This window comes from Neolamprologus multifasciatus, chromosome 5 (genome assembly GCF_963576455.1).
Source record: "Neolamprologus multifasciatus chromosome 5, fNeoMul1.2, whole genome shotgun sequence".
NCBI classification, from domain to species: domain Eukaryota; kingdom Metazoa; phylum Chordata; class Actinopteri; order Cichliformes; family Cichlidae; genus Neolamprologus; species Neolamprologus multifasciatus.
In genome coordinates, this window is record NC_140443.1 from 3140124 (window position 1) to 3211500 (window position 71377).

Here is a 71377-nt window from a genome sequence, read left to right on the forward strand (position 1 = left end):
AAACCGCCGCAAGATTGGTTCAGATCTCTAGATTCATATATGTCCAAATTCCTTTGGAAAAATAAGCCCCCACGTATAAGCTTAAAAACACTACAAAAGACCAAGGATAAAGGAGGATTAGAACTACCTAACTTTCAGCACTACTTCTTAGCCAACAGGCTTCAGTTTATCTCAGGATGGCTAAAACATACCCTCTTAGATGAACCTTGGCTAGATGTAGAACAAGCACTTTGCAATAATCTAGAGATTTCAGATCTACCATTTATCAGCTCAAACATCCAACGACATGAATGCTTCAAAAGCATCAACATCAGCTCTTCTCTGACAGCATGGTGGGAGTTTCTGAAGTTGACAGAGTCTTCATTAATCCCATGCAAACGTACACCTATCTGGAACAACCCTGACATATTACAAAACAATAATATGATAAACTTTTCAGATTGGAATGGTAAAGGAATCAAATATGTAGAACATATACTAGAAGGAACAGAATTTATTTCATTTGACAGACTAGTTACACAATATGGGATCAACAAGAAAAGATTTTTAGAATATCAACAAATTAAATCCATAATAAAAAAGAAATTTAAACTGGGTCAAGTTGAACTACAAACACCACCAAGTGTGGTTCAATTTTTTACTCTTAAAACCCCCAAATTACTATCCAAAATATACAGAATGCTTTCTAAAACAGATGAATCAATATCACTTCCTATTGCAAAATGGGAAGCGGATTTATCAGTTAACTTAGACCAAAACTTCTGGTCTCAGATTTGCTTAAAAACCTTTCATCTAATCAGAAATCCCAGTCTTCAATTAATTCAATACAAAATACTACATAGAGTGCACTATACAGGTCATCGGATGTTCAAGATGGGCTTTGCATCTACCAACAACTGCTCACACTGCCAAACCAATTCACCGGACAATTATATCCACGCTCTTTGGTTCTGTCCACCAGTTCAGAAGTTTTGGCGCGAGATATGTGAAGACTTATCAAAGTGTCTGAAATGTAACATTCCAACTTCCCCCTTAGTGTGTTTGTTGGGCAGCTTAGATAATGTCACTTCAGAAAAGAATATAGCCCATATGGTTTTCACTGCTCTATGCATAGCCAAGAAAACAGTCCTCATGAACTGGAAAAATAAAAACAATCTTAATTCTAACCAATATAGAAATTATCTATTAGATTACATTAGTCTTGATACAGCCTCTGCCACCACATCAGATCAATCGCTCTGGGCTCCTCTGATCAGCTCCATCACCTAGTGGGGGTGGGGGGTCATATTTTGGTCTCGCCTTCACTGTTGTGATTGGTGTGGGGGTAGGGTCAGGCTTGGGGCGTCGGGGGGTTCCCCGGGAGCATCTTCCTTGGGGGGCTCAACCCGGGGTAGCGGTCATGGCCAATTAGGGGCTCTGTTGGCTCTTAGGTGACGGCTTCCTCGTGGCTACGTGCAGCGGGGCTAGGGGAGGGTCTGTGCTGACGGACGGGGGTTACTGACCTGGTAGCCTGGCTGCCCCTGGGTGGGTCCGGGACGGGCGTGAGGTTCTGGGGGCGCTCCGGCTCTGGCCTGGGGCCCTGGCCGGGCCTCGGGGGCCTGGGTCCTGGTTGGTGTGTTGCCGGGGTTGTGGGCCGGTGGGTATATGGGGGCCCGCCACTGGCGCAGGGTGCCGCCGGTGCGCCGAGCCAGCTGGGGGGCTCTTCAACTGGTGGGGGGGGGGTTGTCACATCTTGCAGGGGCTTTCCTCTCTCAGGAACTCTCTCTGCAAGAGGGGGAGATACAGGAGAGGTGGAGGAAGATCTCAGCCTGGGCGTCTATTGTCTTATGTAGTCTGGAAGATGAGTGGATGATGGGGTGGGTGCAGTTTTCTCTGTTGTGGGGTTGAGTGGACTGCCCCGGGCTCTGTGGGGCCGGGCGGCGCCGCTGCGCTGGGCCCCGGTTCGGATGGGCCTGGGCCCCCCTTCCCTGGTGGGTCGCGGAGTATGGGGGTGCCTACTGGGGTCAGCGGGGGAGCTGGCCCCAGGGAGGGGTCACTTGCTCCTCCCTTCCTTCCCTCCCCATCTCCAGCTGCCTCCCTCTTCCCGCTCCACCACAACCACCCACACATGCAGGGCCTTGGAGTGGGGGTGTGTCACCAGGGTGCAGAGGAGGTAACCCCCCCCCCTCTGTCCCCTTCTGGCTGCCTCTGCCTCAATTTTATCCCGCAACTTAGACATTCACATTACTCACATTCTCATTACACATAAATATAGGATCTTGGGGGTGGGCACGCTACACGGAATCCCAATTACCATCAGGGTGTACACCTCACCCCCGGCGTCGTTGCCCACCTCTCAATTTTAAATACACGTAGACATTGAGGGCTAGCAGGAGGGACTATGCGCTTACCTGCTGCTCTCTGGCAGGTAGCTCCATGCCCTCCTGGGTTTTAAACGCACCTTAGAACACACATACATCAACACTACAATGAGCGGGTGGAGGGAGGTTAGGAGTCTTCTCTCACCCTCGTTCTCTGCTTTCTGCTGGAGCAGGGGGGCTAGGAGGAGGAGTTGGCCGTCCAACTGGGGTCCGGAGTGTGGGGCCTCCCTGCTGCTGCGGAGTCGGGGCGGTCTGCTTCTCCCCACTGCAGGGAAAAGGGTAACACAACCTGGGTCTGGGTGCAGTTCCCCCCTCCAGGGGCAAGGGTACCTAGACCCGGTTCGTAGAGTACGCTTGGGGAGTGTGATTGTGTGTACAGCGTCTCTTTATGTCTGTCTCCACGTTGGTTGAGTGTGGAGTAAGTGCATATGAGAGCATGAGGGTGGGAATGGATGTTTGTATCTGTGTGTGCCTGTATGTCTGTGTCTGTATGTCAGGTTGGGTATCAGATGCCACCTCTCTGAGGACAGCTCAGGCCCTCCAAGGTTTGGAGGCCTATCTCCCCCCACCACTTCCCCTGCCGGGGGCGGACTCCCTCAGACGTCGGTGCGTTGGTGGTTCTTTGTGTCCGGGGGTGGGCGTCCGGGTACACACCGGCTCACTCCTTGGCGGCTGCTTATCGGGGCCTGGAGCCTGGGGCTCGCTTGGGCCACTTCGGAGGTGGGGTGCCCCCGGCCTCTCGGCCTGGGGCTCGGTCACTCAGGCACAGCTGGCTGCCGGCGGAGCTCACGGGCACGTCACTGCAGCCCCCCCTGGCTTCTGCTCCGTGGCTGCTGGGTGACCCCTCATCTGGGACTCTCCTCAGCTCTTTCTGGGACAGTGGCGCGGCTGCCCCTCTGTTGGTCTTCCTTGGTCTCTTGTGTTCTGGGGGCCTCTGGATGTCTGGGGTTTTGATCTCCTCCATACCTGCTTCATGCCCTGGAGGACGGGGCAGTGGCCCCCCACACCCTCTAGCAGATCATTACATGAGGGAACCTTTTAAGAAAACAAGCGCGTCCATGCTCACAGGTGTACACACGGGTGATCACACACACAAACTACACCCTTTTTGGCTCCTACCTCAATGCACACTGTGCTGTCGATCTTACGTGCTGCACAATAATGTTTAATATTTAGTATTTACTGTCATATTCCCATATATCATTGTGATGTGGTTTATTGTATTACTCTCGTTTTCTTCTGCTTGTTTTCTTTTTTCTTTCTCAACAGGTGATCCAGGTGATCGATATATGTATTTTTTTTTTTTTTTTTCTTCTGCTTATTCTGTTGGTTTTTGTTTTTTGCCCTTCTCCCCCGTCCCTCTTCTCAACTGTTTTTCTTCCCCTCTTTCTTTCTCCCTTTTCTTTCCCCCAGTCAAGTCTGTCCCGTATTCAGCAAGTGAAAATAAAATAAAGAATAAAAGGTGAATCAAATGGACCATTACGGCAAAGCTGGGATGGTCAATTTGGTAAAGAAAATCCGTTGGGCATCTTTCTTCGCCTTTAGACAATAATTCTGATGGCAAAAGAACCAAACGGGACAGGCAAAAAAAAAAAAAAAAAAAAAAAAAAAAAAAAAAAAAAAAGAGATGGTCTTTCCCTTTTCACGTAAATGGCCTCCTTGACTCCGCCCTCAAACCAGCGTTCCTTCCTGTCCAGGATGTTACATCCTCATCATTGAAAGAGTGTCCACTGGCCTGTAGGTGTAAATAGTCTGCAGAGTCCTGGCCTGATGAAGCAGCTCTTCTGTGTTGTGCCATCCTCTTCACCAGAGGTTGTTTGGTTTCCCCGATGTATAAATCCTGGCAATCCTCCTGCACTTAACAGCGTACACTATGTTACTCTGTTTGTGTCGGGGGACCCGATCGTTGGGGTGGACCAGTTTTTGGCGCAGCGTGTTTTGGGGTTTGTTGTTCCTTCAGTGGGCTGGTTTCAGTCATTATGCAAATGTCCTGTTTATAAGATTGAAACCTGCAGTCAGCTGAGACTGAAGACGTCACCTGGATGATGACGAAACGTTTCTCCCAGAAAACGCTACGTCCAGATGAACAGAATCAACTTTTGGAGATTTATTTTCCTGGATGATTGAGAATGCATCAAGACGATAAATTGTATATTTTAAATTATATTTTATTATAAATATTTTTATTTATAGTCTGAGCAATGGACTACCAGAATCTTTTGTGTAACTCTACACATTTATCATGTATTTTCACTGGTCCAGCCCACTCCACATCAAAGTGGGCTGTGTGTGTCCCACCATGTTAATGACTTTAACATCCCTGCAATAAGTTTTTATGATTAGTAAAAGTGTAACTAAGATTTTTTCCTATGTGACGTCTTTGACTCCAATTCCAGTTGAAATAAATGAGAATATTATGTGATGAATTTTTAAAGTTTTGTGAGGTTTGGCATGAAAATCCTTCAAAAACAGTAAATTAATTTGTTTATTTGTTTTTAATTCCTGCCTGTAGTGCAGGCAGACATTTACAGTGAACTATAAGGGGAACATATAAGGTGATTTTTAGTATAAAAACAGATTTTTAATTGGAATATGATGTAGGAGCAGTCTGCGTTGTGACTGGCCGGTTGGTCGTGTATGAAGGTCTGGTGGTCTCTGAGTTTCTCGACCCTCCCTCTCTTCACATCTTGTTTTTGTGGAGCTCTCTCTCTCTCACACATTGTTGCTGAGTTCCTCTCAGGTCATCAGATTAATATCTGCCTGCTGTTCTTCAGAACAGGTGCAGTGAAGTCACATTTTCACTCAGATAAAAAGAAACTGCAGGCGGGGAGAAATCACTGCAGCGACGCAGCTTTAACAAATATGTATAAGCTCCAGCTTATCTCACTTACACGCATATTAAATCAGGTGACTTGTGTTTTTTGGATTGTTGCTTAATCTCAGTGAAGAATGAGCTTCCACAGATAGCGCCGTGTTAAGAATGAGAAGTATGCGAAGGCTGAAAAGAATGAACTTTGGGGTTTACAACAGAGCGATACGGCGATGCGGGAGGTCCTGCCATGCCTCTGTCATGATCACCTGCTTCACTTGGTGGGAACAAAAGAGCTTTTGGTTGTTCTTTTCAGCCCAAATTTAATTACTTGTAGTTTTACTTCCAAGAATCAAACATGCAGCAGGAACAAAGTGTAGAAACAAGTCAAGTGAAGTCAGATTTGCTGGTTTGGTGACTTCAGTCGTAACCTGACACTTTGATTAACTCGATTAACAAAATAAGAATGAAGATTAAAGTGTGAGGGAGGCTGTCATCACCGCGCTGCTTACATCTTCTCTAATGTGTGGCGCAACAGAAGATCACACACAGTTCAAACTACAAAAGGGAACACACAAACCCATTTACCCCTGACAAACAGTCAAATTCCAGTCTGCTTATCCACGTCCGGGTCGTGGGGGGGCTGGAACCTATACCCGGCTGAGACACTGCAGACAGGCTGTCGCTGGGCCAGACAACCATTCACACTTACGGTCAGCTTGGAGTCACCGGTTTACCCCATCTGTGTGATTGGAGGTGGAGTACCTGGAGAGTTTACAGAGAAAAGCCCCAGACTGGATCAGAATCAGTAAAACTAAATGATGAACGTGTGATGAATGTCCACTTAGTGTCTATTATTAACTTTCTTCTTCTTTTGCTGTGGGGATCACCACGGCAGATCATCTGCCTCCATCTGACCCGACCCTCAGCATGCTCCTCCTTTTCTACCTTCATGAATCTTCTCTCTCTTCTTCCTCTTTTCCTCCTGCAGGCAGCTCCATCTCCAGCGTGTTTAGTCCAGCGTATCCACCCTCCCTCCTCAGCACGTCCAAATCATCTCAGCCTCTAACTTTGCTCGACCTGAGGTGGCGGACTTATTTCTAATCCTGCTCGCTCCCAGTGAACATCTATTCAATTCAATTCAATTCAATTTTATTTATATAGCGCCAAATCACAACAAATGTCGCCTCAAGGCGCTTCATAGATACAGAGAAAAGCCCAACAATCATATGACCCCCTATGAACAGCACTTTGGCGACAGTGGGAAGGAAAAACTCGCTTTTAACAGGAAGAAACCTCCGGCAGAACCAGGCTCAGGGAGGGGCGGGGCCATCTGCTGCGACCGGTTGGGGTGAGAGAAGGAAGACAGGATAAAAGACATGCTGTGGAAGAGAGACAGAGATTAATAACAGATACGATTCAATACAGAGAGGTCTGTTAATACATAGTGAGTGAGAAAGGTGACTGGAAAGGAAAAACTCAATGCATCATGGGAATCCCCCGGCAGCCTACATCTATTGCAGCATAACTAAGGGAGGATTCAGGGTCACCTGGTCCAGCCCTAACTATATGCTTTAGCAAAAAGGAAGGTTTTAAGCCTAATCTTAAAAGTAGAGATAGTGTCTGTCTCCTGAATCCAAACTGGAAGCTGGTTCCACAGAAGAGGGGCCTGAAAACTGAAGGCTCTGCCTCCCATTCTACTTTTAAATACTCTAGGAACAACAAGTAGGCCTGCAGAGCGAGAGCGAAGTGCTCTAATAGGGTGATATGGTACTACAAGGTCATTAAGATAAGATGGGGCCTGATTATTTAAGACCTTGTATGTGAGGAGCAGGATTTTGAATTCAATTCTGGATTTAACAGGAAGCCAATGAAGGGAAGCCAAAACAGGAGAAATATGCTCTCTCTTTCTAGTCCCTGTCAGGACTCTTGCTGCAGCATTTTGGATTAGCTGAAGGCTTTTCAGTGAGTTTTTTGGACATCCTGATAATAATGAATTGCAGTAGTCCAGCCTGGAAGTAATAAATGCATGAACTAGTTTTTCAGCGTCACTCTGAGACAGGATATTTCTAATTTTAGAGATGTTGCGCAAATGGAAGAACGCAGTCTTACATATTTGTTTAATATGTGCGTTGAAGGACATATCCTGGTCAAAAATGACTCCAAGGTTCCTCACAGTGTTACTGGAGGCCAAGGTAATGCCATCCAGAGTAAGAATCTGGTTAGATACCATATTTCTAAGCTTTTCAGCTTGCTGCTGGAGATGTTCAACATCTGAACATCTCCAGCTGTTTCACATCACTGTTAACTCTGGATGTTTCTGATCCAATATGGAAACGTCATTTTTAATAATCCACATGTTTGTTTTCTCAATGATTTTGCACCTGTGCATCACGATATAAGACTTCATTATTGAAATGCATATTATTCTGTATAATTCTTTCCTTGAGTTATTTAAAATAATACATTTTAATGCTAAACAACTTGAAATAATACTGAAGTAAAAAAAGTACCAAATGATTTCTTGTCTAATATTCTGATTTCCTGTTGGTCTCCTCTCTCCAACCTTGGTCTTAGTCCCGTTTGTGCTGCTCTGTTGGGAATAAAATGCTGGAAATATCACTGGTGTGTGACATGTAACACAGAATAATATTTTCACAAGATTTTAGATTTATAAAACAAACAGGCCTTGTTCTATTTGATCATTTGACAACAGGTTTTATTGTTTTGACTGTTCGACACTCAGATATTTCTTGAGTCCATCACTCACCGGAGCAGCGCCTCTGCTGACACTTTGATAACTTGAACTGTAATTCTTCCCGTGGGTTTAATATATTAACATTAACATTCACACACAACCAGTGAGAGACTGACACCCACACTGTTCGTCACAGAATATTGGGTTCAAAAACATCGTTTTACTTTGCTCTCAACTCACATCCATCCATGAGAGAAACACATCCCCCCCTTCACTGTGATTCTTTCTAATGCATTTTTTCTTCTTCTTTTCATTTTTGAATCATATTGAAGGTTTTACTGCCGCAGAGACCCTGAACACATCATACAGGACACACAGTGTTTCTCTGGTGGTGATAACTCACAGTGTGTTTGCTCACACTCAGCACTCATTTGCACTTCAAAACCAGGAACACTGATAAAGTGATGTTTAATGTTCAGTGTCCTTCGTAGACTCTGCGGTGAAAGTCTCTTTATCGGCCTCCCGTCAGTGAGGTCAAAGGTTAGTCAAGCTTCACTAGCACCTGATTTTGGAACGCAGGTGCAGCTGCAGCTGATCTTCTTTAAATGATCACATGAAAATATTCAGATGTGATGAAAGCTCAGGTTTTATCTGTTCTTATTTTGGATGGTTGCCGTCATTACCTAAGAAATGTATAAAAAAACAAATTTTCCTTAAACTCACATATTATTATTAATGTCAAGACTTCTTCCTGCCAGCGTGTTTTCATCACACTGCTGATCCACTGAGATCCACACAGCTGTACATCCAAGTCTGCGCTTCGGTTTTGGTGTTGAAACGTCTCTTTTTTATTAGTCTGCCACTAATTAGCAGGTAAGCAGATTAACAGATGTGATCACATCTGGCTCCAAAATAATAGTGAGGCTGAGGTCGAACTGCGTACGTGGAAGCTTCAACAGAGAGACATCAGTGACATCAGGGGGCGTCGGCCATTCTTTTTTTCCCATTTCATCTCCTGTTTCCTGTTAACACTTGTCTAAAGTTATTAAAGGCTTTTAAAATATACAATTTTTGTCAAAGAACTTTGTGCTGAAGCCTCGATTAGAAATCACAGATATGAAAAGTGTCGCGTTAGTTTCAGTCACGTGACCGAGGAACCTGTTTTCATTCGTGTGCACTCGTACTCATGTAAACATAAGATTTTCTTACTGAGCTTGAAGAAAACGCTTTCATTTTAATGTGCAGAGCAGATGGAAGGACGGTAATTATGATGTCACACCTGTCTCCAGTTCAGCTATTTGTACACTTTCTGTGATTCCTGTGAACAAACGAACTAACTCTGCATGAAGAGGTGAAAATTGGCTCTGGTGAACTCCTGATGGATGGCCTCCAACAGGATGTCATCGTCTTGTCCTACACCCATCCCTCCTTCTCTCTTCCCTCCTCCGGCTGTGATTCGGGCCGACGGGGGCGGCTGGAGCTCAGGCGTGTAGGTGAAACTGTAGGAGGTGCGATATATCAGTCCATCCAGTCGGACGAGAGACAGAGGGACGGTGATGACGCGCCGCAGACAGCGCCAGCCGTCGCTGAAAACCGAAACATCGGGAACGACGCAGAGCAGAGATTTGGGAGACCTGAGAGGAAAAACAAGGATATGAAAGTCAGAGCTGTGGTCTGGAAAATAAATGAGAAGACAAACTTCGAAAGTTGCTGACTGCTGTAAAGGTGTAAGGAGCAGGAAGCCCCAAAAATGAACCAAACAAATGATCTGATCACATATAAAACAGATAAAGTGAAGTTTTTAAAGACATTAATCTTGAAATGAAACTCATCTGTATGAACTGTGTTGTAGAAAGATGCAAAAAGAAAAAAATACAGTAAAAGGTATAAAAATGTGACACATACAAATGCCTAATACTTCTTCAGTTTCTCCTTTCTGAGAATTTGAATGAAGCTGTTTAAGTTAACGAGTATAAACTAAACAGAAACGTGTGGCTGATACGAGGTCTGAGCAGACAGCAGACACTGTGAATGCCCTTTTAGAAAATATTTTATTTGAACCTATATTGCGCCTCTGGTTGGCCTGGCAGGGAGGGATCATGTTCCTAATTGGCTGCAGCTTCTTGCACAAACAGCACATTGTGGACGGCTGTTCTTCACACACGCTGCTGCAGAGCTGCGGGACGTTTGCAGAGCCTCGCGGTGAGCCTGACTTACGATGCCTCAGCACTTCAGGTGTGGGATCTGAGGTGGATCCTGACGTCAGAGGCCTGTTTTACTTCGGTTTGCGTCATGTGAGATTCTGTGAGAGCACGGCTGGATGTCAAGTTTCTGTGATGCCCGTCTGTAAATTACAGACGCCCACATGAGAGTTAGAGGGAGGATTGTTCCCTGTGAGCCAAGCGGAGTTCCTCCTACTGATGTTTGGTTATAACATAAACCTCTTTATACATCGCTCTGGTCCGGGCTTGGCTCGGACTGTCAGGGCGGATGAATACGGGTAAAGAGGAGACTTTTTTTATATTGATGTCATAACTTTCAAAAATGCTTCCAGTTAAAGATGCTGAAAAAAATGCCCATCATATTTTCCCAGAGTCCCGAATTTTATCCTTGAAAAAAATATGGTGCATTTTTCTATTTTCAACAAAAACAAATGTTTTAGAAAATCCTCAACAAACTGCAAAAAGCCCCTCTGGTGGTGAGAGGCTCCGCCCCCTGCAGAGGCCATATAAATTTAACAGGTTAAGTTTTTAGGTAAAAGGCGCCTGTGACACTATTTTCCAGCTTTATATTTCGATCCTGCTGAAGCAGCTTTCCATGATTCAAAGCTGAAAACGACTCGTGATCGCTCGCTCACTTGTACATGGTCTCTGCTTCGCCGTTGCCAAACCAGACTTTGAGATGAGGAGTGAAGTTTTCTCCGTGAATTTCCAGCATGGCGACGTGCCCTCCACCGTTCACCTGCAAGAAGAAAAAGAAACTCTGGATCTCCTTGTTTTGACTGAGTGGTTTGCTCCATTTCTAGCTAACAGCACATTTAGGTTTTTATAAAAATATATTTTTTAAAAGTAGAAAACACACGAGAACCACACAATGTGAAGGTTCGTCTTGGCACTTCACCTCTAACCCAGTGACAACAGGAAATGGGCTGACTGGTGTCGTGATACAAGCTAGACCCTGATTGAAGGTGAACTCGACGACTTCCACCCCGATGATGGTCCAACAGGACCCGTCATTCAGCACCACTTTGCTGGGATCTCTGCCGCTGAACGGGGCCTGAAGGGAAGAAAACGATGGAGGAGATGGTTAAAAGGAAGAAACACGTCAACGGGACAAACGTGACGGTGTCAGCTGGAAGAAATAAACAAAAGCAGGTGGAGGATGAATCGAAAACAAAGGCTGGGAAAGAGAAGAGAACCTGGTACTGTATGATGGCGTCGTTGGTTAGACACAGAAAGGCGTGAGGGTTGTCTCTGAACTGAAAGGCGCACTTGTGGAGCTGAGAAACGGGCTCGTCCACGTCTAAGATGGCGTGCTGCTTGTTGACCTTTCGGATCACCTGAAGATGAAGAACTTTAGCTTAGAATCCATTTATGAATAATTCAAATGTTTTCCCCAATAATAACAACTTAACTGCTGCTATCAGGCGTGATTTGGTTTTGTTTATCTGTTCTAGCAGCTCTTTGAGGCTAATGTGAAACGCAGTTCCCATTTGTTTTAGTTGGAGCCAGTTCGCCTGTTTATGTGTGTAAATAAAAATGCATTGAAATAATTTAATTATAAGTCACTGAATTTGCAAATAGGTTAAAAACTTTGGTTTATTACAAACGCTAAATACACTGAAACTCGGTGTACTGATAGAAGAAAAAACAGAGGAAAGGAGAGTTTTTAAATATAGAAAAAATTAAGAAGTTTAAATGATGCTTTTGTTCGGATTTTGCAGGTGGAGAGTTTGAATTTGCTGTCAGGACCCTGCAGCTGTGGGAGGATCACAGCTCGAGGCGGCGCTTCTGATTGTGCTTAAGGACAGATTCTAGAAATAAAAGGGCTGAATCATCACTTTACAAAGATTTCAACATATTCACACATCCTACTGTGGTCTTATATAACTGTATATTATTCCCAGGTATTATTGCTGAGGGTAATAAAAACATAAATTTGTCTAATACATCTACAATAACAGGTTTTTTAGATCTGTTGAAGAAGAAATACCAAATATATCATCTCACAGATGTACAGTCAGAGATCAGGAGCGTAAAATAAACAGTGAGCAGCTGTTTGAAATAACACAACAAGCAGAAACTGAGCGATTCAGGTTTTAAAAGATGTACAAACATCATCCAGGTGTATCTGTGGAGGTTGGACACTGAATTAACTTTGCTGTTTTCTGGCGCTGAGTCCAAACCTCAGTATTAAGACACTTAAACGTGCCCTAAACTGCACCACACACACAATCTGAAACACTTTGTTCTCGTGCTGCTGAACGTTTTGTCTTCACCTCTCCGGTCGCTGAACGCCGACCACGACCACCACAGTCCAACGCCAGCTTTCTGTCTTTAAACAAACGGCTGCAATAGGCCTCGACTACAAAAACATATAGCGGTGTAGTGTGCGGGTATACCCTCACCAATTACCAGCAGGCCAGCAGCTCAGGGTGTTATGACAGCAGTTTAGGACGTACAGAGAAAGGGTGTGCTCAGCGAAATGTGACGGACTGCAGTGCAGACGTTTGTCTAAGAACGGCTCAAACTGGGAGGATATCTGTGGGATTAGCAGCTTATGTAACACCTGCACAGACACACATCTGGAAGTCATTCAGTATTGAGCAGCAATTATACCTTAACTGATTTTATGGTCAAATAATTAGCTAAACTGCAGAGCGCACCCATTTCCCCACTAATTTCCAGCTATAGATGGTTATGAAGAGCTTCTTTTGTTGATAAGATATTGAAAAGTCAACACTGATTAATCCAACTTACTTCCAGCTATCTGGTGTCTCGCTAACACTTCAGCAGTGTGTCTGCTTTGGGATTTAAAGATTCTTAGTAAACTAGCAGGATTTTCCCAAATCTCGTGGTTATTGTTTTAATATCCTGAGATGAGCTCAGAGAATTTCAGTCAAGACTGTGGCGAGACGAGTGGCTGTGGGAGGGGCTATTCCTAGAAATTCCTAGAAATTTCCTGATCTTTTACAGACGCAGACCTGAGATCCAGTGACACAACTTTCTTTTCACAGAAAAAAATAAATAAAAATCATTTGATTCTTGATTTTGTAGAAATGTGGCTTGGTTAGGTATTTCTATCATGTTTATTACACGATTTTCATTATGAGGTTTGTTTCTATCATCTCACTGTGTCGTCCTCTGCAGCTGTTTAACGGCTCTGACTACAGCAGAGGTCTTTAAAGCTTTGGCTGAGTGCAGGTAAAATTCGCTAGAATACCAGTGAGAGCGCATATGGTGGACAATACAAGGTATGCACTATTCACATACGCTCTGTGTGTGTGTGTGTGTGCGTGTGTGTGTGTGTGTGTGTGTGTGTGTGTGTTACCATGGGTGGCAGAGCTGCTCCAGACTCGGTGCACACTAGCTGGACCACACAGCCGTAACAGATGAAGCCTTCGCTCAGCACAAAGCCTCCTTGCTCAGCACACTGGTCATCCACTACACACACACACAGACACACAACTATGCATGAATATTCATATCCCTTCCACTGCAGCACACACACACTGACGGTTAATTTCTGCACATTTTCAGCTTTTTTACATGTTTTCCTTACATGACTTTTCTGCTAACAGGACAAACAGACCGTCGGTGTGCGTGATCGAAGAGAGGACCGAGTGCTGATGGATGAATGACTGAGGTTTGGGTTTTGATGGTGGGAGGTCCGTGCACACAGGGCACCGTGTTAAATAAATAACCTCACAGATCTTTAAATGGACTCTTCTAGACTTTACTGAGGAAAACCGCTCGCACAGTGACTGTATTTATGCAGGATGGCTGCAGGGCGAGAAGACACGTCTGCTGACTGGAGGATACACGTTTGACAGCATCACAGACAAATCAGAGCCTGTTTCATAGGTGCCGTTTGATTTCTCACACTCAGGACACCACACGAGCTGTGTTCCTACTTGTCTGTTTGGTTTAGGTGAGGATGCTGGAAGAATAAAGCATCCAAAAGACACCACGAGGACCACGGGTGTAGGTTCTGTTTGGGGACACCAGCAGACACACTTCCTGCCTATTGAATTTGTATACAACAATTTCTACCTTACGTGCATCGATTTATAGAAGAGAAATGGGCAATATAACCCAGTTCTGTGTTGCTCAACATAATTATTCTCCACATTGTTCATTCAATGCACTCATTTTACTGAGTGTGACTAAAAACAAGAAGCTCAGGCAGTATAACTGTGCTAACATCCTTCATATTGGCAGTTTTATGGGATGTCTGTGTTCTACATGTTTTTCAGTTAAAGTCAAACTGTTAAATCATAAACTGAAAACATTATGACCTTCCCTGTATCCAAAGCATGCGTTTGTGTGTGAATATAAAGCTTTGAATCTACTGTACTGTTTGCACACAAGCGGTGACACACGCTGACACACACACACACACAGTTACCCAGGGTGATGGTGAAGGCCGTCCAGTGTCTGGCGCTCGCTATGAAAGCTCCTCTGTCCACTGAGAGGTAACGAGTGCTGACGGTCTGAGAGCGTAAACGGTTAAACAAAGCCACCCTGGAGCAGGATGAGATACACACTGCACACACACACACACACACACAAACACACACTGTTAGTGGGATTTAAAGGATGTTTGTGTGGGACAGTCTGAAATTTAACCATTTTGAAAATAAGAAATAAACACGAACAAGCTCTGGTGGCTTGGTGACAGTCATGTGAAGGAAACTGATTTTAATCAAACATTTTATTATATTTTTTTTTAAATATCCTGGTGAGTAAATATATTTAGCATAAATAAATCTCTGAGCATCGTGTTTCCTGTGAGCCTTTTATTAAATGAGAGCTGGTAAAATGATAGAAAATTGTCTCAGTGTGTGGGATGAAGGACAAGTGATGAGCATTTAGTGCAGGTCCACATAAAGTGAGCATAAAGTGAGGCACAAACATGCACACATGTGTGTTTCCATCACACATGTGCTCAGGCTTCACAGCAGCTCAGCGCTGTGGCATCACAGTGCTGAGCTGCGTCTCCCATCTCCCTGCGTCTCTGCATGTTCTGGTTTTCAGGTTAACTCCTGTGTATCAGCACAGCTGAACTAAGTCACACGAAACCAGAGACCACTGAGACCATCTGTGGTAAACGTAGTCATTCTGTTTGTCCTTCCCTGATCTCATCTCAGGATAATAAAACAACAGCGATAATAATTTACTGAGAATCTGTGTTTAAACTCAACTCAAGTCAATCCGTGCGCACCACACAGCGTCATCCCAGGATGAATGCAGGGAATCCTGAATCTATGTGAGGACCTTCCATGACTCCTACCCTAACATTAACCATCAAACTTAAAGGCTTCTTCATAGTTTCCATCTTAATATCCGCAACAATTCACATGATGCAAACGTCATCAAACACAGAGACAGTTAAATCAACACATTTTCCCCGCTTTTGTGTCTGAATGAAATCATGATTTTCCTTTGATTCATTTTCAGTTTATTTTGGCTCTTTGCTTTTTGTTGTTTTTGCTCATTTGTGTTTTTCTTTTTTTTTACTGTATTTGTCACCAGTGTTGGGAAGGTTACTTTTAAAATGTAATCCATTACAGATTACAGATTACATGCCCCAAAATGTATTCTGTAACGTATTCCGTTACGTTACTCAATGAGAGTAACGTATTCTGAATACTTTGGATTACTTAATATATTATCATGCTGTTTACAACTACATGAATGTACTATTGCTGTGATTTATCACTGTTATTGAAGGTCCGCGGCTCCGAACCGTAGTAAAGGGACCTCTGGCTAATACGGCGGGTTCTGTGTCGGGCTCGTAGCTGAAAACTAGCTTTACTTTGTTGTCTGGGTCAACTTTGCTAGCGAGAGACAGAGAGAGGCGTTGAAAGGCTGCTCCAACAGAACTTATTGTTTCAGAGGAAAACACGAACACGGTGTACAGTCGAGTCTTAATAGCTTACTTACAACTGGGCTCGTCAGGCTCTCTTCTTGGCTGCAGTGGTTATTATTATATTTACATGCTTCCAGCTCCCGTTTCTGCTCGATGACAGCTCGTACTTTTCCTTTTTCTCCCTCCCTCGCTCACAGACACATAACGTGTATGGCAGTCCATTCTCCCTGCAGCACGGACTACACTGCCCATGATGCTACATTCTTTAGAGCTATACCTGTAGCATTCTGCCTATTAGCTTAGCACAACAACAACAAAAAGGCCTTGTTGCTACCCGATCCGTACCGGAAACCCGATCGGTACCCCGCATGCACAAATCTTACGTCACTTCCTTTCTTTGCCAACATTGCAACATTCAATATATTTGAATGATACGGTTAGCCCCCAGTTAGCTCCTAGCATTTCTCAACAGCTCTGCCTCCTTTTCGACTGCCCGGGACATTTAAACAATGGATAATCCGTATACAAACAAATTCACGCTTTTCTCCTCAACAGAGAGCGTCCCCCGATTGAACAACAGCGCCGTAAAATAAGAAGAATGGCGCCTAATTACAGACTTAATAATATTGACTTAGCAATGTGTCACGTGAAGATTCATCAGCCAGATTAAGTGTTTACTGACAATTAACAGTGATAGCGGACATCATCATCACTATACTAATCAATCCTCTCAAAACAGACAAGCATAAACACACTCGACTATCACTAAATCAAATTTAACACACGTTTGTAATGACGCTAATTGACTATGTGCATGTTAGCATATGCTACTTCCGGTGCGGAAACTCCTGTGGGGAGCTTTGTTTCCGGTGTCCTATTCGCGCCCTGTTTACGGTCCAAAACAAGTTAAGCAAATAAATAAATAAAGCGGCGATTTACATTTCTATAGATGTCTCGGGCATTTACCCAATATATCTGTAAATGATGTTCATCGACTTGTCGATATTTTTCCCCCACGCCTCAGGGGAAAAGAGAAAATGGATTCAAATGTTATATTTCTCAGCTGTCCCTCGTTTATCGCGGGTGTTATGTTCTAAAAATAACCAGTGATAGGTGAAATCAAGTAGCCAATTTTATTTTTTGACGGTGCAAAACGTTTCGTGTACATCGTGGACATACAGTACTGCACTTCAGAGTCACACTGCTAGCGATAGATGCAGCGATTCTGTACTGTACAGGAGAGACGGAGGAGATCGTCTGCAGCGATCAGGACGCAGGACGTAAAAAAGCATGCAAACTTGCACTAAAAAATCTGCGAAACAGCGAGGTGAAAGGTGAACCGCGTTATAGCGAGGGACCACTGTAATTTTGAAGGTAAGTCACAACATACCCTTCGTAAATACTAATGTATAGAAACCGTTACCAGCAATCATTAATTTTTTGTGTGGCTTTTTTTCACGGTTTGTTAACATGCTGTGTAGGTGTGTACTTGACTAGCTGATATCGACATAAGGGGAAAACATCTGGTTTGACTATTGTTCACCTGTAGTTTGAATGCTGAACATTTGCCTGTTATTTAAACAGGCAAATGTTCAGCATTCAAACTACAGGTGAACAATAGTCAAGGGCGACATAAGACCAGTCACTATACAGAGATGTGCTTCTGAATGTGGACGATGTGTCTTCTGCTGCAGTGATGTAGTTCTGCTTGTGTTTAGTGATGTAAACAACTGATCGATCTAAACTCTTTAAACGTCAAAATTGATCATTAGATTTTTATGACACAACAGTGGTGAGTGTTCCCACCTTCTCCTCTTTGTAACTTAACGCGATGTTCCGTTTTCGAGTTTTGGACATCAATTTTGGAGTATATCTTCGCAGTAGCGATTGACCGCAAAGTAAAGCTACCGGAAATGTACAACCCCACATCCGGTCTCAAACCAGGAAGTTAGCATTTTCTCGTGCACAGGGTCAATTCAGTTTACAATAGGGTTCATTCGCTCGGTCAGCAGGTGGCAGTATCCTCGTACACTGGGGAGTAAACTGCCATTAAACGAACAGAAGAAGAAGAAAACATCTGCACATGCGCAGTACAGATCAGGGAGTCCCGATCCGTAACTGTCTTTTTATTTTTCGTTTTTGTCTACATTGTATTGAAATGCTTCATTATTGCAAACATTTTAAGATTTACTCATTATTCTTAACATTTTAACAGATACTCTGACCCATAACCATCGTAAAACGCTACGACCGGAAGTAGACACCTTTCGCGCATGCGGGGTACCAATCGGGTTTCCGGTACGGATCGGGTAGTGACAGGCCTCTCTCACCCAGGAAACAGGCAGAGTGAGAGCGTTACCCTGTAACCATGGCAACCGTAACTCTGCCGCCTGGAGCAACAGAACATAGCTGTCAAACAAAACCCAAACAGTCCTGACCCGCGACAATATGAAACAGGGAAGTACCGCCGTGTAATCCATGTATTTCAACAAAGTAACTGTATTCTAAATACCACCTTTTTAAACGGTAACTGTAACGGAATACAGTTACTCATATTTTGTATTTTAAATACGTAACGGCGGTACATGTATTCCGTTACTCCCCAACACTGTTTGTCACCAAGGAGACCAAAATAGTAAAAATCATACTAATGTCTAATTGCTAAAGAAATGACAACAGACCTCAAAAGCAAAACAAACACAAATATCCATCTCAGGTGATGTGAGACCTTTTCAAATGTTCATTTCTGCCACTTATCCTCAGTTTAAAAATAAATGGAAATCCCTGATTTGTTGGATTAAAAGTGGAATAAACCCACGATCAGCGTTCTTCATGGACTGTCTCTTCTGGGAGGGTTTGGAGATGACTTTGATCATCCGGCTCTGGAACGACCCCACTTCCTGTCTGTTGCCCAAGAAGAGGCGCAGCAGCAAGCAGAAATGCTTCCTCTTGTCCTGATCAGAGATGAACAGCGACTTGGCGCAAGCGAACATCTGCTGACGAGACACACAGACAGCATGAGTGTGAGACTTCTTACACTTCACATAATCAGACGCAGAAGAGGAAAACTCTTCAGGAATCTTGTTTTTCATAAATAACTTTAATTGAAATAAACTTTTTCTGGTTATTTTGTTTCTGCTTTTCTCAGCATTTGACGCTCGGCTGAAGGGTCGTACAGTAATAAAGACAAAGCACGTCTGTTTCTCCATCAGTCAGTAAATAAGCGAAGGGCCGGTGCACGGGTGACTGTTTGTTGAGTCAACAATGGCTTGAAATAAAAAGTTTAATGCTCGTGGCCGAGTAAACACACGCAGAGCTCAAACACAACAGTTCATACATCATCATTCACTTATCTGCTCACTTTCAGACAACCGGCCTGAATGAAACTTATTCTAAGGACTCTTTTTACTCTTGTCACAGTGTAATATACATGTCATGTATCATATGTCGTAAAAAAAAAATTGTAGACTTTGCCTTTAATATGAGGTAGTTACAAAAAACCCCACAAAGCAAAACAAAAGTGTACGACGTGTACAGCTCGCTGTGAAAACACTGGTCGGTTGTTTAACGAGTGTAACAAACGATGTTTATGACAGCGACGTTAATAACTGTGTGAAAAACCTCAGAACTCTCAACAAAGCCGAGGTTTCATCACTGCTGCTTCTCTTCAGCCAAACCAACGTGGTGACAAAGAAACTTCAGATGTGTTGTTATGGTTGTGAAAAGACCCATTTTAAATCAGTTCGTGACTATTTTCGCTGTTCAGAGTCGTTTTGGTGCCTAAAACTAACCAAACAGCTGCTGAAAGCACAAAAAAGATGAAATAAAAAGAAAGAATTTCTGAAACACATTAGACAACAACAACAGCTCCCTGTGTTGTGTGTTTGACCCTGACCTCCACTCTGTATCTTGTGGCAGATGAAAACTTAAAGTGTTGTGTTTCTGATTTCTGCTTGTGCTGGTCACTAATCATGTCTGGCAGTTTTTTATGCACTTAACCTGTTTGGTGAGGCACTCTGGATATTTGGGGCTAAACGTCACATATTCCTGTGTGTGGATTATAGAAATGAGAACCAGAAGTGCAGAATGCAGGAAGCAGATTTCATTTAAAAAGTAAATGGCCTGTATTTGTATAGCGCTTTACATATCCAGTCATCCACACATTCACACACTGGTGATGGCAGCTACAGTGTAGCCACAGCCACCCTGGGGCGCACTGACAGAGGCGAGGCTGCCGGACACTGGCGCCACCGGGCCCTCTGACCACCACCAGTAGGTAATGGGTGAAGTGTCTTGCCCAAGGACACAACGACCGAGACTGTCGGAGCCAGGGCTTGAACCGCCAACTCTTGAGCTACAATCAACCCGTTAAATGTGAGTTTTTAGTGCTGATATTCAGCTCGATCCAAACATAAAGAAACTCAGAATGTCGTTTGGCTTTCTGAGCGTTACAGATGATCACAGTGTTGCTCTGTGATCCTTTCACTCCAACACTCTTATTCCACTGAGGGGCAACCAAAGACACTCAGTGTACTTCTATTAAAAAAGGATTTTACATTAACTTGATGTGTGGAGTTGTCAGGTATATTCTGATGTTTTTACACTCATTATCACGTTTTAGAGCCGTCACGTTACCAAACTTTACTTCCCAAAATCAAAATTTTAGTTAGATTTCACAGTGATGATCATTTGAGACATGCACGACTGGAATGGTAACGGCAACAATTTTGGTCTAATTACTCTGTAACTTTGCATAATTAATTAAACTTTTGCGTGTGGGTATCACTGACTTTGTATTAATATTTCAGTTTAATCATCAGCATCATTATAGCATCTCTGGTCAGTTATGTCTGGTGGCTTGCTGGTGCCACCTCAGCCCCCATCAGTGAACACCTGGAGATGAATTGAGAGGATAACTAACGGGACAAAGGGGGAGCGTAAATCTCAGAAAATTAGTGTCTGTGTCACAAAAGGAATTTTCTGACCGGGAACGACTGTCGACATAAACAGAGGTTTGCTCACGGCCACCAGAGAGCTCTCACCCTGGAGTTTGGCTGTTCATCGAACACCAGTTTGAACGCGTCTGCCTGTGACTGGCTGGAGCTGTCCAGGCACATGTAACCACACACTCGATACACAGAGTCGCCATAACCGGCCGCTGGATGGAAAAGACAATGAGAAGGAAAAACAGCAGTGAGTGGAAGAATGTAAGACATTATAAAATTCATGTAAAGTTGACTATAATCATCTTTATTTACCTTTTAAATGGTCCTGCATGACTTTCCATCCATGGCCAGTGATGTAAACACAAGGAGGAGGGCAGAAGAACCTGGAGGTGATGCAGAAACAGTCACTGAAACTGCAGATTTTATCCAACTAAATCAGTTCACCTGCTTATGATTTCACTAATCTCTACATTAAGATTTTCTTCTTCTGTTCATTCATCTGTTAAAATCAGGTGAGTCTCGTGTGTATTACAGGTATTACAAAACGTTACTCTGCCTTAAACATCACGGGCAACAAACTCAGTCTCACTAATGGGAAATACTGTGAAATGTAAATCACATGATTGGTCAGACGAATAAAGCTTTCTTTGATTTATTCAAATGCATGTTGTGCTCGACATAAAGCAAGTTTAATTAGAAGAAACTTGTTTGTTCACAACTCTAACTGTTGTGTATAATAATGGTTAAAGAAGGTGAACGTGCAGCCAGTTCACATCAGCCTTTTTCAGCTGCATGAATACGACAGCTCAGGGCAGTTACAGGACACACAGGAGAACAAATTACATCATGAATAAGAATCTTCAAAAGCATATTGCAGGACAGAATATGACATCAGAAAATCAAATAACAAAGTTTTGATCATGCAAATTATCCATAACACACAGCCTGGCTCTCATGAAACTGGCTGCACATAAAAAACTGCAAATAAACTTTGTAGTTTCTCAAAAAGTATATTCACCTTCCTCTACTTCAAGTCTTTAATCTCATCTTTAATTTTAGTTTTGTGTGCCAGTTGCTGTAGCCAGAGGTGAAATTACTGGTTTGTTATTAAGTTTCCACCAAATGTCAAATATGTTGCAGATTTCTTATTAATTTCCTGCTTTCTGTGACTTCATGTGTAAGTAAACAGGATTTCTTTGGGGTTTGGATCCAAAAGAAATCATCTGTTGTTCTCGAGGAAATCATTTTATCACTGTTTTATGACACTTTGTGGATCTGTGTAGATATTAAAGTAACTGCCAAATAAACTTGGAAATCTGAGCCTGTCCCTCAGATCAGTCAGACGAATCTGTTTGTTTCTGTGTTGGGTTTAATAAAATGTGTTAATGCTGCAAGTTTATTTGTGTAATGTCTTGATGCATGCTCAATCACCATTGATCAATGAGCTTTGATCAGTGGTAGCTGATCAATGGTCATGACAATTTGCAGATTAATGATCATAAACTGACCTCACAGCCCATTGTTTCTTCAGTGGGCTGGTTTCAGTCATTGTGCAAATAAACTGTTTATAAAGTTGGGGAAACCTGCAGTCAGCTGAGACTGAAGAAGTCACCTGGATGAGTGACGAAACGTTTCTCCCACTGAAAACGTTACGTCCAGATGAACAGAATCAACTGTTTTTGGATTATTTGTGTAATCTATTTTATTTCTATAAAATCATCACCACACCTTTTCTCATTGCCGTAGGACTTCTGAGCGACCTTGGCGTGCAGGATGGTGACACTCTGGTCTGCGTGGGCTTCTCGTCCTAGATCTGCTGATGCTCCCAGTAACTGACAGCCTTGAAACCCGGAGTTCAGTCTCCTGATTGGACGACAAGGATGTTTGTCACAAAGAAACGCAAAAAACAACACATAGTGTGTTTGTGGGGAAAAGCTAAGATTCTGATGGTGCTCAACAGAAAAACTGTGTATAAAAGTGTTGATGGAAATGTTTGTGGCAAAGTTTATGACATAAAATAACTCAGCAGTTGTTAGTTTATCTACAAGTGTGAACATCGCTGTAGCACTTTAGGAAAAATCAGGGGTCACAAATATTCATAATACAGGAATGACCAGTGCTCCAAAACATCATCGTCTGACTTTAAATCAGGTCCGTTTCTAAACTCTGTGTGATGTCTGCAGCATCTCAGCCCAGTTTGGTGTTTTTCACAGAAACTAAATGTGTGCAAAGAGACTCGGTTTCAGGCAGACAGCTCACTGCCATCATAAACGAACACATGGACGTGGTTAAAGTGGTGAAAACCTGCTCGTTTCCTTAAAAAAACAATGCTGAGTGACACATGAATGAAGCAGACTAGAGTTTTACCACCATGTTATCAAGAAACGAATCTCACTGTAGTTTGAATTACACTTTTTTTCATGTTCCCACAAAGTAGCTCAGACTAAGCACACAATTATCATCAGCAGACACTCCATCCATCTTTAGAAGAGACTCAACAGCAGCAGATATAAATACAGGCAAGCCAAAGATGGGATAACAGTGTTGTTAGAGACTCATTAAAACATGGAGCAGTTCTTTTTATAGCTGGAAAACATTCTCAGCACAGAAAGAAAAGACAGGAGACGCAGTAATGTCACATTTTCACAAATGTAAGTTTCAGATACAGACTCGGGACCAAATGAAAGCAAAATAATCCTGTCTGATCAGAACTAGTTAACTTACAGGTTACTTGCGTTACATGCAGTTTATTATTCAATACATGCTACTTTATATGCATTTTACAGTTTAGATCTATGGTTGCTTTTCTTTGTTGATCACTTGACTTCTGTATTCAGGCTTATTTCCTTTCTTCTTCTGGTTTTTCTTGTTTCATTTTGTTCCACAGAGCATCTTTGCTCATGTCTGGATCCATATTTTTCATTTTTTTAGTAGATTTACACGTTCACAGTTCAAAACAGTCAAAAGGATAAAACGTTTAGAGCAGGGTGGACTCCTTGTACATACCCTGACCTCACTATTCAAAACTTGGGCCATGTTTAATATGAACATACAGCAAAGGAGATATATGGATGTGTATGCATGTTTGTTTTTTCTTGCAAATAAAGAGAAACATTATTCAAATTTAGGCAGAACTTAAAAGCTATTGTTTAATCACATTATTTGTTTCATGTATTGTTCATTTTCTCCTCTGATTGACATTTAATTTAAAGAAAAAACCCTCAAAGTCTTATTTCCGGTCATTAAATTTTAGATATTTCATGTTTTGACAGCAGGTGAGTGAACAGCAGGTAAGTGAACAGCAGGTAAGTGAACAGCAGGTAAGTGAACAGCAGGTGAGCTACTGCCAGAACAAAACTAGACTAAGTGGACAAAAGATTCCTGAAGCACAAATACAGACTTGGGTTTTCTGAATGGACATTTAGTATTTGATATTATGTTTCCACTTGCTGGATCTTTTTTAATTACAAGACAACAAAGCAGTGCTTTAATCAAATAAAGGCTTTACACTTAGATTTTAATGCTTTTATTAGTCCCACAATTTCCCCTTGTGGGACTAATAAAGGTATCTTATCTTATCGTATCGTATCGTATCTTATCTTATCTTATCTTATCTTATCTTATCTTATCTTATCTTATCTTATCTTATCGTATCGTATCGTATCGTATCGTATCTTATCTTATCTTATCTTTTTCTATTCATTTGATCCTGAGTTTGAGCAGGTTATTTACAACCTTTTTACTCTGTAAAGTGTTCATTACTTCTGTTAACGCGGCCTCCTCCTGTGTGATTCGATTTTAAATGCTGAGCTGAACAGCAGGCAAAAGGCTGAAAGAACAAGCTGACTGACCCCGTGTTGCTCTGCTAACAATAGCGCCTGTCACATTAGCTGTGTTTTCTCCCCGCTGTAGCGATGTAATGAGGGGCCAGACACAGAGTTACGACCCCGGGGCCTGGAGTCTGGAATGCTACTCCTAATGAAGACTGTCGACACGAGAGAAGGAGAGGAGGGGAGGAGAGGAGGAGAGGAGGAAGGCAAGGGAATAAGGAAGGACTCAAAAGACAGCTGAATTATGTAAGTGGTTAAAAATCAACCTGCTGCGGTTTCCTGTGGCAGCCACCAAGTTCTCACACAAATTTAAGGTAACGGCACATACTTTCCATTCACAACTATTATCTGGATGTTAAGATATTAAAAAAGTGGAGAAACTGAGAGTGACTAAAGTCCCAAACATAGACGGCACAGTGGATGTTTGAGCTTCACATGCAGACTTTTGACTCTTCAGTACAGAAACACGACTTCACTTTTCAAGCTTTAAGTAGAAAGAAATTCATGTTTGAACAACTCATAAGAAATATTTTCCAATCCTATTATGGCCGACAACAAACTTTAACTCAGTTCTATTACAATAACTCTAACATCACGAAAAATGAAAAAATCATGTATCACTTCTCTTTCTTATGGTTTATATTATTTTTAAACCCTTAAACTGTTACTGAGCACAGAAAGCATTTAGCAAATATATTATTTGTGCACTTAGAAAAGTCACCAAGGATACAAGTCCTTCTATAATCTCAACCCTGATGATGACACATGTATTCAGACCAGCTGGTCTCCATAAGGGCGAGTGCCTGCTTGGCCATCAGATCCTACTAACGCCTCTCTCCACGGGTCAGGGTTCAGACTTGAATGGCTGTGTGTGTCTTCACCAGTTTGTAGTTTAAATTAGACGGTCACATTTTCACAGGTCAAAGGGCGTCAGGAGCGCAGGGCTCCTGGTATTTCACACCAGGAACACAGAATGAACTGAAGAAGGACGGGGGGAGGGGCGGACAGAAAGACACTTGCATCTACATCTTCTGGTCCAGATGTTGTTCTAGCACACACGTATTTGAAAGTTTAAAATCACTACAATTACTGGGTTTGTTAGTATGATGAACTCAACAGGTGTCTGGGCCCTAAAATCCACAAGTGGAAGAAAAGTTTTTTAAATTAGAAGTTTTAGAACCTTCAGAGAATTTATACCCAAGCTGGTGAGGAGCAGGAGGTTGATTAAGAAAAAAGTGTATTTCTCGACTGGTTGTGAGTGGCTGCTGGAGTTTCGAGCTTGCAGCTATTGTTTGGTGAAACTGGTCACATAGAAAGGACTGCACCTAAACCCTCTATGTGATTGCTGGGTTCGAGCAGATTGCCCAGGTCAGTTGTAGTTTGCAGGGAAGTGTCGACTTGTCTGCAAAAACTCAATATTTACACTGTGGGCTGCAGTAAAACCTAAAAAAGTGGGATGCAAACTGAAAACAGAAAACTTTTACCTTTAAAATACAAGCTGAACCTTACCGACATGTTTACTTTGAAGGCAAACAGTGTTTGCAGACAAGTTGGAGTCTTCCATGCAAACCACGGGGAGGTTTTTGGTACATCATGTGAAACCTCTTTGTGACCAGTTTTATTCTAGAAACTTCCAGCAACCTCCTACAACCACATACCAACTGGTTGCAGAATGCATGGTTTCCTAGCAACTGGTGATTACCAGGTTGGTCTCTGATCGATCTCTAGGTCTGCATGGGGCTTGCCAGAAACCTTCAGTAACCACCTGCAACTGTTTGGGATAATACTCATTTTTCCCTTATGACCAGTTGTTGGTTGCTGTAGTTTGGTCACCAGTGTGTGATTTGTGGGCTGACTGGTCCAGGATACGATTATGGGATAAGATGTTGCTTCAACCAAAACAGAAGTGTAGCTCCAAGCCATAGACAGTATATAAAAGATGGCTGAAGCGTGACAGTGACGTGGAAATACCCTATAAAGCAGCTTTCTTTCTGATGACCAGCAGGGGGCGACCATTCTGTTTGCAAAATAAAGTCCAGCTGTTTAGGGGTTTATGTAGAAATGCTCCCTGCAACTCCCAAATAAAAGATGAGAATGAAGCAGAATATGCTTCAGGAAAGACCTCAGTACATCTGGGTTCACAAAACCAAGATAGCAACAGCTTAAATGCACAGCTTTAAAACTGGACCTCAGTAACCAAGCTGTGATGCCAAGTTGGATACATCCATCTTTTTTTTTTTTTTTTTTGCCTGTCCCGTTTGGTTCTTTTGCCATCAGAATTATTGTCTAAAGGTGAAGAAAGATGCCTAACGGATTTACTTTACCAAATTGACCATCCCAGCCTTGCCGTAATGGTCTATTTGATTCATCTTTTATTGTTTATTTTATTTATTTATTTATTTATTTTATTTTCACTTGAATGAGGAAAATAAAAGGGAGAAAAGAAGAGGGGGGATACATTCATCTTTTATATGCAGTCTATGCTCCAGTCTTTTTCAAACTACATTTAAGTTTTCATAGCTAAAGGCCAGAAAGACAGTAACACCCAATCGGATTATATTTTCAGGTCACATGACTTATTCATAAAAACAAATATCCTATCACGTGCAGGATTTTAACTCAAATATCATAATTCAAACTGTTTTGGTTCGTCTGACATGAACAGTTCCTGCCACATGGGACTCGTTTTCTTTGGCCTAAAACTGTTAATGTAATCACATTACTTTAGTAATGACGTTAGAGTGAGAAAGTTGAACATTAGAGAGTCACTGATCAGTCACAACTTATCTGTAAAACACTTGACAAACTTTATGAAGCAGAAACATTTGTGCGCTCGTGCGCCGTAGCAGGTCTCACCTCTCCAAACTTCTCCGCGCGCTCAACATTGTTCGGATTTCAAAGGCCGGGGGGCGGGGTCTCTACCTCCCCAAATACGTCTTGGCACTTTTATACCTCCTCACCATCACTGCACCACTTCATTCCAACAGTGAGTAAAACCGAGGGAAGGTCAGCGCGGCAGAAACACGAAGCTGACCTGAAACCTTTTCACGTCCACGCGCTCATTCCTCACCTCCTCTCAGAGACTTTGGGATAAACTCCAGCAAACCGTGACCTCACCTTTCCCGACCCGGGACGCCCTGCGTGCGTGTGTTTCGGGACTTTTGTCGCGGAGGTCTGAGCACCCGGCTGGTTCTCCGTCTTACCTGTCCCATCCACCCGTCCGTGCTGCATCGTGTCCGGACGGCAGCGTCCCCAGGTGAGTCAGCGGGCTGATGGGGTCCGGGGACAGGGGAGGGGGGTATAACAGAGCGGTGTCTGCCTCGGGGAAGCCGGGTCGGTGCAGCAGTGTTTCTGAGAGGAAACGAAGTGTTAGATTGATTTCACAGTGAAACCGTTCAAAGCAGAGATTAACATGATGAGTCAGATCACAGTGTCGCATCATTTAAACTTAATTTAACCGAGTGAAATAGGAGATGTGTGCAGCACAACGCGGTGCTTTGCAGCCTGCTTCAGGAGCAAAGGTATGGCCAAAGCAGAAATCATCGAGTTCATCGTGTGATGTGGTCACTTGTGATATGTGTGCATGAAAGTTTTAACTGAATTGTCTTAATTTAATATCTGATTAATAATTTCAACCAGTTTTCAAGTAATCCAGTCAAACAGTCTGGACTTTAAAATGCAACAATTCACTGTTTTTCTTGATTAAAGTAAAAATCTTTAAATTTGAAACTAAAAAAATGGGCTCAGCTTCTGGGAGGAAAAGAAAACTCAAAACTGAGTTATTCTGTGGCATTCAGAGAAAACAGTTAAGTTATTATTCACTGAAATGATCTGTGGATAAATTGTTAATGAAAATAATCGTTAGTCAGATGCCAACACAAGCAGTTTGTGACTGAGAGTTTCCAAAGAGCCCTTCAAAATTTAAGGAGCTTGGAAAAGCCTCTGAAAGTTGGATGTTGGATTAGGTCCAGTTTGGCTCAGATGAACTCAAAGACACCATTGATCTTTGGAAAAAGTATTGATCATGATAATAATGCACTAATAAAGACAAGTTCTCACTGATGTTATTATGATTTTTGTACGGTTTTAGCTGCAGTAAGTGTTTACATTGAAGTGAAACAAATGATGAGTCAGTGAAATGAAGTGGAAAGATAATTAAAGGTCACTAAAAGATGCTGACAGATGTTCATGTTTTGATTTTTTAAAAGCATCACATTTGAAAATAGATGTGAGTGTAAGACAGAAGGAAAGAGGCTTTGGGTTCACACTGGTTGCCTGGAGGTGATGCTTCAGGCAGTCAAAGCCACCATTCAGGGAGAGTCAGCTCGAGCACACAGACGGGTCAGGGCTCACGTGGTTAAGTCAGCACAGTCAGTCAGAGAGAAGCTTAATCATACAGCCATACAGGCAGGTGGACAGACTGGAGGTGACAGAGTCATGATGCAGGCGCATGATCAGCGACGCCGTGTCTCTGGGAAACTTTAAACGGGTCAGCAGTGCAGGCGTGACTAACAAGGGGCTCCTGGGCTATCAATGCAGCCATGGGTACAAATTACTGGGTACAAGAGGTCCACACCTCCTTTTTCTAGGAAAAAAAGTGTGTGTCATTATGAATAATAATGCAGTGCTCATTCTGGAACTCAATCAGCCAAGAATTGCATGAATAGCTGCAGTTTTTCTTTATTTTTTATTTTTCCTTTTGCATTTTTGAGAACTACTCAAAACAGAAATACAATGAACTACAAATATATCCAGATCTGTTTGTGAAAGAGTCGTAAAACGTTGTTAGTTGACTTTATTTGTTGTCTCACATGCTGACGAGATGAGAAAATGAATTTCTCTTTTGCACTAAATGCATAAAACCAAACACTGGTGAGTTTTTGTTTGACTCAACCTAGACCTACTCCTAAGTTTGTTTGTGTTTTAAATAAAAAGGAGAGCTGGGACTGAGAAGCTGTTCTGCACAGCCACATTCAGACTTTCAGTCCTTTTCTATAACGGTAATATTCCCTGCATGCGATAGCGAGGACACATACCCTGACAGGCTCTGTACTCCTAATAACCCTGCTGATGATAATCTACCCACCTGAGCCGCAGTCAGGTCTTTATATAACCGGGCTCAGGTCCATTTATGTTCGCGGGCAGATGATAATAAAAGGCGGTGGAGGAAGTCGGGGTGTAATTCAAAGACAGGCAGGTAGTGAAACTGCTCGCAGTAGCAGACTTAACATCTGGTTCTAATCTAAATCTAACAACAAGAAGTGCTGTGTTCATCTCAATATGGTCTCCAGCTGCCACTCAAACCCCCGAACCGCCTACAGAACAACCGCAGCCGCTCCGCCCGCCTCACTGTATACATCCAAACTGCTCTCTCTGATCTCCAGCTCTTCTACATCCTTTCTTTCCCCTCACGCTCACTCTGGCTCTCTTTATGTTACACAAACATATGACCTCCGTCTCTGTCCGGCTTTCTAATCTCTGAAGCTCAGAGCTGATGTGTTTTCCTCTCAGCGTGAGTCCAGCCTGTCAGTCAAACTGTGCGTCACAACTTCTGTCCTTTCTGTTTTTCCACATCTTGCTCTTTCACCTGCTGTTTTAATCTCAGTGCTTCCTCTTAACATTGCATATGTTCAGTCATATTCACACTGATAGAACATGAAGTCAGTAGAAAACACTGCCATCCATTGATCTGTCTAAAAAGCAGACCTTTAATGAAAGTCTGTGTAGCAGGAATGTTTTTTACACCCTTTATTTGTTAACAGATTCGCCTCCTCAGATTTATCAAGTTTGTTTTTGTTCCCGTTCTATAAAATATTGCAGTTTTTTCCAAGCTGCTGGTGTTATATACCAGATGTCTTTGGCAGCTTTACACAACACCAATAGAGAGACGAGGCTGTTTTTTGATGTGTAGCATTACTGTTGTGAAAGGAAGCAGTTTAGCCCACAGAAAAATGATAACCACAGTTTATTAACACACGTGGACATTTAAGTTTTATCATACTGAATGATGCATGCCTAATTCTACATCTGCACAGGCCACAGCCTCGAGGCTTCCCTCATCTCTTTATTTTTTGTTTCCAAAGGAGATTATCTTGTATTTTTCAAGTTATCTGCAGCAGAACAATGTTTTTGTTTGTTAAGCCACTTATCTCTAAACGTTTTTATCTATTTTTTATTTATAAAAGAAAACATAAAAATGTTTTTTTGTATTAACAAGGTGATTACCAAAGAGCTATTAGCCAGCAACTTGATATATCTCATCATGGTGTGCAGCGTATGCCTAAAACACAAACCTGTCTGCTTCAGATGAACGGTGTCTGAAGTCATGTCCTTAAGAAACAGGAAGAGAATCCAGCAAAGACCCAACAGAGAACCTGAGAAAAGCATCTGGGTCTTTATTTGATCCATCTGCTATTCAAGCTTCAGCAGAAATGTTATCAGTGGAAAGGCGGCTGAAGACAATCTGAGCGAGGTGTAGATTATATCAGAACATCTGTTCATAAATCGCTGCACCTACTTCCAATGTTAATGAAATCGAGGTGACTCGAGGTTGTTGCACAGTGCTTTATAATCTGAGGTGTGTATTTGTGACAAGTCGGGAAACAATCTTACAAGTGACCCAATCAGACGTGGAGCCAGTATTTCACCATCATGATGTTTGACCTCAAATCCAGCTGTTTAAATAAGAAATATTTGTGCCTCCAGAAGATTCATTGTTCTCAATTAACAGATAAGGTAAAAATGACATTTTAATAATGTCTGCTCATAAACTGAATGTAAAATTCAAATCAGTGCAAATTATTCTTCAGAGGAATAATAATCAGATACAGGATCTATCAGGGCAGCTATGTGTAAGGCTTTGGAGCGTTTTCCAGCATTAGACCATCAACTTTTTCTTCCAAATGAGACGTTCAATTTTCTTTCTTTGAAAGTGTTTTCTGGCAGTCGAGCTTGACGTGTCAGGTACTTGTGGCCTTTTTCAACAAGCAGGGTTACTGTTGAACTGCTACTCGTGGAGGTTTGATGGAGCTTGAATTTTAGAGTTAGTACAGTTTAGTAACAAGCAAAAAGAAACAGAGAATGAAAGGAGACACACAGCTTCCCTTAATAGTCACATTAACAAGAACCGATTCACTTTCACTGCGAGCGCTAACACTTCAAACCTGTAAATTAAGTCTTTCTTTGCTTGTTTCGTTAGACTTCTGATAAACTGAATCTCAGAAACTTTCTAAACGGATGTCTGAAAGGTAAGATTATCTGTCATCTGTCACCATTTTAACCTCAGGGTCATGACCCCAGGGGGGCGGGGCGGCATCATTATCAGAGGCCGATGTGGACGAGGGTAAATAAGATGTTTTCACATGTCAGGCATTCGTTTATAACAGGTCCACTCAGTTCATGTCACCATTGACTGGTCTTTCGAAACTTCACTTATCAAACTGAACCCTAGTTTCCAGATGTTTTTTTCCTCTTTTCACAACATATAATGATATTTTTTTCTTTTCTTTTTTTTCGCACTTAAAAAATTCAAATTGTGGTCTGATGACCATAATAATGTCAGAACAGTTTTATGTGAGAACTCAAGTTTCTGTCATGAGATGCTTTATGTCACAGAACTGACGAAAGGCCCTGTACTGTTCGTCACAGGCACTGCTGAGCATTGAAATCATAATTTGGCCAATTGATTTTTTTGGTTTTTGGTTTCTTTACTAATTTTAGTGGAGATGTATGTTGGTGATGTGATTAGTTCAGTTCGGTCTGTTTGGTTTCAGGACCACATCATATTTACAGATGAATTGACATAAAAATCTTCAGAGGTTTGGCCCAGTGTAGACATTCAGATCAGGAACCACGATTCTCTGTAAGGATTCTTTACCGTAAAGAGTACAAAAAGAGTTATTCTGTCCAAATATCTATCATAATAAAATAAGTAAAATTGGGAGACATCATCTTGATGTCCTCAAGAAATAATGTCAGCTAACTAGTCTGGATCATTTCTATATCCAGGGAAATAATTCTGAGTCACAGCCTCTGAGGCTAAAAATGATTTATCTCGTGTAACTGAAAATATCCAAGAAGTCTGTGCTTTAGTTTGGGTGAGTAAAATCCTAACCTAGTCTAGAATGCTGCTGAGCACAAAGTAAGAGCTGTTTTTCTGATTGTTGTGCATTTTATTCATGCAGCTTGCTAACTAGCCTTGCTGGCTTTAGCTAGTAGGTTAGTACTTGACCTTCTTGTTTAAATAACAGTGAGAATGTCGGGCTCCCAACATTAAACAGGACTACAACCAACATGCAAACTTTAAGGCTTCAAAGTGGAACTCAAAAAACAATGGGTGAAGTGACGGTGGCTTCATCTTTCATATACAGTCTATGCTCGAGTCACACTCGGTGTGGAGGACAGGTTCAGCTCAGGTCGAGGTACGTACCCTCTTTATTCTATCACTGTTCAGTTACAGTAGCCAATGTCACGATACGTAGAACACAACTGCACTTCGTTTGTTACATTTTCCTAATATTTCACACTCAACAGAACTACAGAAGTAAACACGCTGTGTTAAGGTTTGGCCAACAGAGGGAGCTGCAGCCACCGTAGCACCACCACAAAAGTGCTTTCCAATAAGTTTTATTTATTTATAGGATTACAAAATAATACTACTAACCTTTCCTGCCATCTTCCCCGACATCCAGTTCATCCATGATGGGCGTGGCCTCTGCTGAATTTAGGATGGGGTGTTCCTCGGGTCCATGGTCACTCTGCTTTTTTAGAAAAAGTTCAGGTTTAACAGAGAACTGTAAGTGACGTAGACCAACAAATGCACACCTAGCAGATAGTCTTGAGGGGGAATAGAACAATGACTTCACTGTCCAGCACTGAGTCCAAGAGCTGTGTAATTCTTTTCAGGCAGCTGTCGACTAAACATTAGGTTGGCTTTGTGTTGCAGTTTGATGGTCCACTGAAATCAGATGTTTTTCTGCTGCTGGGTTCACTATCTGTGTAAAAGCCTCAGAAATGCTGACGGGCGACAACATACGTGGCTTTGAAGAACTTACAGGGTGAAAAACAAACCATGAGAACTTCAGCATCGGCTAAAAAACAGCACGTAATAACATCTCGTTATGGTCTTACTGTTAGCTGACCTGAAGTCAGACTGTTGTCCTGCAGCTTTCTGGTTTAGATGCTCCTGTTGTTGTTTATATTCTGGCCTAAAGTCAGAAAAAAATCTGTTCTATACATTCAGTTTCTGCCCATCACGACTGCAGCGTAGTTAAAATGTCCAGCAATCAGTCCAATGATCAGTCAGCACAGAGCAGAGCTTCCACTACACCTTACAGTCACGCTACAGTAAGAAGGGCTCTGGTGTATCTGTGCATGTTTGCACTTCATCCCGGACCTGTTATCAGGCCATGCTGTGTGTGTGTGTGTGTGTGTGTGTGGATAAGGAGATAATCACCTGTTACCAAACTGCAGATTTCTCATACACACCTTCCTCTTCAGCAAACACTGCAGGTACATGCAGGCTGATTCTTTTTCTACATTTATCTAACATCAGGTTTTCATTAATTTATTCAGTTAGCCAAAAATGCAAATAGCTTCATTCTTTGCTCTTTTTTATACTTTAACATGTGGGGAAGAAGGTTTTTAGTCATAAAAAAAAACACGAAACATTAAAAACAGTCCCATAAAAAGGCTAAACCCCCTCAGGAAGCTCTTTTTAGAAACAAAGGCACAATAATGAGCAATTTTCAAGGTAACATTGCTTCAGTTTATATGAGGAACATGCAAGTTAGTCATTGAGAAGGGCTGTTATTTACAATCTGTAAATCAGTCCTGCTGGCAGTACAGGATACTGTATTAGCTTCATAACACGAGGAAAACACCCTCTGCTAATGAGTGAGCATTTGTAGCAGCAGATTTCTAATGAAACTGAGAACAGAAGAAATCCACAAAACTTTTCATTTTTCAAGCCTTTAGCTTTATGATTCTCCTCTCTCCAGCACATACCTCCACCTGCTCCCTATATATCTCCCTATACTCTCACTACAAATCACAGTGTCATCTGCAAACATCATCATCCACAGAGGGTCTTGCCTGACCTCATCTGTCAGGCCGTCCATCACCACTGCAAATCAAAAGGAGCTCAGAGAAGCTCCCTGACATAATCCACCTTAAACCCATCTGCCACTACTATCATACACCTCACATCCTCATACGAGTCCTCCCCAAGCCTCACATACGTCTCCTGACTTTCTACATCAAGATACAATATTTAAATCGTCAACCTTTAGAGAGCGAGTCTTTCATGCAAAGCTTACCATGTACTGACTTCATGTCCTCACACAGATTTTAGTGCTATTGATCTTTCAATAAAAATCCCAACTCATTTCCAATTTGTTGACCTACCTTGATTGTAACAGGATGAATTTTGGGTTTGTACCCTCAGAGTTGTAGAAATTCATGTTTACATGTAAATACCTTCATGAGCCTGACGTTTCGTGCAGTGTCTCTGTGTTTCACAATCAGCGATGACATCTGCAACGAACATTAAAGCCCGACAAAAACAAACAACAGGAGTCAACAAGATGCCTGTGCTTTCCATCTGTCAGCAGTCACCGGACCAAAAACACATGCTACAGCTCCTATGATTTACTGCCAGCTCGGACCAATGCTGAAACTGCCAGCTTTCTGTGAAAGGGCTTTGTGTTTGTTGGTGATGTGAGATGCCAGATGAACAGTTTGAAGTCACATTTGTCAACCTCTGTTGAGCAGCGAGGGACAGATGGGGAAGAATGGATCCAAAACAAGCTGAAAAATATTCAGTGTTTTGACTGAAATGTGCTGCGATCCTGCTCATTCTGCCAGCCTAGGTCCACTGTCCAAATCTATTATTCTTATGTTTTATAAAACTTGTTTTACCACATATTAAATTCTTCAAAAATGATGCAAAAATATTCTGAGAGGCAGAGAAAAGGAACCGTTTCCACAAGTCTGAAAATCTGAGTACAGCTCATGGATGAGATTTTTATTTCAGTTTACTCTTATTTAAAGTTAAAGTCACTTTATTTGGGTTAAAAAAAACTGGAGATGAGTTTTAATTAAGGCAGATAAACAACAGCCAAAAAGAAACTGCTTCTCAATTAAACGATTAGTCATTTAATCAAAAAATGCATTAATTCAGAAAATAATCAGTTTAGCCAATAATCAATTTGTTACAATTCTTTCCTTCAGTAACGTGATAATTCTGATCACCATCAGGCCTAATGCAGCTTAAACGTCCTGTAAATGCGTTCTGCAGGTGCTGAAGCAATGCCCATGCCAGGTGAGAGTTCCTCCTGTGCACTGCCTTCAGTGTGAGTTGACATCAGGGAAGAGTGCAGGGAAAGCAGGAAAATGCATCAACATATTCTCCCAGAGGGAGCAGTGCTAACAGGAAACCCAGGCCTGATAATGTGCCGTTGTCTAAGTGTGTCTGTGATCGTCTGTGCTCTGACTTTGTTCGGTAACAGCACAAACGCGTCCACGGCGTCAGACGAGCTGATGGGAAGCTAAGAAATCTGCAAAAATGTGGAAATGGAGCCTCTGACATAAAACTGATTCTTTAGACAGTAATAGTAAAAATTATGTAAGGACTTTTACTTTAGTGTTTACTGGTGTAGTGGAGGTTACATCACTACAATCACAGAAAATTAGAAGTTATATTCCACAGCATTCATCTAATGATGATATGACTCATTATGGATTTACTGATCAATTTACAAAACTCACTGAAAGCAACAATAATGTTACTTTTTCATAAACTAAACAGGAAATATGAAACTGAATGTGTTTGTATGTAACAGGATCGATGCAGCTGAGCTTTAATTTTAGCTGTTTGAGTCTTTTCACTGATGGATGTAGACCGTAGAAAGAAAATAGTTACATGAAAAATATGTAACAAGGGTTGTAATGGGATCATGCTTTTTTGAAAGTGTTTTTTAAATGTGTTGATGGAGTTTTAACCATGAATGCCATTTGGTTCCAGCAGATTCAAGACAACGCAAACATCCTCTCCGCTGAAATCTCCAAACCAGAGAAACCCAAACTTAAATAGTGCAGATGATTTGGAGATGGACTGTCCTTAAACACAGCTGACGGTTGTATTATGACATTTATGAGTTTGACTTTTTACCCTCTTAAGTATCAGCTTTAAAAATGACACGTGGATAAATCCAGAGGTTCATTTTTGCTGCATGAGCTCGAAAAGAACTTTAAAGAAACAGTTTGTGTTTCATCTCTCGTGGTAAAGTTACCTTCACGCCAACATCAACAATATCTCTGCTCTCTGACTGCCTTGTTACAAGTAGCTGAGTAAACTGCACGGTTGATTTACTCTCCAGTATGTGGCATCAAACTGCTCCTCACAAGCATCTAGCTGCCTTTCTAAATGTGATTTTGTATTTAAAGCCCATTCAAATACATTATACTGTCGTGCTGCAGTTGCACAAAATAATGTGCTGTTCATAAAACTGATATCACAGTGGACAGTTAAGATATTGTAGTGAATAAATTTCCAAGAGTGGTTGGCGAGCTGACCATTTCAGTTTGTTTACTGTGCTAATGGAAGGAAACAGGAGCTTGAAGTAAGACTCACACTGTTAGCAGCCTCGCAGTCACAGCGAGCGGCAGCCGTCACCACCGACCCGTCAATGAAATGTTTAACGAGAAAATATTGGCTCTGAGCTGAAAGATTCTCTTTGTGGATAATTATAGAACATATGCTGCTCTGTGACCCGGGCTGAGGCAGAGCTGTGATACGTGTGTGTGTCTGCGGCGCACACGCTGAGCGGCAGCAGCAACCAGTGGATTGTTGTTTAGTGGGGGAGACAGGAAAAGGGGAGGTGGGGGGCTGGTTGCTGCCCTGTGGGTACAGAAAGCTGTACTACACACGTCGGGTATTCATATCTTGTGGGGACATCCCATTGACATAATGCTTTCCCTAGCAAGGTTATTATTGGTAATGAAAACTAACGAAATAATGAAAACTTGAAGTGAAAAAAACATTTTCGTTAACGGAAATAAAAATAAAAACGAGACTTTGCGAAAAAAGGAAAACTAACTAAAACTGTAATGAGTGTTCACAAAACGAACTAAAATTAACTGAATTTATAGCAAAAATGTGTTTGGTTTTCACTGATGTGTGTGTGTCATACAATAGTCAAGGGTGAAAATGAGGTGTAGTTTCCAGTTTTTTCTTGCTGTGTCTCATTATGCCAGCAGGTGGCAGTACGCTAGTCGAGTCGTCTGTGTTGCTGCTTCGTCCACGCGCAAAATCGTGTCAGCAAAAGTCGGGAGAAAGCGCCAGAGTCTAATTTGGGATTGCTTTGATTGGTAATCTAGCTTACCTTGAGAAGGTAAAGGAGCACGCCCAACCCTCATCCCCAGAAACAGAAGCTAACCCCAGGCAAGGCAGCGTGATGCATCCCGAGACAACTCCACAAAAAACATTAATGCAGTGCTTCAATCGGCGACCCGATGGCTGCTGGTTGGTCAGTTCGCAGGAACATCACAAGCGAGAGGAAGCGTTGGCGAATATGTTTATTGAGACTGGGATATACATGCAGCGTGTGGGGATAGGTGAATCCAAATTGCCACTAGGTGTGAATGTGCGAGTGAATGTGAGTGCGAATGGTTGTCTGTCCCTGTGTGTTGGCCCTGCGACAGACTGGCGACCTGTCCAGGGTGTACCCCGCCTCTCGTCCTATGACAGCTGGGATAGGCTCCAGCGCCTGAAAAGGATAAGCGGAAGCGAATGGATGGATGGATGGAGACTGGGATATCTACACAACTGTGTGAGTCAATTGCCTTCAAAAAGTCTTGCAGCACCAGGTGTTCCTAACTTGAACCAAAATTAGGAACACCTGGTGCTGCAAGAGTTCATAGTCTCATTGGGGCCAAGATATATCTTTTTATAGGTACCTGGTACCAAAGGTTGTTCATCTGCCCTAATTTCTTTTTCTTTTTAAAGAACCCAAAGGTTCCCCATAGGTGGGAATGTGAGTTGTCTGTCTTTGCGTGTTAGCCCTACGACAGACTGGCGACCTGTCCAGGGTGCAGGGTATGGTCGCTGGAATAGCAACATACCCAAGGATAAACAGAAGAGAATGATATGATGAAACTGGGATTTTGTTACACTTAATTATTGCAAACACAACTAAAACTATAACTGAAACTAATCAAAACTAAACTGAAACTAAGGATTTTCAAAAAAAAGAAAACTAAACTAGCAAACAAATGGTAAAAACTAATTAAAATTGATATAAAATTGAAAATCTGAAGTCAAAACTAAATAACAATAAAAACTAATGAAAATTCCAAAACTATTGAACCTTGTTCCCAAGCCCCTAACCCTAACCATGAAAAATTAATGCCTAATCCTAACCATAACCATAACCTAATTGTAACTCTGTCACTAAAACCACATTTTGAGTCTAGAAAATGCCTACAAACTGTTAGTCCTCACAAGTATAGTAATCTTCCAATTTGTGGAAGTTATCTCTAATATCTCTAATTATCTCTAATATAGTCACATGATGTGGTGTCACTTCTTTTTCAGGAGAAAACTGCAGCAGTTACCTGTGAGGTCGGGGTGAGCACAAAAACAAGTGGCTGTGCGGTGACATTACTGGTGGGAGGTGAAGCGACCAATGCAGCGGGTGTACTGGGGCCTTTAAAGGGAGAGAAACTGGGGCCACCCAGGCCTAGTATAAGCTAATAAAGTATGAAATGTGGAGGTGGAAATTAACACAATAGGTCCCCTTACATAAAAACCATAAAAAACACATTTTCTTGAAACATTTTCCTATATGAACTCAGTCACGTCACAGCAGAGGCTGCACTATGTGACATGAGTAATGCACATTTGTCACGCTCACTAAAATTGCTACCAGGGCCCTGATTAGGATTTCACTGTGTCAGGATCTGGATCTAATATTGTGTACGTGGGAACAATCTGACTGTAGTCTGATACACCCTGAACTTCAATAACAAGCACATTCATTTTATTCACACACTTGTAACAATGGACTGAATACTATTTTTCAGTAATTAGAAAAATAACATTGCTTTTGATAATCTTTGTTTGAAGGTAGAAGGAATCGAGATCTGTGTAATACGAGGGGCTGAAGCTGTGATGATTGATGCGCTCTGCACAGGTCAGTGTCAAAATGATAAAGACATAACCACCAGCTAACCTTGAAAACATAAAAGCAAGAAAAATGTGCTCCAAATGTTTGGCTGAACTTTCGCTGCAGAGACGCTCGTGAAAATATGTGGACGAGAGTGAAAGAGATGAGAGAAAGTGGGCGAGGAGACGGAGGGAACGGCAACGAGACAAACAGAGACACAAACTGAAAAAAGAGCCTTTGTGCTCGGCTACGTCTGTTGACTCATTACTCTGATCTGAGCCAGTGATGACCGCAGTCTCTGGCAGCCAGTCAGACAGCGATAAACCCCCGAAGGACCCCTCTCTGTGGGCCTAAATGAAAGAGAGGTGGCTTTCATGCTGCCTGTTTGAATTGACCCAGTGCCTCAAACATAAACACGTCCCAGACTTTATCATTATCCCCCTGCTGCTGCTGGAGCTGCTCGCCTGCAGACACATTAGGGTCTCTGTGTCTGCCTGCAGCCTTCTATTAGCAAGTACTGCTGTGCACCTCATCCAGGTGTGTTACGCTGAGTGTTTTATGAAGGGGCAGGACTGGAATGTTTCACTGTCATTGTCATCATTAACACTTTACAGATCACTCTGGTGAGCTTCAAGAGATTAAACATTTTTCAGTTGTGTGAGTGGAGAATATGTTCCAAAATATAAGGTATAAGACAGCTAGGGTTGCCACGATTACGTCGACTATCAAAATCGTCGACGACTAATTTAATAGTCGACGCGTTGTTTGAAGCTTTGTAAGATCCCAAAAGACGCAGGAATAAGTAGTAGGATTTAAGAGTGTAATAACGGACTGAAACAGAAGATGGCAGCACTGCATGTACAAGGATGCCAGCTGCCGTTAAACCCCGAAGAAGAAGAAGCTGTGTCCCAGAATCCATAGCGCCCTGTTCATTTGTCAACAATGGCAGCAGCTAGTTAGTTTTAATATTACTCTTATTATTCTTTCTGTGTTACAAAATAAACGTTTAACATATTTTCAGGCGAGAATGTAGCTGTGTAAACCTCAAATATCTGCTCAGTTTATCAAGACACCACATATTTTCAAAAGCGCTCCGACGTTTTCAGAAACGTCTGTTACCCACTAGCTCGATAGCTAGCCGGGGGCTAGGCTCACTAGAGCCGCTGAGAGCACCGGACTCCCCGAAAATCGTTTTCAAACCCACCGCTGTCTTTCGCTACTCAGGTTAAGTATATATAAGTCACTTAGATAACTTAAAAATGTTATTGTTTGGCTTTTTTTAGTATTTTATTTGTTCCTGAGTAAATCGGTTTTCCATTTAAAGCTCCATCCAAGTACGCATCATGGCAGTGGTTCAGAAATAATCTCTGTCATCATTAGAACCCCTGAAAGCACATTCCTGTTGTGTATGTATTCAGTAAGAGTGTAATGAAATCCAGAAGGTATCTACATGACCAACAGCTGCTAATACAAGTAACATGGCGAGCCACACAGGTGGAGGTGGTTTTTAATTTAGACATCCATTCACAATTAAATTCACATTATATTCAAAAATCTGTCACAGTCGTCGTCATACAGATGGGTCAGGCCTGAATCGTAGCACAGAAGTTATGCGTTTGGTATTAATGAGGACAAAGCTCAAAGGACAAAGCACTTCAGTTGCTCTCAAGAACGATTAAGTGTGTCTGATGTGATCTAGGAATGTCTTCCAGAGGTAATTTCTAATTTGTGTGTGTTTAGGCACACATATTAGACACAAATAGCTTTGAAGGATTAGATAAGAATCAAGGTATGTGCTGATGAGGCTCGTGCCTGTTCGAGCATCGTCAGCATGGGAAAGAAGGAAAGAGGGATCTCCTGTGTCCAAGTTTGATGTCTTGCAGACTAATCTGTCCATCCTAACCTCTTCCATCTGCAGACATGAAAGCTGTATGTGACTGAGTCTCAAAGCGGGCACTATCTTGCTTGTCTTTTCTTCACAGTTGGATCCTGTTCCAATTTATCTGAGCCCAGCTGCGAGCGACCCGTCTGCTAGATCGATATCATTTGGATGAAGATGAGACAACTGAGCGCATTCATCCTGTTGACCCTGGCTGTCCTCGCAACAGCCAGACCAAAAACAGGTCAGTGTGCAGATACTGTGAGAATTACTGGAAAATTATTTTAAAAAATAAATAAAGACGTTTCTCTTCCTAAACAGGATATATAAATGAGGGCATAATTTAAATTTAAGAAAATAAATGAAAGATAAGGAAGTCTGGAAAAATGAGAGATAAATGTTTAATGATGGGCATTTAGATGATCAAAAGAACAGGGAGCTAAAGTGGGTTTGGATCACAATAGAAACACAGAGTCACACCAAAGCCTAAATAAGAAAGCTATGATTTTAAATCAGATGCTTTCAGTGGATTGCAGTCAGTCGATAACTATAAACAATGATTTAAACAACCATTTGATAGCACAATTACACCTTTACCAGAGCCATATGTTTTTCACTTTAACCCTCTCAGGCTCAAATTAAACTTTTTGTTGCTAATGCACAACCAAGTCCTGCAGTGGTACTTATGAGTAAAAAAACCCCTCATAAAATATGTATGTGGGGTAATCAGGTTGTTAGTTTTTAACTGTTGCAAATCGGCAACGCCTGCCTTGAGAGGGTTAAGGGTAGCTTTGCATGAATAGTTCAAAATAATCCTTGGTGGTGTCCTTGTTGAATTTTTGGCTCATGAGGACGTACCCATTTACAGTCTTTGTTGTTTAAGCTTTCAACATGTTTGATATTAACATGTAAATGTGTCCTCGAAAAGGAGGAAAACATTATAATTTAAATTTAAAATGTCTAATATAAGGTGTTTGTGATGACTGAGATCATGTTAGCTGACCATGAACACACAGCGACATGCGTGTGGCTCTATTGAGTTCAAAACTGTTTTTATCTTTAACTTTTGGAGTCACGGTTTAATTTAATTGACCAAATTAGGACTAAGAAACGGCAAAGACCCAAATTTAGATAAAAATGTAAAAAGAAGGGTTGAGGACTTTTTTAGAAAAGTTATAACCTGTAAATGTTGCCACCGCAGGTCACTGAATAGGACTCTTTATACAAGCGTGTGAATTATGACTTCTGTGAAAGGCACGAATGTTTCAGGACATATCACTGACACCTATACATTACATCTGCCGCTGACTTGATTTATGTGACCAGACAATGCAGTGGACGTGTTTATAAGGCGTTAAAAATTGGCCACTGTTGACGTCTACTTGAACCTAAAGATGGATTCCATCGGTCCCGCACGTCTGCTTATTCTGACGCTGAGTCTCGTCTGTTGTGACTTTCACTTTGTCTGAAGAAAGTCTGGATGGGCATTAATCAAACAGTTTCTTTCCAACTCGTAAAGCCACACCACAAACACAAGCCCACCTCATACCTCATTCATGACGGCAGCGTTTTTGAACCTAGATGATGTTACAACCTGGGAGCGCGTCTGAAAAATATAAAGACAAAAACAGGTGTCCTGTGGCAGCTGACGCCGCCGAGAAGCAGCGCTCAGGTGGTAAATAATGTGAACGCTGTACCGATGTTTGAGGACGGCTGCTGCTGTCGTGCTTCAGAGAGAGAGAGTAAAATCCACACAGTTTAAAAAGAAAGTCGAATAAGAAAGAAGCAGCCTTTTATCCTACTGATCAGTCACAACAGTAAAATTGTTTAGGTTTTCTTCAGAGCACCAAAACAGCTCTGCTCCTTTCACACGAGACACGACACCATCTCACCTGTGAGTCTCCTCCGTGCATTAACATCATTCAGAGGCCACGTCTGTGTTTCATGTGTCGAAATCACACTATATCACACAATATTTTTTAAAAAAGGCTCAGCAGCTTCCTGAGCTGGACACTGCGGTGAACATCACTCAAACAGGAACGAAGCATTTGCTGGGGAATAATTTGTGTAACAACACAATAAAAATCCCCATGTTTCATGTTTTCTGGGATCTCACCAAATTTAAATTTGGAGCTTTTGAGGTCAGAGGATCGCTGACTTCTTCTTGAATTTTTTCCCCCATTGTTGAAACATCTAGTTTGAACAGATTCTGCTTTTCTTCTTTCTTCCAGAACCTGCGCAGAAATGTAAGACTGGTCCGGTGGATCTAGTCTTCCTCATCGACAGCTCCCGCAGCGTTAGGCCACACGAGTTTGAGACCATGAGGAAGTTTATGATTGACATCATTAACACCCTGGATATTGGACTAAATGCCACCAGAGTGGGAGTTGTTCAGTATTCCAGTCAGGTAGAGTAACCAGACAGGATGCAGACCTCCTTTCATGTTGTACTCCTTCATCTCTGTCAGTGGCTACAATGTAGCTGCCATCACCAGTGTGTGAATGACTGAACGTGTAAAGCGCTTTGGGGACTAAATAAAGTGCTATACAAATACAGGCCATTTACCATCTTGACAGGTAACCCTTCTCATCACTAACTGGTCTTAAGATGATGTTTTAATCTTTGAATTCTTCACTGCTTTCAGGTCCGCACTGAGTTCACTCTGAAGACTCACGCCAGGCTGAGCAACATAGTGAAAGCCATCAATCAGATCATCCCCCTCGCTCAGGGTACCATGACCGGACTCGCCATCAGATACATGATGAATGAAGCTTTTACTCCAGAGGCTGGAGACAGGCCAAAGGTACTTATTGGATGTCTTATACCCAACAAACCATTTTGTAACCGTTTCCTTTAGTTGTGCTGGTGGTTTCAGGCATTTTCATTTTAAATCTTTACTTTTCTCGCCCTCTGGGCGATCGTGGCTCAAGAGTTGGGAGTTCGCCTTGTAATCAGAAGGTTGCCAGTTCGAGCCCCGGCTTGGACAGTCTCGATCGTTGTGTCCTTGGTGAGACACTTCACCCGTTGCCTACTGGTGGTGGTCAGAGGGCCCGGTGGCGCCAGTGTCCGGCAGCCTCGCCTCTGTCAGTGCGCCCCAGGGTGGCTGTGGCTACAATGTAGCTGCCATCACGAATACAGGCCATTTACCATTTAATTATCTGTATTTAAATCATCACAGAAATAAATATCATCACCTGTTTTGTAGAAGTTTGTTATAGCAGAACTTTGAGCAGAACTATGCATACATACAGACATTTCTGTTGGGGTCATGGGGGCAGCAGTCTAAGCCCAGGGTTACCTCTTCCAGGTCCTCTGGGGGGGGACACCAAAGCATTCCCAAGTCAGCCAAGAGATATAATCTCTCCATTGTGTCCTAGGCCTCCTAGGAGGACGTGCCAAGGACACAAGAGGCATAAAGGAATTTAAAAAAGTGTAGATGAAATGCTGGAGGCTTTGTGAGGGTCTAGTGCAGTGAGGATTGGACAGCAGTCAAGAGTTGAGGCCTTGGCTGGCCAAACTTTACCTGATGAAGCTGGGATAATAAAAAAATTCCATCCATCCATCTTCATCCGCTTTATCCGAGGCCGGGTCGCGGGGGCAGCAGCCTAAGCAGAGAGGCCCAGACCTCCCTCTCCCCAGCCACCTCCTCCAGCTTATCCGGGGGAACACCAAGGCGTTCCCAGGCCAGCCGAGAGATATAATCTCTCCAGCGTGTCCTGGGTCTGCCCCGGGGCCTCCTCCCGGTGGGACATGCCCGGAACACCTCACCCAGGAGGCGCCCAGGAGGCATCCTTGTCAGATGCCCGAACCACCTCAGCTGGCTCCTTTCGATGTGGAGCAGCGGCTCTACTCTGAGCCCCTCCCAGACGGCCAAACTTCTCACCCTATCTCTAAGGGAGAGGCCAGCCACCCTTCAGAGGAAGCTCATTTCCGCCGCTTGTATCCGCGATCTCGTTCTTTCGGTCACTACCCACAGCTCGTGGCCATAGGTGAGGGTAGGGACGTAGATCGACCGGTAGATTGAGAGCTTCGCTTTTACACTCAGCTCCCTCTTCACCACGACGGACCGGTGCAGCGTCCGTATTACTGCAGCTGCAGCCCCAATCCGTCTGTCGATTTAATAAAAAAATTAAAACAATAAAATGTTTCTGAATTTATGGGCTAAAACAAAGATGGAGGGGACGTCAATAACAGCTGTCTCTGGTTGGTTCTGCCGACGGCTTCAGGTTCCAAACGTGGCCGTGATCGTGACAGACGGACGTCCTCAGGACCGCGTGGCTGAGGTGGCCGCTGAGGCGAGAGAAAAAGGCATTGAGATCTATGCTGTGGGCGTGGCCAGGGCAGATATGACATCACTGAGGGCCATGGCGTCACCGCCCTTTGAGGACCACGTCTTCCTGGTTGAGTCCTTTGATCTCATTCACCAGTTTGGCATCCAGTTCCAGGATAAGCTCTGCGGTAAGACTGCAGGACGGGAAATACAAAGTAACTGCTGTTACTATATGTGGTGCTTTTTATTTGTCTTATTATTTCTAACACTTGTGTTATATTCTGTAGTATATTTAGATGTTACCACTTATATAGCATACTGTGTTTTTATTTTCAAACAAAATGTTAATGTACCTGAGAAGAATGACAATTATGAGTTTATTTAAAAACAAAAATCAGCTTTTAATCAGCAAAAAAAAAACATTTACCCTGAGCTGGAGTCAATTAAGATGAGTTGTGTAACTAGTAAGTTTTAAGATTCGTGTGAGTGAAAAAATCTTACTGGAATGTAAAAACTTTCCACTCTTCAAGGATTTGGAAGTTGTGTTTCTATAAGATCTCCATCTAAATGATTTTGTATCACTGGATCACTTTTATTTAAAGTCATCTTGATGTAAGAGCAGCAAAAGACTTCAAATAAATCTGTGGGATTAAAATTTCATGACATTGGCTTCATCTGGGCCAACGTAGATTTTTTATGTAATTAAAAACACAACGTCTAGCTCGAGTTTAAAAAAACATATTACAAAATCCTTCTGACATAGAAGGATAACCTAATACTTTTTCATAACAACCTCTGCAAATCCCTTAAGTGCTCGATATTTCCTCATGCTGCTATTATTCAACACTGGACTTCAGCTAAAAAAAACAGTCTGGTATCCTGCAGTGGGAGATGCAAAATGCAGACGGATAAAATAAATACAAAAAGTAAATCAGTGAAATAAAATAAGCTCTCAGTGAAAATGAAGAGTCCTGCAGCTAAGAGGTGACAGCAGGGCTAAAACCACTAATCCCATCATGCTTTGCAGATGAAGCTTTTCCTTCAGGGGCACCGATAATTTCTACAGAAAAAACACAAAGTTGTCGGGAATATGATTTTGATTTTGTGATAATAAGCTGTAAGTTAAATATACTGAAGCTGGTTTTCTGAATGCTGATCTGACGCAGGCGTGGATCTGTGTCTGGAGTCAGACCACGGCTGTGAGCACATCTGTGAGAGCACTCCTGGATCCTACCACTGCCTCTGTCTGCCCGGATACACTGTGAACGATGACGGGAAGACATGCGCAGGTAATTTGCAGTTTGCTCCCACTATACTAAACTATATACAGCTACCAGCAAAATCAAAAGGACGACTGTCTTTCCCTTTTGAACTTTGTATTTTTACTTTTGTCTTCTAGTGGAGGAGATTAGCACGATCTACAGCTGTCTGAAACGATCTGTTTTAGCTCTTTATTCTTAAAGGCCGACAATACAATAAAAAATAACTCTTTTATTGGGTGAATGTCAAAATCTGAGAACAAAGTTCACAAAAGTTTCAGGGAAACACAAAGAGACTTTAACAAAGGACAGAGAGCATTCAGGCCCACAGAGTGAGGAATGATGGGAAACAGGAGGGAGAGGAGCACAGGTTAATAATCAAAAACTAAAATCAACAGAATGACACCAAAACAAACAAACACTCACAAGAAAAATAGCAAGAAACAAAAACGCAGCACCAGATCTGGGACCATGTCAGCTTTTTTCTGATTGGTTAAGCAGCAGAAGGCGGGTCCTCTGTGCTCGCAACAAGGCTGTCCTCTCAGCACCCAGACGTTAAAGTTATATTGTTACTTTGTTAGAGTTATTTGATATTATGTTTTGCACTATCCTACTGTATATTACTGTATACTAGTATTCTTATTGTATATCTTATTCCTCTGTCTCTCTTGCAGCACTGAGCATGTGCATGACAAAAGATTTTCCCTCGGGATAAATAAAGTTCTTCTTAAATTATTTTATCTTATCTTAAAAAGTAGAAAACAAAACTGCCTGAAACAGAGAATTTTCCGGACGTTTTTTTGGCTTACAGGGGAAACGTGAAAATATGAAGCTTTGTCCTTTAGCACATGTGTGACAAAAAAAACAGAATAAAAGAAAAGAAAAAGTCAGTTTTAGAACCAGAAATCAAACAAACACTGGAGAGTGTTTATAAAAAGTAATAAATGGACTGGTTCTTCGCACAAGCACATCTTTCTAAGTGCTTCATAGCTAACATTCACACTCCGATGGATGCATCGGAGAGCAATTTGGGGTTAGTATCTTGCCCAAGGATATTTGACATGTAGATTAGGGGAAGCCAGGAATCGAACCACCAACCTTCCGATCAGTGGATGACCTGCTCTACCACCTGAGCTACAGCCACCCCATATAATATCATTCGTGTGTGTGTGTGTGTGTGTGTGTGTGTGTGTGTGTGTGTGTGTGTGTGTGTGTGTGTGTGTGTGTGTGTGTGTGTGTGTGTGTGTGTGTGTGTGTGTGTGTGTGTGTGTGTGTGTGTGTGTGTGTGTGTGTGTGTGTGTGTGTGTGTGTGTGTGTGTGTGTGTGTGTGTGTGTGTGTGTGTGTGTGTGTGTGTGTGTGTGTGTGTGTTTAGCCATAGATCTGTGCGCTGAGAGAAAACATAACTGTGAACAAATCTGCGTCAGCTCGCCGGGCTCCTTCACCTGCGACTGCAACAAAGGATACAAACTGAACAATGACAAGAGGACCTGCTCAAGTTAGTCTCACACACACACACACACACAACGTACATGCAAATTCACACATCTCATATCGATCACCTTTATGCGATTGATTGAAGTGTGTTCTGCTGTCATTGATTCTGCTGCTCGGTGGTTGTGTGTTTGCATTTTGTTCCTCCGTCTCCAGTTTGTACAATTAAATCTTTTTGTAGATCTGCTTTGAAACTTTCCTCACACTGCAGGAAGTAACATACGCACATGTACGCACACAGTCAGCACACACGAGGCAGATTTATGAGAAGCATTTAAATGAAATTCTCTAAAGCACGAGTTAGAAAGCATAAATTCTGAAACAGCACAGTATGTTTACACTAGATCCTTGATTTCAATGCATTCTAGTCGTGCTGCGTTTCATAAGCCAGCACATCGAGTTAGCATGAGGCTGATGTTTAAGCTAGTTTATGGAGCATCTGGTACGATGTGTTTCTTCTGAAAACCTTTGACAGTCGTTGCTGTTTATCTAAGATACACAGACTCAATCTGCTGATTTTCTCGCCTCAAATGTTTCAGAAGACATTTCACTGGACTGTTCATCAAAGTATGAGAACGTTTGCGAGTGAGCCAGCACGTCAGTTGTGGTTTGAAATTCTGGGACAGAAAGCGAGCACGAGCTTTTCAGCTAATCAGTTACAGCTCAGTGTTTGCATGCTAACTAAGATGCTAACTGCACTAAGAGATGGAGAGCACCTGTTAGCATCACTGCCTCACAGCTCACCTGTCAACAGTATGAAGCCTTGCAGTACCAAACCCATGTGCAGATATACAGTTAGAAATGATCATTTCATTGTATTTGTAAATCAGCTTATTGCAGTAAGACTCATTCAGGTTCATATTTGGGACAGAGCAAAGCAGGTAAAAGCCGAGACTTACTGAGAGACAAGGGGAACATAAATGCGACCCACACATTTGGCTGCTGTCCTCTCTGCTGCTCATGGCCTCGCTGCTTTCCTCCCCTCAGTGATCGACTACTGTTCGTTTGGGAACCACAGTTGCGATCACGAGTGTGTGAGCGTGCTCAATGGCTATCGCTGTCGCTGTAACGAGGGATACAGGCTGCTGGAGGACAGCAAGACCTGCCAGGGTAAGCAGAGCGAACATGGAAGAAAAATCATAAGCGGTTAATAACACGGCCACGATGTCCACTGCTGCTGTGACGGAGGTGAGGCTCTGATTTCTTTACACGGAAACCGGCCTGACCCAGCCGCTAATGCAGGATTCAGAACATTAACGTTTCCCAAATGTGTCTCTGGATTTGGTTACTAGATAATCATGACATTATGTAGAGCGCTGGAAGAAATCCACAATACTAAATGATCATTTTTGAGATCACCACAAGATGATGAAAAACACTTTAATGATCCTTTTTTTTAGAAAATCGAGTCGAGACCTGAGAGATGGTGCCAGAATAAAGCAGCATGACTAATATGCAGTAGCTTTTTTTCAGTCCCCACTCAAACTTTATAGAATTACTCAAGATATAATTCAAGTGTGGAAAAATAAGCACAGGTACAGCAGAGAGCATGCAGAGGCCAAGAATGCCAATTTTTGGTGTTCTTGGGACATTTCTGCAGCAGCATGTGATTGTTAAAGAAACCCTATTCTGCTTATTTCCACCTCCATAACTTTATCTTTGAGGCTTTGCATGGTTCAAAATAATTCTTCTTATTCTGAACCTCCGTGCAGGTCTTCATATTCTGTCTGAAACAAGCTGTGTTCGCTCCAGAGCTTTGCATTAGGTATATCCCCTCTGTGACATCATAGATCCAAAAGTAGAAAAAAAGCTGTCTGAAGTGTGACGTGTTCAGAGCTGTCTGACGCCTGAAACGAGAGCTTGCGTCACAGCGACATGTTCATCAGGAAGCATGTCGTATGTCTTTAAGGTTACTGATGCGTCACCTTTGTGAACAAAGTTACAAACAACATAAAAATTAATAAACAGCTTTCAAGTTATTCTGACTTAAAGGATGAAACGGCAAAGAGAAAATGTCATTTAAAGTTTTAAAGAAGAAAAAGAGCTGGCTTGAAGGATATTCTCAGGAAGTTGTTACAAAACATTGACAAAGTCCCGATCGTCCTGCAGAATGAATCCATCATTGAGGTGCTGTCAGCTCCTACTATTGATGCATTTCCATGCTCTTTAACATAAAAATAAATCTGGTGGACCTTGGGCCCAACTTTGGAAGGACTGACATCAGAGGTTATGAGAGGAGCTGCAACAAGAAAATTACCGATGACTGGCTGATGGAGTCCTCATTTTCTTCCCATTTAAATAACGCCAACTTCTACATCTGTGGCCTGCTTCTTTGAATTTCCTGACATTAGTCGTTCTGACTTTCAGCCCTAAAGTGTTGAGTGCTGGTGTCAGCCTTTTGGCAGCAATAACATCAACAGCTGCAGCAGAGCACCTCTTCATCAGGAACCTTTAAAATTAAGACCATTTGCAACCTTTGTGGGTGCAAAGACTTCCTGTTCTCCTGAAGCCGTGCACATCTCCACAGCATGAATAAGACACAGTGTGACTGTAGTTCACAGCAGAAAGGAGACATTTTTAAGTAATTCACAGTCGGCTTTGAATACACAGTTTAGAAGATAAGTTTGACTCACAGTCAATTAAAAATTTGCTTCAAAGATTCAAACGTCATTTAAAGGAGTCCAGATGAATAACAGGGGATTGCGTGCTTATATTTGAATAAATCCTGTAATCTCAGAGTTTGGGGTTGTTGCATGATGTCTACTGTTTCCAGAAATTAATATCTGGCATTTAGTCCGTCTATCTGAGCTCTTACTGGAAACCTCTGAGAACAAAATCCAAAGCAGATGTAAGAAGAATATTTGTTTGGCTCAGACGCTGATAAATGTTAAGAAAAAATCTTAATCACAATTACACACTTTCGCTCAATGTGTTGTTCAGCCATTGACCTGTGCGCTGAGGGGAAGCACCACTGTGAACACAGCTGCATCAGCGCGCCGGGCGTCTACACCTGCGACTGCAACAAAGGATACACGCTCAATGAGGACGAGAAGACCTGCACACGTTAGTCAAGCCCTCGTGCAAATACACACAGGTGTACACGCACCTGCAGAAACACACCTACAGTCAGAGAAAAGGCTGCTCTTTCTCCTGTTCGTTCTATGAGTTGTTCATATGAAAGGCTCGTTGTTTCCAGCTCCTTTAAAGTAAGGACTGAAAACTGAGTCCATCTGGGTCTCTGCACAGTTTGGAAACACTTTTATTTAACACATGCAGAGTAAAACTAGACACTTAGAGTCACATTCACTCACTATAATGTTATAAATTGGGAATAACGTGTGTGTGTGTGTGTGTTACTCAGCCATTGACCTGTGTGCTGAGGGAAAGCACGACTGTGAGCAGATCTGTGTCAGCGCTCCGGGCGTTTTCACCTGTGACTGTAACAAAGGATTCAAACTCAACAAGGACAAGAAGACCTGCACAAGTCAGTGAATCTCACATGAAAACCCTGCTTGTGTTTATTACATAGTGCACCCGATAAATATGTACTTTGAATTTGTTTTAAAGGGGGGGGGGGGGGGGGGGGGGGGGGGGGCACTAAAAGATGTCACTGAGATGCTGATTCGCTCTGTTAGACCAACCAAAGGTGCTGCGTTCATACATTTCTTATGGAACTACTTATTATCCAAGAAAAGTTATGAGCACACTTTAATGAGGACTGGCATGTTCATGTAGTTTGTAGAGAGATTTGTTTGTAATATCATCCTCTACATTAAATAAACAGGCAGGAACGGGCTGATGGAGCTCTGCTGCTTAATGGCTGTGGTGTCGATTCCCAGGTTGACACCATGTGTGAAGGCTGCTCGATTAATCACATTTTAATTCAGTTTTCAGTGATTATGAAAACAAAACAGCTGTGAAAGAACTTTTTTTTTTCTTATAGGTCAGCTTTAGTTTGTTTTATAAATCTTGTGCATTTGAGCCTTTCGATGAACAGCATCTATTCTTCAAAAGGTTTGTGTAGGTGAACTTATGGAAGGATTAATGAGGAGGTGGTTTTCACCATAATCTAGCAGCAAAAATAAGTGTTGACCTCCCCGAGGTCAAGTCTTCCACAGCTGTTCACTAAACCTTTAGTTGTTGTGCATTACTGAACAGTTTTTTGCATGTGTCTCTCTCTGCTATGGTGTAATATGTGCTTTCTGTGTGTTGTCAGACATGAACATGTGTAACACAGTGGAGCACGGCTGTGAGTACCAGTGTGTGAGCACTCCAGGCTCTTATCACTGCATCTGCCCCGAGGGACAGCTGCTACAGGACGACGGCAAGAGCTGCGGCAGTAAGTCATCATCTGTGCAAATGCAAAAGCCTCTGACCTGTTTCAGCAGCTCTGAGTTAGTTTAAGAAACTCAGCACTCTGTGCAGAGAGAGCTGCTTCAGGATTAAGATGCTAGCTCCTGTGTGAACCAGCAGAAAGGCTGCAGGTGTGGAAAAAAGACTCAAAAAACTTAGAAAAAATGCTGGATTTTTATTAAATCAGTCTACAACAACAAAGCTCAAAGATAAATTATTAACCTGCACTGCTGAGCTTCACTATATTTGAAGCCAAAGCATAAGAAATGTATTAAAGAGGAGGATGAAGATTCAGGGCATTTCAGTGGCAGCTGGACGTTGATCAGGTGACTCTCAGTGAAAGGAAAAAACATTTAGGAGCAGAGGTAACGTCTCAGGAAAGGAAATAAAGATGTACAATGATCTCAAACTGATGTTAAAAACAGCTCAGTTATGTCTGGATGAAACGAGCTGGACAAAGATGTTGGGATTGTTTTATTCCTCCTGGGAGGGCGAGCGAATACCAGCGTACCGGCCAGTAAGCTTCACATCACATTCTGAGGCAGAGAGACAGTCTCATTTACAGTGGCTTGCAAAAGTATTCGGCCCCCTTGAACTTTTCCACATTTTGTCACATTACAGCCACAAACATGAATCAATTTTATTGAAATTCCACGTGAAAGACCAACACAAAGTGGTGCACACGTGAAAAGTGGAACGAAAATCAGACATGATTCCAAACATTTTTTACAAATAAATAACTTCAAAGTGGGGTGTGCGTAATTATTCAGCCCCCCTGAGTCAATACTTTGTAGAACCACCTTTTGCTGCAATTCTGTTGTTAGTTTTCCACACATAGCGTTTTGCATTTTGGCCAAAAAGTTCCATTTTGGTCTCATCTGACCAGAGCAGCTTCTTCCACATGTTTGCTGTGTCCCCCACATGGCTTGTGGCAAACTGCAAACAGGACTTCTTATGGTTTTCTGTTAACAATGGCTTTCTTCTTGCCACTCTTCCATAAAGGCCAACTTTGTGCAGTGCACGACTAATAGTTGTCCTATGGACAGATTCCCCACCTGAGCTGTAGATCTCTGCAGCTCGTCCAGAGTCACCATGGGCCTCTTGGCTGCATTTCTGATCAGCGCTCTCCTTGTTCGGCCTGTGAGTTTAGGTGGACGGCCTTGTCTTGGTAGGTTTACAGTTGTGCCATACTCCTTCCATTTCTGAATGATGGCTTGAACAGCGCTCCGTGGGATGTTCAAGGCTTGGGAAATCTTTTTGTAGCCTAAGCCTGCTTTAAATTTCTCAATAACTTCATCCCTGACCTGTCTGGTGTGTTCTTTGGACTTCATGGTGTTGTTGCTCCCAATATTCTCTTAGACAACCTCTGAGGCGTCACAGAGCAGCTGTGGAGCTGTTTTGCAAAGAAGAATTTGCAAGGATTTCAGTCTGTAGATGTGCAAAGCTGGTAGAGACAGACCCTAAAAGACTGGCAGCTGTAACTGCAGCAAAAGGTGGTTCTACAAAGTATTGACTCAGGGGGCTGAATAATTATGCACACCCCACTTTGCAGTTATTTATTTGTAAAAAATGTTTGGAATCATGAATGATTTTCATTCCACTTCTCACGTGTTCATCACTTTGTGTTGGTCTTTCACCTGGAATTCCAATAAAATTGATTCATGTTTGTGGCTGTAATGTGACAAAACGTGGGAAAGTTCAAGGGGGCCGAATACTTTTGCAAGCAACTGTATCATCGCTTCAAGAGCTACGCTCCAAACCTGCTTTCCAACTGCTGCGGACATCTGAGAGCAACCGTTTGTCACTATGACGACAACAACAATAATATTAATAATAACTCAGTGAAACTGAGCTTTATTACCCCATTTTGTTTTGTTCATTTTATTTCAATGACGTAAACAGTACAAAAGTTCACCTTGGAAAAAGAAAAGAAAAAATAAAATAATACCCAAAATAAAGCAAAAATACTCTTCAGCATCGCTCCAGCTTTTCTGGAAGAAGTTCACTCTTATTGAATCCCACCATCAGTTTGTATTTATGCAACTTCCTTACTGACATAAACTGTGATGACAACAACATACGTCTCTCTAATAGCAGAATATATAAACTATGTAAAATCCAATGATTATACATTCAGCTCCATAACTTTACCTCCACACAAACTGAGTAACTCCACTTTTGGAAAGTTACTAGTAAACTCTGCAGTGACTCATGTGGGCCGTTAGGTTACATGTTTTTACTGTGGTATTTGTGTTGCAGTGTTTGTTTAGTATTTCATGTCTTGATTTCTTTAATCATATTTTTCACAGTGAAATAAATTAAATAATTAAACCTCCCGTCCTTCGTTTGTCTCGTTCTTCTTCAGCCTGCAAGTCTGCAAACATCGACCTGGTGCTTCTGATCGACGGCTCAAAGAGTGTCCGCCCTCAAAACTTTGAGCTTGTCAAAAAGTTTGTTAACCAGGTTGGAAGTATTTTCTAACACACTGAGTGTTTTACTGCCAAATTGCAGGATTATTTCATATGTCCATACCTGCACATGCAGGACGGTCACAGAATAAAACAATGCCATCAAATATGAATTACTGCAGGAGGAAGCAATCTTGTTTTGGCTCCAGAAATAATAATCAACTAAAACAACATGTCCTGGACATTCAGCAAAAAGATATTTTACATATTAATACACATCTTTGTCCGGTATCTTAAAAACTATCAAATAATCTTAAAATAATAAAATGCTGAATATTCATCACCTCACCTGGGTCCCTGCAGGTCGTCGACTCTCTGGACGTGTCTGCTCACGGTACCAGAGTCGGTCTGGTTCAGTACTCGAGTCGGGTCAGGACTGAGTTTCCCCTCAACATGTACCACACAGCTGATGAGATCAAAGCTGCAGTCATGAAGGTAGTGCTTTTGTTTGTTGGTTTGTTTGTTTGTTTGGTTGGTTGTTTTGTTTTTTTCTTTCCTTTTTTTGTTTGTTTGTTTGGTTTGTTTTGTTTTTTCTTTCCTTTTTTTTTGTTTGTTTGTTTGGTTTGTTTTGTTTTTTCTTTCCTTTTTTTTGTTTGTTTGTTTGTTTTTTGTTTTTTCTTTCCTTTTGTTTGTTTGTTTGTTTTGTTTTGTCTTTCCTTTTTTTGTTTGTTTGTTTTGTTTTGTCTTTCCTTTTTTTGTTTGTTTGTTTTGTTTTGTCTTTCCTTTTTTTGTTTGTTTGTTTGTTTGTTTGTTTGTTTGTTTGTTGTAGCCGTGACAGACAGTTTGAAACATCAAGCTGTGGGAGTAACTTAAACCTGCATTCTTGCTAATGGCCAGCAGGGGGCAGTTCTTAATTCTTCCTAAAGAAGCCCAGCTGTAAAGTGAATGAGAGAAGTTATCCCGCTGATCTGTGACACACAGGTGGCGCCAGTATTGTGAGATTGTAATACTTGTGTGATGCTTAAAGTCAGCATAAAGATTCATGTACAGGCATATTTTACATATACATACAGACCCTCAGCAGTGAACTGCAGTTAATGAAATCCTGAATAAAAGATTAAACCTGCACCACGTTTGGGCCCTGCTCAGCTACACGACTCTAAATGTTGTTACTGTCCATGTTCAGGTTGATTACATGGAGAAAGGTACGATGACCGGCCTGGCCCTGAAGCACATGCTGGAAAACAGCTTCTCTGAGGCAGAAGGCGCTCGTCCTCTGAGCCGCAACATTCCACGAATCGGGCTGGTTTTCACAGACGGACGCTCCCAGGATGACATCACCGAGTACGCCAAGAAGGCCAAAGAAGCCGGTAAGACCCAGGATGATAATAACAGCATCTGTAGCTCAGTGTCTGAATCAAGCAGTGCAGTAGTTATCATGTGACCCTGCACCTGTGCATGTATGCAGGCATCAACATGTACGCGGTGGGTGTTGGAAAAGCGGTGGAAGATGAGCTCCGTGAGATCGCGTCTGAGCCTGTGGAGAAGCATTTCTATTACACCACTGACTTCACCGCCATCAGCACCATCGCTGAAAACCTCAAACTCAATGTCTGCCCAGGTAACCTGCTCTACTAGACCTGACCGCAGCGTATAAAACAGCAAGTAAACAGACAAGTTAATCTGACAGCATATTATTGGTTCATATTCTGAGGCTTGCTTTCTGCCACAGGAAGTGAAAAAGCTCTAGCACCTTTTTTCTTTCCTGCAATGAATAAACTAAGGTGGAAGTATAAAAACTACCAATGTGAACTTCATGAGACTTATTAAAGAGACGAAGAATGTGCAAACAATGCATTAAATCCTGGCCTTGGGAGAGCGCTGTGTTTTTAATCCTCTTTAAGTTTTTAATATTTTTTTAATACTTAAATTGGTTTTAAACAGGAAAAACATCCTGAAAGTAAGAGAGGATCCTCCCCAAGAGGATAATTATATAAAAATCGATGCTCTTTTTTTACTACTATGGTTTAAAAATCTTCTCTACTGAATCCCTCGGTTCATGCAGCTTATATAATGGTGAAGGTCATTGGTTGATTGCACAAATAAAGCACATTACAACCTTTTATACACTTAGAAAAGAGTTTTGTACCATAAACAGCTGAAATTGACAACATTCATCATTTTAATAACAAAAGATTTTGGTCAGCCTTAAGAGCAAAGCTTCAGCAGAACTTTCATGTGATGGTTTGTGTGGTTTTTACTGGTAATTCATTGTAACAATGTCTTGTCTTTGTCGCCCTCTACTGACAGAATTACAACATGACAGTTGCAGAAAAAGAGCACTAAAAACAAAGCAGTTACAAAACATTTTTCCTGAGTGTACCGAACATTAAATCCTCAGGTTAAAAAAATAATAATAGTAGTTTATTGGTTTGGAGCTCGAAGTAGACATTAAAGCTAAACAGGGACAATTTAAAAAATTAAACTACAGCACTTCATCGCATCTTATGAGCAATGTCTGCACCTTCAAGATAACTGAAATTAACACAATGTATATACAGATAAAGAATATTATATTCATATATTTTTCCTTCTGCAGAGGAGAGTCAGGGCGAGATTGAGGTGAAGAACCCCTGTGCATGTGAAAGTCTGGTGGAGTTCCAGCAGGCCACTATGAACAGCCTGGAGCAGCTCACACAGAAACATATCCTTTAAAACAAAAAACACATAATATCAGGTAATTCTGTACCTTCAGGTAAAGACTTCAAAAAGTGTCTTTGCATATTAAATCTCTTGTTATTGCTCTGGGTGTTTTTTTAATAACATAATATCTGTTGTTTCCCCGTGACTTCGGCTTAGAAGCTGAAAGTTTTTGGGTGCTCAGCATGCAGGTGACCCCACCCCCCTCTGTGCTCTCTGTGCCAGCTTATACAGAATACAGTGAGCGTGTATGTGTGCATGTTAAGTACTTATGATTCCTTAATGACGTGTCCACTGGCTGGGATGACCGCGCGCCTGGAACAGCTGGAGAACCAGCTTTTCTCCAGGAAGTGATCTGTTGACTTCTGAGCGAGCACAATGGGACGAAGAGGAAGAAGAACAAACTAAAGCTTGATTTATAACACTGTGGTAAATCTACCCCATAGCTACAGCGTAGCCTAGCACAAAGCCTGAGAACAGGCTAACGTGTTAGGTCTGCTTGGTAGTAAACTGCTGTGTAATGGCAGTATTTTGATTCAGAAGAATAAAGTATCCCTGGAACTAAATTGAATTGGTTGTAATAATATTGAACTTGCTTAAAATGCAATAGCCAAAGTAAGCACGCTGGTTTTTAGATTTGCTGTGACAACACAAGTTCAGACTCCCAGAAATCTCCCGTCCTGCGTTTCTGTGGAAAGAGCCGTTGTTCAACATTTATTAGCTTCAAGACCAACGAAAGATCTCTGGGGAGATTGAACACAGGACGATAAATCAAGCTTTGAGAAGAGTTCGGCACATTCCGACAAACCAAATCCTCCAAATCAGCCTCAACGGACAAAAGTGTCTCCACTCTACAACATTTTACCAAGTAAAGGTGCTCTTATACGACAAAGGGTCATAAAACACATGGATTTGATATTTCAGGTTCCCCATGACGTCTGTTACCTCTGCCATGACACAGTTTGCATAAAAAATGAACATCTGAAAAGTGAAGCTAATAGAGAATTGCCTTAAATCTACGCCTCACTTGATCTATGACCTCAGTTAACCCTCACACGATGAGTTCATGGTCAAAAAAACGAGTTTACTGTATGTAGTAAATATCAGCATAATTTTCTCACACACAGTGTTCATTCATCGCCACCCATCATTCGCCTGTTCTTACAGCTTTATTTATACTTTGATCTCTTTTGTATGGTTTGTTAAATATGACGTGTTTATTACAGTTTGTTTTATTTTAATCAGCAGCAGAATGACAAAAAGTAATGAAGTGCTATTACCACTCTGAATATTAAAGTCCTTTGGGTCATTACGTGCTTGCATGTAGACGGTAGATTTTTATCTTGGGCCTAAATGGTTAAAAGTGGTGAAGAGAAAACTGAGGTGTAGTTTTTAAAAAAGGGAATTTTAGATGTTTAAATATCACTATTCACCGAGGCTGTGGTCGATTAAAGTAAATGTGAGCGAATCAGTGCACAGAAATTTACTATGAATGAAGAAAGGTCACCATAAAGGAATATTAAAAAAACTGAATCACAGTCATAAAGTCACTCTGTAAATGAACCACCTGAAGATTGTGTTGAATGTCTGTGTCTTATAATATATAAACGACTGCCACAAATTTATACCCCTTTGTATTTGAATCCCTGTATTTTTTGTATATTTTATAACAGGTTTACATTTTTTGTATTTTTCTAAGGAGTCTCTGTATTACAGCACAGACGACAATAAAGGAGTGAACTTTCATTTATTTGATGGTGTCATGAACTCTGTAAACATCCTGCAAAAGTTTTGATGCTCTCATTTCTTATGTACATCTGTGCTCTCTAGATGCTCTCATGCTGCAATGCCCAGCTGGTGGATCTAACCACTGCAATTAAACTACACCTCTAAAGTGTTTGTGGTGTTGGTGCTTACTGGAACATTTCTGAGGCCGTTATCAGACAAATAGTATGGTTTACTGTGTTGTTGGTTCTTTACCAGAAAACAAAGAGAAGAAATCTGTGCTGCAGTTTAAGTGACTGAAAAGACGTCTAAATATGTGAGGAACAGCTGTTCATTTGGATTGCAGTCGTCCCCACAGACGTTTTTATTTGGTTACATTTCCCACCTCTTGTTCCTCTCTAAGGTTTATGTAAGTGAGTAAAAGCAAATCTGGGATGATACAGATTGGGATGGCCCAGGCATCTATCTTTTACCCCTTGCAGCTGGATAGGGTAGTGGTGAGACTACACGTCTTTGGAGCAGGAGTTGCAAGTTTGATTCCCACCCAGTATCCAGTAAGGGTCCTGGGTAGACCCCTCATAACCAAAAAGCCCTGGAATGGCGCGGCTTTGTCTGCAGCCTGTCCTCAGCACAGACACAGATCATTTCACTACACATTGTACTGTATTGTGTGATGTTGTATGTGACAAATAATAAAGCTTGCGTGCACTGAAGCAGCAAACTGGAAACAACACTGACGGATCTTTAGGCCTTTAATACACTGTTCAAAAGAGTTACAGGAAGCCTTTGAAAACACATCAGGTGGGAAAAACAATCATACTGGATATCCACACTGATATGGACTGGGTAACGTGTTAGGACTGAAAGGATGCCCCCTCATTTGATGTCAACTGACACAGATTTTTGGTTGTTGAATTCAGCCCTAAGTAAAAAATGTTGCAGATAATCAAGTTTACCTAAATTTCACTGCAACAAGTTAAAATGGGACTCAGTAGTTTGTACGGAGCCCCACGTGTTTGTAGACCAGAGCATGCACTGAATGAGAAACACACAAACCTCTGGTGATGGTACATACTGATGTGTCGTCCTGAAGGAGGTGGACTAACTAAGCAACCTCTGCGGGGTCCAGGCGTCGCCTCATGCTATCAGCACGGACCATGACCCTACTGAAGAAACAGTCAGAAAACGTGCAGAAGGAAAATGTCAGTGGCCTCCACCTGTAACACCATTCCTGTATTACAGGTTGTCTCATTGTTGTAGTTCCCCTGTTGTTAATTTAGCGTTCTGAATGCATCCCCACACATTACCCAATCTGGCCCCAGAATTAAGGGATGGTTCAGGTCCAACTGCAGTCTTTATTCTTTGTTTTGTCCTTAGATTTAATTGAGAGTGGCACGATGGGATATTTGTGAATATCACCATGCACACACCAAACCTCCACCCAACCTGCCTCCAACAATGCGCACCTTACCAGCATGCTTTAAGTGCCTCTTGGACTAGCGAAGGGTGCTGGAGCCCCAATGGGAAGACCTGCCTGACCTGCATCATCAGGCACTTCCACCGCAGGTCCCGGTCACCTGCACCTCCAGCAAGCTCAGCAATCATCTAACCAGTAACTTCCATTGACCTTCCTGTCGTGTTTGGGTCAAAATTAAAAAACTCATAAATATTGTGTTTTACATCTGATTGCCTCGAGGCCTTAGGTCATCCTCCACACTATGCACTTGAACATATGAAAGTGATGAGCACCTCCTTTGTTGAATTTTGAGTGTTTTAATCAACTTTGTTACATCTGTGGTGTTCTCTCCACCCCCCACCCCCTTTGGCCTCTGACCCACTGAATGTCCCCAGAATGACCACTGAACGACCCATTGATCCACCCACAAAACTGAATTTGGTGGTGAAAAAATGTTTCTTATGTTAATTTAAGAGTTCCCAGTCAATTTCGACCAGGAACCCTAAAGTAAGGGGTGGAGTGAACACAACTGGAGGGTTAAGGAGCTATTAGGATAACTAGGCTTTTGTTGAAAAGCAAATCATATACAGAAAATTTGATACTTTCTGAGAGTGAAAATGCCCTCCTGTCTCCAAGAATAAAGTTTTCTTGTTTGTGGTAGCCTCATGGAAACTCTGGCAAAAGTTGTTTGTTTTTTTTAAGTTGCACAAAGGGAGCGAGACACAGAGGAACAAAGCCAAGTCCTCATGGGCGTCCATCAGCTGTTTAAAGAGCAGCTCCACAGGGATCAGTAATTGCTTTCAGTCACAGAGCATCATTATTGACAGTGACCTTCAGTACATTGTCTCTATAGACTGGCATGAAAAACATGTTTGTTTTAAGCTAAATCTGTCACAAGCAAACCATCAACAAGTTGTGAAATCATAAAACTTGGAAAATAACAGTAACAGTTACTGCTGCAACTTCTTTTTCTTTTATTTGGACACTAAAACCTGGAAATATATAAAGTGTTTCTAACAATAATTCTATTAATAAGTATCAGTGATCATTTCTAATTTGTCCAGCTGAGTTACAGAATATGGAAACGTGGATTTATTTGATGAAAGCAGAGAAATGAAAATGCTGTTAATGTTTTAAAGACACATTTTTCCTTGAATGTGATGATGATGATGCCTCAAGTTAAAAAAAAAAAAAGTTTCAAAGCCCTCTAAACTTTGTAGCAGCTGATTTCACAATAAAAGCTCATTAAACATATGAGCAATGAAGCTTTTCCCTCAGTGGGTTGTGAGTCGTCCTCAGAGCCCGTCTGCAGAGATTTGTTTATTTATCTTTTTGCTTTCAAACAATCTCATGTTTTCCATTGGGTATGCTCTACTTGTTTATAATTAACCAGAACAGCCATTTAAAGTAAATCATATCATTATCTCAAATATCACAGATGGTGCAGCGTACTCTAGTTCCAAAGTAATTGCAGAGTTGTTTAATGGCAATGATGAAAAACTCCCTCATAAGACATATCTAATAAATCCCTTTGATGCTGTGTATGTGAACTGCATGCTGGGTGCTGCATAACAAGCTTTCCCAGTGTGTGTGTGACCTTTAACGTCACGGCCTAATGAGGGCTGATGAGACTGTTGCTCATTCTGGAGCTTGCAGTGTGACTTGCTTCCTGAATACACAGAGGATCACTGAAAATGTCAAGATGTCCCCAAAGTCATCGCTGTGGAGGGCAGAACAAAGTCATACTTACAGGAAGTTTACTCAAGCAATATTGTAAGAAGTAGGGTTGGGTGTTTCAGAGAAGTCAGAATGGTTGTTTCTGAACTGGAAAACTGAGGAAAAAGAAAAGATGTCCCTGAATGAAATGTGACATTCAAGGTTAAAGAAATGCCGCCGGAGCCTGAAGACAAACAAGAAAACTCAGAATTTTGAAGATTAAAGTCAAAAATTTGCGAAAATTAATATTTTGTAAGAATTGATTTATAAGACAGATAAACTGGAAATGCAAAAAGTAGAAGATGGTGGCTTGAACGTAGCTTACTGTTTTTGTTGTTTTTTGTAACAGGCCTTTAAGAACTGTCATTGTACAGTTGCCTTCACAGCACAAAGGTGCAAGAAAGTTCCCTTTCAGTTGATTCACTCGGTACAACTCAGAGGTATGGGATATCACACCCTTGCATGTCCTGGCTGAAGAAGTCTTTATTCACGGCTTTAAGACAGATGACGCACGGCTCCGTCTGCACATATAACCGCTGTCATCACAGTCATCGCTCAGTTCTTACGCTCTTCACCTTGCTGAGAACACCTCTGCTGTGTTGGGCTAGCCGTCTGCTGTTAGTTAGCTCCGGGGTCTGCCGACTTGAATTTAGCTTAACTGTTGGTGTTAGCCTCCACCACGCAGTTGGTGTGTAGGTTGCCCAAGAAGCGCTAATTTCGAGTTTTCCTGTGCAGCTTTTTGCTTCGCGTTTTGGAATGGACTCCAAACCGAAGCGAGCAAAGCAGAAATCTTCTGTTCGCCCCTGTCCTCAGGGATGCGGTTTCTCTTTGCTTGACAGCGACCAGCCTGATGCATGTCTTGTCTGCCTGGTTATTGTCCACGCTAGGTGAGCGTTGATGGAGCCCGAAGCCTGTGCGTTTTGTTGCCAGCTCCGGTACTAGGCCCTGAAAAGACGGGTGGGTGGGGTGGCTGTAGCTCAGGCGGTAGAGCAGGTCATCTACTGATCGGAAGGTTGGTGGTTCGATTCCCTAGTCTGCATGCCAAATATCCTTGGGCAAGATATTAACGCCAAATTGCTCTCCGATGCATCCATCGGAGCGTGAATGTTACTTAGAAAGCACTTAGATCAATGTGCAGCTCAGAAGCTGTTGTGGTTCGTGGGTTTTTTCTTCCCACTGGAGCCCGCAACAGCCAAAAACCACCTTCCCATGTTTCCAGACTTTGTGTGCGAGCTAACAGCATCATGGGACAAACCTCTGTCAACCCGCGTCACTGTGCCCAGCTATGTACAGTACATGGAGTTGGACGGCGCTGATGAGGCTAGCTTAGCTAACCGACCCCCTATGGAGCCGTCTCTGGCTACTTATCTGGCCCTGTCCCATGACCATGGTGTCTGCGGCCGTGCAACTCTGCCGTCCAATCACTGCAGATTCTCTGCTTCGCACCTGGAGAAGATTTATCGGGCTCAGGCCAGCACAGCTCTGCCATGACCTCCGTCACCATGCTCCAGATGTACCAGCCAATGTGCCTGGTGGAGCTTGGATCTATAGTTCCCGATGACAGTCCGTTGGCACCTCTTCTTAACGAGGTCAGAGTCGCCATGAATTACATCCTCCGTGCGTCACAAATGCTCAGGCTGCAGGCAGAATGAGCTGGGTCAGGCAGGTGATGCATTTCCCTGCAAACACACTGGCTTCGACAGTTGTGGTCCAGAGGCACCTGCGGCTGACCCTCTCTGACGTCCCAGATAGGGACATGACTGTAAATCTGGACGCACCAGTGTCTGCGGCTGGGTTATTCTGACATTCACTTGAAGCCATTCAGACTAGATTCGATCTGAGGAAGAAGCAGACATGTTGCTCTGTGCAACATCATCCCCAGACATCAGACGAAGACCAAGCCTGCAGCTAGCTCTCACAGGCCCGCCACTCCTCTGTCGACTGGCAAGAGACCGGCGCCCACTACTGCAGTGGGTGTGCCGCCAGCGCAAGCACATCCTTTGGTCGGAGCTCCACGTCAGTTGGCCTGGAGCAAAGGCCCACCATCGGGCCTCTGGCGGGACCCGACGCCCAGGAGGAAGAAGCCTCAGCCCTCCTAGCTGTGGTTCTAAGAGAAGAAGGGATCCAACGGCAAGGAGACGCTGCTTTTACCCCTCTGTTGCCTCCAAAGAGGTTCCGCTTACTACATTATATAACTTTATAACACTTATTATTAATAAAAAGCATAGCGTTATTGAGGCTCTGCAAATGATTTAATCTCAACAGGTGACTGTTCAGGGTCTGCCACCTAGTGTGATAGCGACAATTCAGAGCGCTGGGGCCGCATCTACAAGACACGCGCTTAAGTCCAGTGTCCCAAGCACTGGACTTGTCTTTGGTGCTGGAGGCCCTTTCTAGACCCAGTTTGAACCCATTGAGTTTGTGGATATGAAATTTCTCTCATATTACTGCATTACTTCTCGCTTTGGCTTCATCAAAGCGAGTGGGTGACCTTCATGTGCTGTCTGTGCATCCCTCCTGCACATAGTTCTCTCCTGATGGCCAGAAGGTCGTATTGCGTCCAAATGATGCCTATTTTCCCAAGATCATGCCAGCATCTTATAGCTCAATGGAGTTTGAGATGCTGAGCTTTTGCTCCCCTCCTTTTACATCTGAGGAGTAAAGGAGGTAGAGCTGTCTAAACAGAGGCTGTCCCACTGGATTATATAAGCTATCTCACTGATATAGTCCCCTGTACTTTTTGATAATTTTTCAAGCTATTTAAATGACAGAATTTCAGTTGTGAGAGCATCTCTCTCATCTCAGTCATTGTTAGTTTCTGACCCAGTCCCTGAATGCTTGAGTGTCTTTCAACAGTTTGAGCCACTGTCTTATTCTGATTTAATAGCTATAACTGATTATCTCAAAATCTCTCCCATGATATCCTTCCCTCTCATTTTCTTATGGAAGCTTTGACCACTATTGGTCCCAACTTTTACTGAAACTATCACTGTCATTAGGTTGTCATTAGGTTGTGTACCGTCAGTATTTAAGCATATAAAGAAAAAGAATCTTGACCCTAGTTCTCTAACTAATTACAGACTGATCTCCAAACTCCCTCCTATATCCAAAATTCTGGAAAAAGCGTCGATAAAACAACTTCAGACCTTTCCTGACACTAATGGTATCAATGAAAAATTTCAGTCTAAATTTGGACCTCGCCATAGCACTAAGACGGCACACTTTGGGTTTTTAATGATCATCTTCTAAGCTTAGGATTCAAACTAGTTGGTTATTTCGTGGCTAATTATGCCGTTTACCCATATTGTTGTCTTGTCGAGAAATTTGGGTGTAGTGATGGATGAAGACCTAAACTTAGAAAAACACATTAAGACAATAACAAAATCAGCTTACTATCACCTCAAGAATATATCAAGGATAAAAGATCTGATGTCCCAACAGGACCTGGAAAAACTAGTCCATGCATTCATCTTCAGTAGGCTTGATTACTGTAACAGCATCTTTACAGGTCTACCTAAAAAATCAGTCAGACAACTACAGCTCATTCAGAACTCTGCTGCTCGAGTCCTCACTAAGACCAAAAAAGTGGACCACATCAGTCCAGCTCTGAGGTCTTTACACTGGCTGCCTGTCCATCAGAGGATAGACTTTAAAGTTCTGATGCTGGTCTATAAAGCTCTGAATGGTTTAGGACCAAAATACATCAGTGACCTCCTGACCCAGTGTGAACCTTCCAGATCCCTCAGGTCACCTGGATCCGGTCTTTTATCAGTTCCCAGAGTCAGAACCAGACACGGAGAAGCCGCATTCAGCTTTTATGCTCCTTATATCTGGAACAAACTCCCAGAAAGCCTCAGATCAGCTGAAACACTCAGTTTATTTAAATCCAGGTTGAAGACTCACCTGTTCTCAGCTGCATTTGAATAAAGCACCAAATCCGCACTCAAAACTTACATTTTAACTACTGATTTTATCTACTGTTCTGATTTTATCTGTTTTGATTTTATATACTGTTTTGTTTGTTTGTTTGTTTGTTAATTAGTTAGTTTGTTTGCTTGTTTTAATCAATTTTAAATCATGCTTTTTATTTGTTTTTGTTTCTAATGTCTCTGTAAAGCACTTTGAATCACCTTGTTGTTGAATTGTGCTATACAAATAAACTTGCCTTGCCTTGCCTTGCCTTGTGCTATTGCTCTGACCAACTGTGAAGCACTTTGGTCAACTTTGTTGTATTATAATGTGCTATAGAAATACATTTTGATTTGATATTTAAGGATTTCTGGAATAACGGTATTAAAATCCAGTCTGAAATCAGTGAAGAACATCCTTACTGAATTCCCAAGATTCTCCAGGTGATGCAGAACAGAGAGAGGAAATGGCATCATTGGTGGACCTGTTTGCCTTAGGCTACAACCACACTAATGCGTTTTCGTTTGAAAAGGGTCTCCCGTCCAGACCCTTTTCCTCAAGGGAAAACGCTCTCGAAAACGCATACATTTCAAAACTGAGCAGTGGCGCAGTGTGGACACTTGAAAACGCAGACTTTCTAAAACAATGACGCATTTTAGTCATGTGATGGAGTCATGTGACCAATTAAACAAAAATAGCGCAGGGCATTATACACCAGTTGTTTTGATTGTTCTCAATTTTGACAGCCCTAAAAAAGATTATTATCAGTTTGTACATGGTCCAGATATTAGGGAGATGTTAGAGTCGTCTTGAGATAAGAACTTTCTAACTTTTGATGTTTTTTTAAGTGTCAAATTACAGCTGAATAACAGAAAGAGTTGCCTCAAGGTATTTCATTTATTATGAGGTAAAGGCTCTGCAATAAAAGAGAACATCCCCAACTCAGGGAGGAGAAGCGTCTGGTGTGATCAGTAGGTAGTTGGGGAAAATGAGAGTGAGAGTGACAGGAAACGCGACACACTGTGGAAAAGAATAAGAATTTAATGATAACTAATTATTAAACGCAACATTGTGTATAAACGCATAGTAAGTCATAAAGAAACATTCAGAGCATCATGGGGAGCCTTCATCAGCCTATGCCTTTTCCAGCAGAATTAAGCGAGGGTTCATGGTCATCTGCTCCAACCCTAACGATAGGCTTGAAACTTTCCTCTTTGCTAAAGCATAATCGTAAAAGTAAAAAAGGTGTTGGCCTTCTGAATCCAAACTGGAATCTGCTGCCATAGAAGAGGGGCCTGACGACTGAAGGCTCTGCCTCCCATTCTACTTTTAAATACTCTCGGATCCACTAGTAAATCAGCAGTAAATAAGGGTGTTAAAGGTTAAAAAAAAGTTTTGGCAGAAGTCCTTCTGGAAGATCCTGGGAAAGCCGGCGAGCTGGATAGAGGGCTGGTAAGGAGGAAATGCAGAGAGTCCAGATTACAACTTTGTCTGATTTCGAGTTTAAATGTAACAACAAACGAAGATCAATCGAGGAATAGCTGTTACACCACTCCTTAAATAAAAGGGCCTGATTGATGCAGACAGTCCTTAGGTGTGCCAGGGAAACCTCATGGCCACATCTAGACACCCACCTCTTCCTAACCAAGGACAGAAAAACCCCAGCCAGCCTGGATCCTAAAAGAGAAGGATTCTGGATTTAACAGGGAGCCAGTAAAGGGAAACCAGTATGGGAAAAATATGCTCTCCAATCCATGTCAGTACTCTCAGTGCATCATTTTGGATTGACAGGTGACATTTTAGGGAATAGTAATGATAGTAACTAATAGTAATAAATTACAACAGTCCCTCCTAGAATAAATGCATGACCTAGTTTTTCAGCATTATGCTGAGACAGCATGTTTCTAGACATCCACCAGTTAATGTCACCAGTGTAGCTGCTTAATTTGTGAACAGAAGTAAGATCAGAGAAATATGATCATATAACTGTGCGTCATCTGCATAAGAATGGTCGGATATATTATGAGTAAAGGTCAAAGAGTAATGGATCAAGAACTGACCCTTCGGGAACCCCTGATTGAATTTATATCTCTGCAAATCTAACATATTAGACATGATGGCAAAAACAAGAAACTAAACTGTTACACCAACTAAAGCTTGAAGCCTTTAGATGAAAATGTCAAGATCAATAGCAGCAATGAAATCAGAAAAGACTAATAAAAGGACTGAAACTCAGTTTCAGTTTTTGCTAGTTTGATAAGAATGTGAGGAGGTGCTGGCTAAGATATTTTCTCTAATATTAGAAACTGGAAGAAAGTCTCAAATTGCTTGTAGTTGTAAAAAGAAATTGTTTCTTATCTGTATGTGATTGAATCATTTATGAAGTACTTAGAATAAAAAAAGAGAATTAGGCTGATTAATTAACAGTGAGATACGATTTACTGGCTAATATTATTTCATTGGTGTAACAATAAAGTGCATTTTATAGATTTTAAACTCAGTGTGTAGATTATTTTTTAAAATATTTTCTTATGGTTTCTCTTCTAACAGTTAGCAGGGCGCATGTGGAGAAACCTCTGTTGTAAAGAATTCTGTAGAACAATTAGCATACTGCTCACTTGATTTATTACTTATAATGAACATAATAAACATTTATTTTTACAGCCACTTTGTTGTTTCCTGAGCAGAAGAATTTTTGGCTCTCAAAATAGGCTTTTGGTTAGATCGTAAAAGACTGGACATCTATGCGAAGCTACTCCAGGCATGCCCGTCACAAAAAGGAAAAAAGAAAAAACACTGAATGCATGCATGTGCCAACCTGCAGCACCTGTACACACAACCTTCAATCCTTAAAGGACCTCCAACCAAACAATATATAAAGTCTGATGTTGTGTTACAGTAAGGATCTAAATGCATAATAAACTCAGGTAGGCACTGCATCACTTGCAATTTGTTAGTGTATAAGTGAATGACTAAAATACTTTAATGCATTCATGATACTTTAAAATCTTTTAGCTGTACTGTGACTTTGACTGTTTTTAGACATAGTTGATATTTACATTATACAAAAAAACATATTAGGGTGAAATAGTAACAGATCTGCTGCCAAACTCTCATTGTTGATATTTTCTAAATAAATGCTTAATGTGATTGTTGTTTTCTGTTGCAGGACATGCACTTATTCAAGTCCATGGAAACACGTCTGAGTTTGTTCCATTTATTCATTAAAAATGGTTAATAATCAAATAGCTTTTTTGTTTAAATAATTTGAATAACATATGTAAAGTTTAAAAGACTGAACATCTAATTGTCTTAGTTTTGCAAAGGTAAGTTTAATATTGCATGATGTTATTCATGAAACATGCTTTTTCTAACAGACAGACAGATCATCCTTTTTGCTGTACATGTTAGCTGTGTGATTATGTTGTATTTGTTTTTAATTCTAGATGGCTGTGCACTGATTTTCATCTTTCTATTCGATGTCTGGATCCTCAAACTTGGGTGAGTACTTTTTTCTGTTTCGTTTTGAAAAGGAAAAAGTTCAGTTTCTTCTCCTAACAAAGGTTATTATAGGTAACTAAAGTTAAGTTAAAAATGTCAAATAGTAACATAGATAGAGATCATTTGAACTTGAAAACTCTTGAATGACACTTTGCACCTTAATTTTTTTTTGACAAAAAAACTGAAATGATTTTTCTTTTTTATAAGCAAACTACAGTTAATTTTGGGTCATTAACATGATATATTTAAAAACATGTTTTTCAGCTTCTAAGAGATGAGCGCTTCGTATACCAATGAGACTGTGGTTGTAAACTATCGAGATGCTTTCTCCAAAGCTATGGTCAAGAATGTGATTGTTGTGGTTCTCTGCATCTCCATTAACTACATCAATGTAGCACTTCTTCAAACTTTCTGCAAACAACAGGTATGACATTTCTTTAATCACATGGAATAAAAAGAATGTGTGCAACAATTAATTTTTTTTGTTTTTGAGGAAGTTGTTGGATTGTTTTGTGTGTTTGTTTACCATTTTTTATCAGTGTTATTCCAAACAATATGGCTGATGTATTATACAGCAGGTCTTAGTTCCATTATTCACTCATTTTTTCTAATGTAAGTACTAATTGCTTCTACTTTTCTTTACTTTTGTGTGATTTTCTTCCCATTCTTTAGATCTTTTACATGAATCCACGCTACATCCTGTTTTTCCACCTGGTACTTAACGATATGATCCAAGTAACACTGACCGTCGTACTGTTTATCAGCAGCTACATCTTCTTCCAGATAAATGTCTCTGTCTGTTGTGTGCTCA

At 41.8% G+C, this 71377-nt stretch overlaps 3 protein-coding genes across 12 annotated transcripts in view; 2 read left to right on the top strand and 1 right to left on the bottom strand.

Moving 5' to 3' along the window:
• Nucleotides 1-7444: 7444 nt before the first annotated feature.
• Nucleotides 7445-35753, bottom strand: rbpjl (recombination signal binding protein for immunoglobulin kappa J region-like). Of its 6 annotated transcripts, none has more exons than XM_085160419.1 (13): nt 33875-35753; nt 33397-33493; nt 27938-28085; nt 22633-22767; nt 21217-21287; nt 21001-21116; nt 18777-18954; nt 14495-14632; nt 13418-13530; nt 11286-11426; nt 10988-11143; nt 10725-10828; nt 7446-9501 (listed from the first exon to the last, which is right to left on the bottom strand). In XM_085160419.1, exons 2-13 carry the CDS (start codon nt 33431-33433, stop codon nt 9201-9203), a joined length of 1638 nt encoding a protein of 545 aa, XP_085016545.1. In that variant the 5' UTR covers nt 33434-33493; nt 33875-35753; the 3' UTR covers nt 7446-9200. The 6 variants fall into 6 exon arrangements, with proteins under 6 accessions (XP_085016541.1, XP_085016545.1, XP_085016544.1 ...); XM_085160418.1 differs by having other exon boundaries at nt 33397-33490; nt 33875-35752; XM_085160417.1 differs by having other exon boundaries at nt 33864-35752.
• matn4 (matrilin 4) lies at nt 27678-60005 on the top strand. 5 transcript variants are annotated; one of them, XM_085160407.1, is made up of 17 exons: nt 27680-27990; nt 41881-42021; nt 44009-44184; nt 44422-44580; nt 46004-46235; nt 47214-47336; nt 48680-48802; nt 49786-49908; nt 51739-51861; nt 52160-52282; nt 53015-53137; nt 55517-55614; nt 55923-56054; nt 56746-56929; nt 57028-57180; nt 58159-58261; nt 58553-60005. In XM_085160407.1, exons 2-17 carry the CDS (start codon nt 41949-41951, stop codon nt 58611-58613), a joined length of 2109 nt encoding a protein of 702 aa, XP_085016533.1. In that variant the 5' UTR covers nt 27680-27990; nt 41881-41948; the 3' UTR covers nt 58614-60005. The 5 variants fall into 5 exon arrangements, with proteins under 5 accessions (XP_085016536.1, XP_085016535.1, XP_085016537.1 ...); XM_085160408.1 differs by lacking the exon at nt 27680-27990 and adding an exon at nt 41211-41304; XM_085160410.1 differs by lacking the exon at nt 49786-49908 and having other exon boundaries at nt 27678-27990.
• A 10812-nt stretch (nt 60006-70817) lies between these two features.
• LOC146517797 (odorant receptor 131-2-like) overlaps nt 70818-71377 on the top strand; it is a 1196-nt gene continuing 636 nt past the window's right edge. The window contains exons 1-2 of the mRNA XM_085161118.1: nt 70818-70990; nt 71239-71377. The exon at nt 71239-71377 is cut by the window's right edge and continues 636 nt beyond it. Of these exons, the coding sequence (XP_085017244.1) occupies nt 70841-70990; nt 71239-71377 (289 nt within the window). The 5' untranslated portion in view covers nt 70818-70840. The remainder of the gene's footprint in view (nt 70991-71238) is intronic.

Excerpts from the sequence above, each read along its gene's own strand:
- rbpjl (XM_085160415.1), bottom strand. The coding sequence starts at position 28,176 with ATGATGCGACACTGTGATCTGACTCATCATGTTAATCTCTGCTTTGAA. Across the intron at positions 22,768-27,937 it reads CGGACGGGTGGATGGGACAG|GAGACTGAACTCCGGGTTTC; the intron begins GTAAGACGGAGA and ends TCGTCCAATCAG. Across the intron at positions 14,633-18,776 it reads GTCCATGAAGAACGCTGATC|TGTGTATCTCATCCTGCTCC; the intron begins GTGGGTTTATTC and ends GTGTGTGTGCAG.
- matn4 (XM_085160407.1), top strand. The coding sequence starts at position 41,949 with ATGAAGATGAGACAACTGAGCGCATTCATCCTGTTGACCCTGGCTGTC. Across the intron at positions 44,185-44,421 it reads TTGTTCAGTATTCCAGTCAG|GTCCGCACTGAGTTCACTCT; the intron begins GTAGAGTAACCA and ends CACTGCTTTCAG. Across the intron at positions 51,862-52,159 it reads GGACGAGAAGACCTGCACAC|CCATTGACCTGTGTGCTGAG; the intron begins GTTAGTCAAGCC and ends TGTGTTACTCAG.